The 72,089-nt window shown below is 36.5% G+C and overlaps 1 protein-coding gene and 2 non-coding genes across 3 annotated transcripts; all 3 read left to right on the top strand.

Moving 5' to 3' along the window:
* The first annotated feature begins 2,738 nt into the window (after nt 1-2,738).
* LOC112726083 (small nucleolar RNA R71) lies at nt 2,739-2,846 on the top strand. Its single transcript, XR_003165151.1, has one exon. It is a non-coding gene; the product is annotated as a small nucleolar RNA R71 (small nucleolar RNA).
* Nucleotides 2,847-18,010: 15,164 nt separating this feature from the next.
* LOC112724639 (small nucleolar RNA R71) lies at nt 18,011-18,118 on the top strand. Its single transcript, XR_003163794.1, has one exon. It is a non-coding gene; the product is annotated as a small nucleolar RNA R71 (small nucleolar RNA).
* Nucleotides 18,119-25,710: 7,592 nt separating this feature from the next.
* On the top strand, nt 25,711-29,059 carry LOC112722339 (uncharacterized). The gene is made up of 4 exons (XM_025773330.3): nt 25,711-26,212; nt 28,077-28,514; nt 28,649-28,696; nt 28,803-29,059. Exons 1-4 carry the CDS (start codon nt 25,834-25,836, stop codon nt 28,853-28,855), a joined length of 918 nt encoding a protein of 305 aa, XP_025629115.1. The 5' UTR covers nt 25,711-25,833; the 3' UTR covers nt 28,856-29,059.
* The last annotated feature ends 43,030 nt before the right edge of the window (nt 29,060-72,089 follow it).

Raw genomic sequence — 72,089 nt, 5'->3', positions numbered from 1 at the left:
GCCCTGCAAGCTGAATGCTTGGTAGAGGCCTGACTCGCATACCTGCGGTATATTGAGATTTGAGCAAATACCAGCCCTGCAAGTCGAGAGTACTTGGTAGAGGGTATGTGGTACTTAATCTGGGATTAAGTTCTGGGAAGGCCTTATCTGACCTGGAGGGTCGGATTGCGTCGGGTGCGGGTCGAAACCGACAAATGAGCTCATTACCTGCAGTAGGGACAGACATGCTGCATACTTGTTTGTGCATTATTTATTGCTAATCTTCTTGTGTTCTTGTTCTATTCCTTGTTTGTTTGAGCATAACTGTGTGATTGCATAATAATGTGTGAATGTGCATTTATTTCCTATTTTCTCTCTTTTTCATGTGTTAGTTTATGTTGCTGTTATGTACATATTACTCTACATTTATTTATACTTCTATGACCACGGACATTATAAATGAACTTAACTGTAAACCCCGACCTTACTAAGAACTCCCCAGTTCTTACCCCTTACACCTCTACAGATGGACACGGGAGTCCTATTCTATGAGATTGATCCACCGTACATCCACGAGGACCCGGTGCGTGGCGAGTATTACATCTACTGTGCGGTACCTCGTATCCGTAATTATGTAGTTCGTGGTAAACCTTTCCAGTACCCTATTAGGACAGCATACTTTAATCCTGATGCACCCTATGACTTTCCTTTATCTTGGTTACACCCCGGCGGACCTGGGATACCTCATCCTGAGGAGCAGATACCACCTCCACCTGACCATCCTCCTCCACCTGAACCTCCTCTACCTGATGAGCCTATACCTGCCCAGCTTATCCATGAGGCACCTCCTGCACCTTTTGTCCTTGTGAGTGGGGTATTCCTGTGTTGCCACCCGAACTTGATCCTTTACCTGAGCCGATCGAGCCTCCTGTCTTTGATGAGCAGCAGGGACATGAGTATGATCAGATCATGGAGGCGCCACCTCCTTCTCCAGACTGTATTTTGTTTGGTAGCTATCCTTTTATGGTTCCTGTGGCCAGCAGTGGTTCATCTGCTATCACTCTGGCAGAAGAAGAGGACGAGGAAGATCCTAACTTCATAGTTATCTCCTCTGACAGCGATGACGATGAGCCAGGCGAGGCGCCAGCAGGCGAGCATCACCATTCGCCCGGTGATTTTTCGTGAGGTACTCTGGACCAGGATTGAGAAGACTTTTTGAGACGCCTAGTCTAACTTCAGTACATTAGAGTGTCTCCCTCACTTTTGTTAGCATGATTAGAGGGAATAGGCATATCATAGAGTTAGGCTAGCCTGGGTGCCAACTTAGGGGCTTTTGGTCAGGCCAGGCCCTGGGGCGTCTTATGTACATATATGTATATACTATATGAGTCATTGACTTAGGGGTGCTGTACTATAACTCTATGCTTATATAACTGAGCCACTTCTGTAACATGATGTATATTATAGTAGGTTGTTCCATATTCTGTTATCTTTTGTCTTATGTATGTGAACGTTTAATTATCCCTTGATATATGGAAGGTATACGACTTTAAATTATTCTTGTTAAAAAAAATCTACTTGTAAAATTCGCGGGGTTTTAACAACGTACAGGCTTATATTATTAATTAATAATACAAAAAGGAAAAACAAGTTGGTAACATTCGATTTCTAGTATGATCTAGACATGCTAGAAGTTGGGTCGTTACAAGGTTCATCTTCCCAAATCTCAATACCAAATAATTTGGCATTCAGCTTCATGATTGCACCAAGGTACTTGGTACTTGCTCCTTAGTAACATCCTCATTCTCTTCAGAAGAGGAATACTCATCAGAGCTCATGAATGGCATAAGGAGGTTTAATGGAATCTCTATGGTCTCTAGTTGAGCCCCAGATTCCTTTGGTTCCTCAAAGGGAAACTCCTTGTTGATCACTGGACGTCCCAGGAGGTCTTCCTCCTTGGGATTCACGTCCTCCCCTTCCTCTTTGGATTCGGCCATGATGGTTATATCAATGGCCTTGCACTCTCCTTTTGGATTTTTTTCTGTATTGCTTGGGAGAGTACTAGGAGGGATTTCAGTGACTCTTTTACTCAGCTGGCCCACTTGTGCCTCCAAATTTCTAATGGAGGACCTTCTTTCATTCATGAAACTCACAGTGGCCTTAGATAGATCAGAGACTAAGTTTGCTAAATTAGAAGTATTTTGTTCAGAGTTCTCTGTCTGTTGCTGAGTGGATGATGGAAAAGGCTTGCTATTGCTAAACCTGTTTCTTCCACCATTATTAAAGCCTTGTTGAGGCTTTTGTTGATCCTTCCATGAGAGATTTGGGTGATTTCTCCATGAGGGGTTATAGGTGTTTCCATAGGGTTCACTCATGTAATTTACCTCTGCTATTGCAGGGTTCTCAGGATCATAGGCTTCTTCTCCAGAAGATGCCTCTTGAGTACTGTTGGATGCAGCTTGCATTCCATTCAGACTCTGAGAAATCATATTGACTTGCTGAGTCAATATTTTATTCTGAGCCAATATAGCATTCAGAGTATCAATTTCAAGAACTCCCTTCTTCATAGGCGTCCCATTATTCACAGAGTTCCTCTCAGAAGTATACATGAACTGGTTATTAGCAACCATGTCAATGAGTTCTTGAGCTTCTGCAGGCGTTTTCTTTAGGTGAATGGATCCACCTGCAGAAGTATCCAATGACATCTTAGCTAATTCAGACAGACCATCATAGAATATATCCAAGATGGTCCATTCTGAAAGCATGTCAGAAGGACACTTTTTGGTTAGTTCCTTGTATCTCTCCCAAGCTTCATAGAGGGATTCACCTTCTTTCTATCTGAAGGTTTGAACATCCACTCTAAGCTTGCTCAGCTTTTGAGGAGGAAAGAACTTGGCTAAGAAAGCCTTGACCAGCTTATCCCAAGAGTTTAGGCTATCCTTAGGTTGAGAGTCCAACCATATTCTAGCTCTGTCTCTTACAGCAAAGGGAAAAGCATGAGCCTGTAGACTTCAGGATCTACTCCATTAGTCTTAACAGTATCACAGATCTACAAAAATTCAGTTAAGAACTGAAAAGGATCTTCAGATGGAAGTCCATGGAACTTGCAGTTTTGCTGCATCAGAGAAACTAATTGAGGTTTTAGCTCAAAATTGTTTGCTCCAATGGTGGGGATGGAGATGCTTCTTCCATGTAAATTGGAATTAGGTGCAGTAAAGTCACCAAGCATCCTCCTTGCATTATTATTATTTTCGGCTGCCATCTCCTCTTCCTATTCAAAAATTTCTGTAAGGTTATCTCTGGATTGTTGTATTTTAGCTTCTCTTAGTTTCCTCTTCAGAGTCCTTTCAGGTCCAGGGTCTACTTTAACAAGAATGTTCTTGTCCTTGCTCCTGCTCATATGACAAAGAAGGGAATAACAAAGAAAATATGGAATCCTCTATGTCACAGTATAGAGATTCCTTTGTGTGAGTAGAAGAGGCAAAGAATGTAATGTAAGGAAAGAGAAGTGAGGAGAATCCAAACACAAGGGTGAGGAGAGTAGAGATATGAGATGAAGAGAAGTGTTAGTAAGTAATTAAATAAATAGAACAGGGTGAGGGAGAAGAGAATTTCGAAAATAATTTTGAAAAAGAGTTAATGATTTTCGAAAATAGTTTTTGAAAAAAAGGTTAGTAATTTTCGAAAATTAGGAATGAAATAAAATTAAAATAAAAAATTAGAATAATTAGTTAATTTAAAAAGAAATTTTGAAAAAGAGGGAAGGGATTTTCAAAAATTAAAGGTAAAAAGTTAGTTGGGCAGTTTTACTATAGATAAGAATCAAATAAAAAGTTAAGTGGTTAGTTGAAACAAATTTTGAAAATCAATTTTGAAAAGATAAGAAGATAAGAAGTTAGAAAAGATATTTTTAAAATCAAATTTTTGAAAAAGATAAGATAAAAAGATATTTTTGAAAAGATATGATTGAAATTAGTTTTGAAAAAGATTTGATTTTTAAAATCACAATTAATGACTTGATTCATAAGAAATCACAAGATATGATTCTAGAACTTAAAGTTTGAATCTTTCTTAACAAGTAAGTAACAAACTTGAAATTTTTGAATCAAAACATTAATTGATGATGTTATTTTCGAAAATTAGGAGATAAAGATAGAAAAAGATTTTTGAAAAATATTTTTATAATTTTCGAAAATAAATAAGAAAAATGAAAAAGATTTGATTTTTGAAAAAGATAAGATTTTTAAATTGAAAATTTGATTTGACTCATAAGAAACAACTAAATTTTTAAAAAGTTTTGAAAAAGTCAACTCAAATTTTCGAATTTATGAGAAGAAAAAGGGAAAGATATTTTTTTGATTTTTGAATTTTTATGATGAGAGAGAAAAACATGAAAATGATGCAATGCATGAAAATTTTGGATCAAAACAATGAATGCATGCAAGAATGCTATGAATGTCAAGATGAACACCAAGAACACTATGAAGATCATGATGAACATCAAGAACATATTTTTAAAAAATTTTTAATGCAAAGAAAACATGCAAGACACCAAACTTGCTTAGGCACTAAGAATTAAAAAATGCACATGAAAAACAAGAAAAGACACAAAACAAGAAAACATCAAGATCAAACAAGAAGACTTACCAAGAACAACTTGAAGATCATGATGAATGCAATGCATGAATGCAATTTTCGAAAAATGCAAGATGAGTATGCAATTGACACCAAACTTAAAATCTGACTCAAGACTCAAACAAGAAACACAAAATATTTTTGATTTTTTTTTAATTTTTTTTGGTATTTTTTGAAAATTAATTTGAAAAAGAAAAATAAGGATTCCAAAATTTTTAATATGAATTCCAGGAATCTTACATTCTTAGTCTAAAGCTCCAATCTGAGGGTTAGACATGGCTTAATAGCCAGTCAAGCTTTAGCATGTAAATTAAGTGGATCAGGAACAGCAGCAGGTGGATCAGCAACAACTAGCTTGCTCTTGATAATGTTGGGTTGGAAGCCCCAGTCTAAATGAATTTAGACGTGGCTTTACAGCCAGTCAGGTTTCAACATGCTTTATGAAACACTAGAATTCATTCTTAAAAAATTTTAGAATAATTTTCGAAAACAGATGAGAAATTTTTGAAAGAAAATTTTTTTTTGAAAAATTTTTGAAAATAAAACAAAAAGAAAATTACCTAATCTGAGCAACAAAATAGACCGTCAGTTGTCCAAACTCGAACAATCCCCGGCAACAGTGCCAAAACTTGGTGCACGAAATTGTGATCTCAGGCAACGGCGTCAAAAACTCTGTACGCACGTCTTAATAAATTGTTTTTCATTCACAACTTCGATACAACTAACCAGCAAGTGCACTGGGTCGTCCAAGTAATAAACCTTACGTGAGTAAGGGTCGATCCCACGAAGATTGTTGGTATGAAGCAAGCTATGGTCACCTTGTAAATCTCAGTCAGGCAGATATAAAATAGTTATGGAGTTTTCGAAAATAACTAATAAATAAATAGAAAATAAAGATAGAAACACTTATGTATATCATTGGTGAGAATTTCAGATAAACGTATAGAGATGCTTTCATCCCTCTGAACTTCTGCTTTCCTGCTGTCTTCATCCAATCAGTCCTACTCCTTTCTATGGCTGGCTTTATGTAAGGACATCACCATTGTCAATGGCTACTTTTCATCCTCTCTGAAAAATGGTCCGATGCGCTGTCACTGCATGGCTAATCGTCTGGAGGCATCACCGTGGTCAATGGCTGCATCCTATCCTCTTGTGAAAATGGTCCAAATGCTCTGTCACAGCACGGCTAATCATCTGAGGTTCTCAATCATACTGGAATAGGATTCACCCTCCTTTTGCGTCTGTCACTACGCCCAGCACTCGCAAGTTTGAAGTTTGTCACAGTCATTCAATCCCAAAATCCTACTCGGAATACCACAGACAAGGTTTAGACTTTCCGGATTCTCATGAATGCCGCCATCAATCTAGCTTATACCACGAAGATTCTGATTAAGAGATCCAAGAGATAATCATTCAATCGAAGGTAGAACGGAAGTGGTTGTCAGGCACGCGTTCATAGGGAATGATGATGATTGTCACGTTCATCACATTCATGTTGAAGTGCGAATGAATATCTTAGAAGCGGAATAAGTTGAATTAAATAGAAAAATAGTAGTACTTTGCATTAATTCATGAGGAACAGCAGAGCTCCACACCTTAATCTATAGAGTGTAGAAACTCTACCATTTGAAAATACATAAGTGAAAGGTCCAGGCATGGCCGAATGGCCAGCCCCCAAAACGAGATCACTATGATCCTCAGATGAACTAAAAATCATAAGATGTCTAATACAATAGTAAAAAGTCCTATTTATAATAAACTAGTTACTAGGGTTTACAGAAGTAAGTAATTGATGCATAAATCCACTTCCGGGGCCCACTTGGTGTGTGCTTGGGCTGAGCTTGAATGTTACATGTGCAGAGGCTCTTTCTGGAGTTGAACGCCAGGTTGTAATGTATTTCTGGCGTTCAACTCTGGTTCGTGACGTGTTTCTGACGTTTAACTCCAGACAGCAGCGTAGAACTGGCGTTCAACGCCCTTTTACATTGTCTAAACTCGGCCAAAGTATGGACTATTATATATTGATGGAAATCCCTGGATGTCTACTTTCCAACGCAATTAGAAGCGCACCATTTTGAGTTCTGTAGCTCCAGAAAATCCACTTTGAGTGCAGGGAGGTCAGAATCCTACAGCATCAACAGTCCTTCTTCAACCTCTGAATCTGATTTTTGCTCAAGTCCCTCAATTTCAGACAGAAAATACCTGAAATCACAGTAAAATACACATATTCATAGTAAAGTCCAGAAATGTGAATTTAACATAAAAACTAATAAAAACATCCCTAAAAATAACTAGATTATACTAAAAACATACTAAAAGCAGTGCCAAAAAGCGTATAAATTATCCGCTCATCACTTGCTTCATTATTCAAAAAATTCCTTGCTCTTCACAACCAAAATTGTGCGCTCTTATTGTCACTAGTTCCTAGGAAAGACGACCCGAGGTTTGATTACTCTCGATTATTTTAATTTGAAATTAAACTTTGATCTTGGAGATTGCTTGTCGGTCTTGGCTATGCTTACAACGAGTTTCCATATTGTAAAATTCTAGATCGGCATAATTGCCACTATCATGAAGCTCGAGACATTTTTGATAAAAAAGAGAATGGCTGTTTGTTTACGGCATGTGAATAAAGAATGATCTATTTTGGAACGATTTCTTGCATTGTCCATGTTTCTAATACAAATGCTATGTCATTAAAAATAACTTTGGATTCTTTAATAGCAAGGCATAATTTAAGCTTAGAAAGAATATGTAGACATGGATACAATAGAGCTAGTAATATGCAGGTAGACTTTAGTGGCTTAAAAAGTTTGATCTTAAAAGAAAATGCTTATACTTTTTATGTCTGTTGCTTTGCTTAGCAACTTCAATTAATTAGCACTTGTGGTTGTCGCAAAGAAATAAGTTAACATTGTACTGCTTTTTAATTTGCTTGCTAGTTTATGCAATATTATTGCAGCTCCTTGTATATGTATTGTAAAGATATATTTTACAAAAGTCAAATACAAAAGACAATTGTTGCATTATAAAATGGAGATACTTCTATTAGGCATGACTTAAATTAAAAAATAATTTTAAAAAGAAAAGACGATACTAAATGGGGTTCACATTATGATACAATAGTTAACTTAATTTCTATTTTTTTTTATTGGTAGAAGAAAGATAGAAATAATATAAAATAGAGAGTTCAAGCAAGCCAATTATTAAATTATATTCAATCTTTTGAATTTGTGTTCAATTTACATTTGATATAAAAATATATTAGAGGTTACTAATAAGTTGTTTCAAGCTTTACAAAAAAATAATCAACACATTGTAAATGCTGTGAAATTAGTTAAAGTATTAATGCAACTATTGCAAAGTATAAGAGATGATGGTTATCATCTTTTACTCAATGAAGTTTCACTGTTTTTTTATAGTCACAATATTTATGTTTTAAATATGAATGATCTATTTAACAAAAAGAAGATTAAGAAGTAAAATTCAAAAGGTCACAATGAATAGTAGAAGAGAAAGTGATCAGGAAAATGTATAGTTGCATAAAAGAAGTAGTAAAGGAAGAAGCTATAATGATGAGGGTGTAGAATGTAATGGTATCTATTCGTAATATATAAAAGTAGATACATAAGTTTACCCATATTACTTTTAAAATATCTTTCTTCTCTTACTAATGCCATGTCATCAACATCGCTTACTTGGCAAAACTTTAGAATCAACCACTCAATTTTTGCCAAATCATCTATTATTTCCAAAACAGTAAAAAAAAAACAAAATATACAAAAAACAATACAATAATTACCAACGATAATAATTAGAAATTAATAGCGTCAAACTAAATTTGTAACTTATAAAGACATTAAATTCATATTCTTATATTTATTATATCTTATCCGTTGTAAACAATATAATAAATTTATAATTCTAATAATTAATTTATTAATTTCTATAAATAACTCATTCAATGTAATAAACATCTATATTACAAATATCATAATAATATTATTAATCATAATAAATTTTACGTTACAAATATTCAAATTTCATACTATTTAAACTACTTATATAAGTCTCTTATTACTATTCCTTCAAATAACATCAAATTTAGCACAAAAAATTTATTTTCGAACTACACACCATCTCAAACTTACTCAATGGAGATAATTATGTTGAATGTGAAAAGTGTAAGAAGAAAGCATATGAAAAAGGAGATAACTACATTTGTGCAATATGTAATCAAACACCACACTATCCAACAATAAGGTAACTCTATATATTTTTCATAATCCCATTTATAAAATTATTAGTTACTAACTCAATACTTATTTTAGGTTCAAAATTCAATTAAAGGTTTCAGATTAAAGTGGTACAACAACTTTTGTACTATTTGATGGCGAAGCAAAAAAATTATTGGGTACAACTGTTTCAAATATAATGGCACTCCAGAAAAGTAATGACATTGAAGCACCACCCTAATTGAAAAATTTGTGCAACCCCACTTATATTTGAAGTCAATGTAAATGATTTTAATCTTAAAGAAAGTTCTAAACAATACACTCTTACCAAGACATTTGTTCCAACCAAAAACACTGAACTTCAACACTCATTACAACAAATAAAATAGGTAATATTAAAAAAATAACTTATTTTAGTTATTTTAGACATCATTTTTATTTTTAATTTAAATTATTCATTGATTATAGGAATTAACTTCGCCAACACTAATATCATTAGACGGAGATCACATACCCATCAAGAGATTAAGGAGAAAGAAAACTATACAAATTCAAGACACATCTTCGGAAGAAGAACATACTTGTAAAGATGGAACAAACAACACAATAGAAAGTGCATATAACTCAACAATTCATAAAGAACATACTTTCACAAGAGCGTACACAGAAAGAAGAAAGTAACAACTCTAACAACAACCAATAAAAAAAAGGAGGACGAGCGCCACATAAGAAGACTAAGTTCATCAACTAAAACAAATGTAAAAGTCAAACCATCAAATAAAAATGTCATTTTGTACATACAACTCTAATATCTATATCTTTTGTACTACAAATTATTTTAAATAAAATACCTTTTAAATTTAACTTTTGTTTACACATTTAATTTAATTCTATAAAATATTACAATTTTTAATATTTATTATATACTATCATTAATTTACCGTCCCGCACATCGCGCAGATCTCATTCTAGTTAATGGTAATAGTTGATCCTATTGTTCGAAAGAACTTTGTAGGAATTTAAACTCCCTAAAAATTATAAATGAATAATCTTTAAAACTAATTTTCATTAATATTTAACAAATTTTTTAATAGAAATTTATATTGTCTTATAATAATAATGTGGGTCGAAATATCCTTTTTTTTCTAAAGAGTCACGTTATTCTTCGTAAAAATAAATAAATGTCAAATTGGGTCTTTATTTCATAAATATAATAATTTATTTATTAAATTCAAATAAAATATCAAAAAAATAAAATCTAATAACAAAATTAAAATTTTGTATTTTAATTCAAATTTTAAAATATCTGTATTTTTACAATTTATGAATTTAAAACCAAATAATAGTTAATCATTATTTAAAATTAATTAAAAAATTATTCTTAATTTATCAGTATCTAAATAATCATTATCAAAATTTTCGATGTTAAAAAGTTAATACAAAAAGAGTAAACTATTATTTGTACTCACGAAAGTTGAAAACGTTGACACATCTACCTATAAAAAAAAGAAATTATCATTTGTACCCATAAAACATGAATTCCATATAACAAAATTACCCAAACACTAAAAAATCACATAAAAATCCAAAATTACCCTTATCATCATCTGCATCATCTTTTTTCCTCCACCATCACCACCACCACTAACCCCATCCTCTCTCTCTCCTTCTATTTTCTGAGCTCGTCACCGCCGCCAGAGTCCGTCAATTCTATCAACTCCTTCCTCTCTCTCTTTCCTTCTCTTCCCTTCTGTCATTTGCTTCTCTCTCTCTTCTACTTTTTCGAATGGTTGCGTGATGTAAGTTTGGTGATCTCTGGATTTGCAGATTGGGGAAGAGCGGGTGGAACCGCAGACTGGACATGGACTGGATCGGAGTTTAGTGTCAGCGAGAGATGGAGGGCTAGGTGGAACGGGTTGGGGCAGCGGTAGCAATCAGGTAGCAGCGGCGGCTCTAGGGTTGCGAAAGGCGGCGAAAACAGAAGGCAACTGTGGTCCTAGGCTCGCGGAGGTAAGGCGAGGGGAAGAAGAAGAAAGAGAGAGGGAAAGGGTGGAGTAGGTAAGAAAGGACGCGGTGGCAGTGAGTGGAGGTTGGGTGGGACTTGACGGCGCTAGCGTCTGTTGAGTGCCGTGGTGGTGGTTACGCAGAGGAGAAGAGAAGGGAACAGGGGTGAGAAGGGGCGAGAGAGAGGAAGGAGAGGAAATCGGGTGAGGGACGACAACTTGGTGGTCGCCGATGGTGGTGCAGTGGTTTAAGACAATTTGCTTTTTCTATTGTTATTGTTGTTGCTTTTTGTGAAGAAGATGATAATGGAGGTATAGTAGTGGTGGTGGTGATAGTAGTGATGAAGGAAATGAGGTGGTGGTACCTTTGAACTCAAAGTTTGGCTCAGGCGAGAAAGAGACAGGGAAGGAGAGAAGGAGGGGTGGATATTGCGGATAATGATAAGGATAATTTGGGGTTTTAAGTGATTTTTTAGTATTTGGATAATTTTGTTATATGGAATTCATGTTTTATGGGTATAAATGTGGTGCACGAAATTGTGATGTCCAGGCTCAAACAATCCCTGGTAATGGCTCCAAAGCTTGGTGCTCTGATCTCAATACATAATTGTCACAACTTCGATACAACTAACCAGCAAGTGCACTGGGTCGTCCAAGTAATACCTTACGTGAGTAAGGGTCGAATCCCACGGAGATTGTTGGTATGAAGCAAGCTATGGTCACCTTGTAAATCTCAGTCAGGCAGATATAAAGTGATAATGGTGTTTTCGAATATTATATAGTAAAATAGGGATAGAGATACTTATGTAATTCATTGGTAGGAATTTCAGATAAGCGAATGGAGATGTTTTTCGTTCCTCTGAACCTCTGCTTTCCTGCTATCTTCATCCAATCAGTCTTACTCCTTTCCATGGCTGGCTTTATGTGATACATCACCACTGTCAATGGCTACTTTCGGTCATCTCACGGGAAAATGATCCAATGCCCTGTCACGGCACGGCTAATCGTCTGGAGGCATCACCATTGTCAATGGCTTCATCTTATCCTCTCAGTGAATAATATGCTCACGCACCCTGTCACGGCACGGCTATTCATCTGTCGGTTCTCGATCATGCTGGAATAGGATTTACTATTCTTTTGCGTCTGTCACTAACGCCCTGCAATTGCGAGTTAGGAGCTCGTCACAGTCATTCAATCATTGAATCCTACTTGGAATACCACAGACAAGGTTTAGACCTTCCGGATTCTCTTGAATGCCGCCATCATTCTAGCTTACGCCACGAAGATTCTGGTTAGGAGATCTAAGAGATATTCATTCTAGCTTAATTCATGTAGAACAGAAGTGTTTGTCAGGCACGCGTTCATAAGGGAGAAGGATGATGAGCGTCACACATAATCATCACCTTCATCACGTTCTTGGGTGCGAATGGATATCTTAGATGAGAAATAAGAAGAATTGAATAGAAAACAGTAGTACTTTGCATTAATCTTTGAGGAACAGCAGAGCTCCACACCTTAATCTATGGAGTGTAGAAACTCTACCGTTAAAAATACATAAGTAAAGGTCCAGGCATGGCTGAGATGGCCAGCCCCTCTGATCTAAGAACCAGACGTCCAAAGATGATCCTAAGATCCTAAGATGATCAAAGATGCCTAATACAATAGTAAAAGGTCCTATTTATAATAAACTAGTCACTAGGGTTTACATGAGTAAGTAATTGATGAATAAATCCACTTCCGGGGCCCACTTGGTGTGTGTTTGGGCTGAGCCTGAGTGTTGCACATGCAGAGGCCATTTGTGGAGTTGAACGCCAGTTTCTGTGCTAGTTTGGGCGTTCAACTCTGGTTTTGGATCCTTTTCTGGCGCTGGACGCCAGATTTGGGCAGAAGGCTGGCGTTGAACGCCAGTTTACGTCATCTATTCTTGGCCAAAGTATGGACTATTATATTTTGCTGGAAAGCCCTGGATGTCTACTTTCCAACGTATTTGGAAGCGCGCCATTTCGAGTTCTGTAGCTCCAGAAAATCCACTTTGAGTGCAGGGAGGTCAGAATCCAACAGCATCAGCAGTCCTTTTTCAACCTCTGAATCTGATTTCTGCTCAAGTCCCTCAATTTCAGTCAGAAAATATCTGAAATCACAGAAAAACACACAAACTCATAGTAAAGTCCAGAAATGTGAATTTAACATAAAAACTAATGAAAACATCCCTAAAAGTGACTAGATCCTACTAAAAATATACTAAAAACAATGTCAAAAAGCGTATAAATTATCCGCTCATCACAACACCAAACTTAAATTGTTGCTTGTCCCCAAGCAACTGAAAATCAAATAGGATAAAAAGAAGAGAATATACTATAAATTCCAAACTATCAATGAAACATAGCTCCAATCAAATGAGCGGGACTTATAGCTTTTTGCCTCTTGAATAGTTTTGGCATCTCACTTTATCCATTGAGGTTCAGAATGATTGGCATCTATAGGAACTTCAGATTTTGAATAGTGTTATTGACTCTCCTAGTTCAGTATGATGATTCTTGAACACAGCTTCTTTATGAGTCTTGGCCGTGGCCCTAAGCACTTTGTTTTCCAGTATTACCACCGGATACATAAATGCCACAGACACATAATTGGGTGAACCTTTTCAGATTGTGACTCAGCTTTGCTAAAGTCCCCAATTAGAGGTGTCCAGGGTTCTTAAGCACACTCTTTGTTTGCTTTGGACCTTGACTTTAACCGCTCAGTCTCAAGTTTTCACTTGACACCTACACGCCACAAGCACATGGTTAGGGACAGCTTGGTTTAGCCGCTTAGACCAGGATTTTATTCCTTTAGGCCCTCCTATCCACTGATGCTCAAAGCCTTGGGATCCTTTTTATTTGCCCTTGCCTTTTGGTTTTAAGGGTTATTGGCTTTTTTCTGCTTGCTTTTTCTTTTTCTTTCTTTTTTTTTTCGCCCTTTTTTTTTCTGCAAGCTTTGTTCTTTGCTGCTTTTTCTTGCTTCAAGAATCATTTTTTTATGATTTTTCAGATTATCAAATAACATGTCTCCTAGTCATCATTCTTTCAAGAGCCAACATATTTAACATTCTTAAATAACAACTTCAAAAGACATATGCACTGTTCAAGCATTCATTCAGAAAACAAGAAGCATTGTCACCACATCAATATAATTAAGCTAAGTTCAAGGATAAATTCAAAACTCATGTACTTCTTGTTCTTTTGATTTAAAACAGTTTTTATTTAAGAGAGGTGATGGATTCATAGGACATTTATAACTTTAAGACATAATTACTACTACTAATGATCATGTAATGAAGACACAAACATAGATAGGCACACAACATAGAAAACGAAAAACAGAAGAAATAAGAACAAGGAATGAATCCACCTTAGTGATGGTGGCGTTTCCTTCTTGAGGAACCAATGATGTCCTTGAGCTCTTCTATGTCTCTTCCTTGTCTTTGTTGCTCCTCCCTCATTGCTTTTTGATCTTCTCTTATTTCATGAAGCATGATGGAGTGCTCTTGATGTTCCACCCTTAGTTTTCCCATATTGGAACTCAATTCTCCTAGGGAGGTGTTGATCTGCTCCCAATAATTTTGTGGAGGAAAGTGCATTTGAGGCATCTCAGGGATCTCATAGAAATGAGCTTCTTGCGCCTTCTGAGCTCCATGACTGGGCTCTCTTGCTTGCTCCATCTTTTTCTTAGTGATGGGCTTGTCCTCTTTGATGAGGATATCTCCCTCTATGTCAATCCCAGCTGAATTGCATAGGTGGCAAATGAGGTGAAGAAAGGCTAACCTTGCCATAGTGGATGACTTGTCAGCCACCTTGTAGAGTTCTTGAGGTATAATCTCATGAACTTCCACCTCTTCTCCAATCATGATGCTATGGATCATGATGGTCCGGTCTATAGTAACTTCAGACCGGTTGCTAGTGGGAATGATTGAGCATTGAATGAACTCCAACCATCCTCTAGCTACAGGCTTGAGGTCCAATCTTCTTAGTTGAACCGGCTTGCCTTTGGAGTCAATCTTCCATTGAGCTCCTTCTACACATATGTCCATAAGGACTTGGTCCAACCTTTGATCAAAGTTGACTCTCCTTGTGTAGGGGCGTGCGTTCTCTTCCATGTATGTCAAGTTGAACGCCAACCTCACGATTTCCGGACTAAAATCTAAGTATTTCCCCCGAACCATTGTAACATAGTTCTTTGGATCCGGGTTCTTACTTTGATCATGGTTCTTGTTGATCCATGCATTGGCATAGAACTCTTGAACCATTAGGATGCCGACTTGTTGGATGGGATTTGTTAGAACTTCCCAACCTCTTCTTTGAATTTCATGTCGGATCTCCGGATACTCATTTCTTTTGAGTTTGAAAGGGACCTCAGGGATCACCTTCTTCTTGGCCACAACATCATAGAAGTGGTCTTGATGGGCTTTGGAGATGAACCTTTCCATCTCCCATGACTCGGATGTGGAAGCTTTTGTCTTCCCTTTCCCTCTTCTAGAGGATTCTCCGGTCTTAGATGCCATCAATGGTAATGGAAAAACAAAAAAGCTATGCTTTTACCACACCAAACTTAGAATATTGCTCGCCCTCGAGCAATAAACAAAAGAATAGAAGGAGAAGAAGAAGAAATATGGAAAGGGAGAGGGAGATGTGGTTTCGGCCAAGGAGAGTGTAGAGGGGTGTGTTGTGTGAATTTGATGAAGAATGGAGGTCTTTATATAGGGAAGGGTGGGGGGGTTTAGTTTCGGCCATATGGGTGGGTTTGGGTGGGAAATTGGTTTTGAATTTTGAAGGTAGGTGGAGTTTATGAGGTAGGTTTATGGGGAAGAGGAGATGGATGTGAGTGGTGAAGGTTTAGTGGGGAAGAGAGATTGAGGTGATTGGTGAAGGGTTTTTGGGGAAGAGTGTTTATGGGGTTGTGTGAAAGAGAGTGGTGAGAAGAGGTGAGTGGAGGTAGGTGGGGATCCTATGGGGTCCACAGATCCTGAGATGATCCTGTGGGGTCCACAGATCCTAAGGTGTCAAGGCATTTACATCCCTGCACCCATTAGGCATGTAAAAATGCCTTTGTACCCCAACTCTGGGCGTTTAGCGCCAGGTTGGTGGCCATTTTGGGCGTTCAACGCCCATCTGTGCACCATTTCTGGCGTTGAACGCCAGAACCATGCCTGTTCTGGCGTTCAGCGCCCAGAAGCTGCCCATTTTGGGCGTTCAGCGCCAGAACCATGCTCTGTTCTGGCGCTGAACGCCAGACAGATGCTCCTCCAGGGTGTGATTTTTCTTCTGCTGTTTTTGATTCTGTTTTCAATTTTTATATTTATTTTGTGACTCCACATGATCATGAACCTAAGAAAACATGAAAAATAATAAAAATAAGAATTAGATAAACATTGGGTTGCCTCCCAACAAGCACTTCTTTAATGTCAATAGCTTGACAGTGGGCTCTCATGGAGCCTCACAGATGTGCAGAGCTTTGTTGAGACTCTCAATCACCAAACTTAGAGTTTGGATATGGGAGTTCAACACCAAACTTAGAGTTTGGTTGTGGCCTCCCAACACCAAACTTAGAGTTTGACTGTGGGGGCTCTGGTTGACTCTGCTTAGAGAGAAGCTTTTTCTGCTTCCTCTCCACGGTTGCAGAGGGAGAACCTTGAGTTTTAAATACAAGGGAGTCCTCATTCCATTGAAGGAATATTTCACCTCTGTCAACATCAATTACAGCTCTTGCTGTGGCTAGGAAAGGTCTTCCTAGGATGATGGATTCATCCTCTTCCTTTCCAGTATCCAGGACTATGAAATCAGCAGGTATGTAAAGGCCCTCAACCTTTACTAATACATCTTCTACTTGTCCATAAGCCTGTTTTCTTGAGCTGTCTGCCATCTCTAGTGAGATTTTAGCAGCTTGCACCCCATAGATTCCCAGTTTCTCTATTACAGAGAGGGGCATGAGGTTTATTCCTGAACCAAGGTCACACAGAGCCTTAAAGATCATGGTGCCTATGGTACAAGGTATTATGAACTTTCCAGGATCCTGTCTCTTCTGAGGCAATGTCAGTTGATCCAGATCACTTAGTTCATTGATGAACAAGGGAGGTTCAACTTCCCAAGTATCAATGCCAAATAATTTGGCATTCAGCTTCATGATTGCACCAAGAAACTTGGCAGTTTGCTCTTCAGTAACATCCTCATTCTCTTCAGAAGAGGAATACTCAGCAGAGCTCATAAAGGGCATAAGGAGGTTCAATGGAATCTCTATGGTCTCTAGATGAGCCTCAGAGTCCTTTGGTTCCTCAGAGGGAAGCTCCTTATTGACCACTGGACGTCCCAGGAGGTCTTCCTCCTTGGGATTCACGTCCTCTCCTCTCCTCTCAGGTTCGGCCATGGCGCTTATGTCAATGGCCTTGCACTCTCCTTTTGGGTTCTCTTCTGTATTGCTTGGGAGAGTACTAGGAGGAATTTCAGTGATCTTTTTACTCAGCTGGCCCACTTGTGCTTCCAGATTTCTAATGGAAGACCTTGTTTCATTCATGAAACTTACAGTGGCCTTAGATAGATCAGAGACTAGATTTGCTAAATTAGAAGCATTTTGTTCAGAGTTCTCTGTCTGTTGCTGAGTTGATGATGGAAAAGGCTTGCTATTGCTAAACCTGTTTCTTCCACCATTATTAAAGCCTTGTTGGGGCTTTTGATCCTTCCATGAGAAATTTGGATGATTTCTCCATGTTGAGTTATAGGTGTTTCCATAAGGTTCACCTAAATAATTTACCTCTGCTATTGCAGGGTTCTCAGGATCATAAGCTTCTTCTTCAGAAGATGCCTCTTGAGTACTGTTGGATGCAGCTTGCATTCCATGCAGACTCTGAGAGATCATATTGACTTGCTGAGTCAATATTTTATTCTGAGCCAATATGGCATTCAGAGTATCAACTTCAAGAACTCCCTTCTTCATAGGCGTCCCATTACTCACAGGATTCCTTTCAGAAGTGTACATGAACTGGTTATTAGCAACCATGTCAATGAGTTCTTGAGCTTCTGCAGGCGTTTTCTTTAGGTGAATGGATCCACCTGCAGAAGTGTCCAGTGACATCTTTGATAGCTCAGATAAACCATCATAGAATATATCCAGGATGGTCCATTCTGAAAGCATGTCAGAAGGACACTTTTTGGTCAACTGTTTGTATCTTTCCCAAGCTTCATAGAGGGATTCACCTTCTTTCTGTCTGAAGGTTTGAACATCAGCTCTAAGCTTGCTCAGCTTTTGAGGAGGAAAGTACTTGGCTAAGAAAGTCGTGACCAGCTTATCCCAAGAGTTCAGGCTGTCTTTGGGTTGAGAATCCAACCATAATCTAGCTCTGTCTCTTACAGCAAAAGGGAAAAGCATGAGCCTGTAGACTTCAGGATCTACTCCATTAGTCTTAACAGTATCACATATCTGCAAGAATTCAGTTAAGAACTGAAAAGGATCTTCAGATGGAAGTCCATGAAACTTGCAGTTCTGCTGCATCAGAGAAACTAATTGAGGTTTCAGCTCAAAGTTGTTTGCTCCAATGGCAGGAATGGAGATGCTTCTTCCATGTAAATTGGAATTAGGTGCAGTAAAGTCACCAAGCATTCTCCTTGCATTGTTGTTGGGTTCGGCTGCCATTTCCTTTACTTGTTCGAAATTTTCAATCAAGTTGTCTCTGGATTGTTGTAATTTAGCTTCTCTTAATTTTCTCTTCAGAGTTCTTTCGGGTTCTGAATCAGCTTCAACAAGAATGCCTTTTTCTCTGTCCCTGCTCATAAGAAAGAGAAGAGAACAAGAAAAGAAGAGGAATCCTCTATGTCACAGTAAAGAGGTTCCTTACTGTTAGTAGAAGAAAAGAAGAAGAAATTCGAACACAGATAGAAGAGGGGGTTCGAATTTGGTGATGATGTGAGGAAGAGATGTTAGTTAAAATAGAATAAGATGAGAGAGAAGGAGGGAATTTTCGAAAATTATTTTTGAAAAGGAGTTAGTGATTTTTGAAAATAGTTTTTGAAAAATGTTTAGTATTTTTTTTTTCGAAAATTTTTGAAATCAAAAATAAAAATAAAAATAATTAGTTAATTAAAAAGAAATTTTTGAAAAAGGGGGAGATATTTTCGAAAATTAGAAAGAGAGAATTAGTTAGGTGGTTTTGAAAAAGTTAAGAAACAAACAAAAAGTTAGTTAGTTAGTTGAAACAAATTTTGAAAACCAATTTTGAAAAGGTAAGAAGTTAGGAAGTTAGAAAAGATATTTTGAAAAGATATTTTTGAAAAAGATAAGATAAGAAGATATTTTTGAAAAGATATGATAGGAATTAGTTTTTGAAAAAGATTTGATTTTTAAAATCACAATTAATGACTTGATTCATAAGAAATCACAAGATATGATTCTAGAACTTAAAGTTTGAATCTTTCTTAACAAGCAAGTAACAAACTTCAAATTTTTGAATCAAAACATTAATTGATTATGTTATTTTCGAAAATTTGGTATAAAAATAAGAAAAAGATTTTTGAAAATATTTTTGGAATTTTCGAAAATAACTAAGAATTTTGAAAAAGATTTGATTTTTGAAAAAGATTTTGAAAAAGATAAGATTTTCAAATTGAAAATTTGATTTGACTCATAAGAAACAATTTGATTTTAAAATTTTTTTGAAAAAGTCAATCCAAATTTTCGAATTTGATGAGAGAAAAAAGGAAAGATATTTTTTTGATTTTTGAAATTTTTATGAAAAACATGAAAATTATGCAATGCATGAAATTTTTAGATCAAAACAATGAATGCATGCAAGAATGCTATGAATGTCAAGATGAACACCAAGAACACTATGAATGTCAAGATGAACATCATAGACACAATTTTGAAAAATTTTTAATGCAAAGAAAACATGCAAGACACCAAACTTAGAATTCTTTAATGCTTACGCACTAAGAATTCAAGAATGTATATGATAAACATGAAAAGACACAAAACAAAAAATCATCAAGATCAAACAAGAAGACTTACCAAGAACAACTTGAAGATCATGAAGAACACTATGAATGCATGATATTTTCGAAAAAAAATGCAAGATGCATATGCAAGTGACACCAAACTTATGATATGACTCAAGACTCAAACAAGAAACAGAAAAATATTTTTGATTTTTATGATTTTCTAATTTTTTTGGATTTTTTTCGAAAATTAATTGAAAAAAAAAAAATAAGGATTCCAAAATTTTTTAACATGAATTCCAGGAATCTTGCCATGTTAGTCTAAAGCTTCAGTCCAGGAATTAGACATGGCTCACTAGCCAGCCAAGCTTTCAAGGAAAGCTCCAGTCCAAAACACTAGACATGGCCAATGGCCAGCCAAGCTTCAGCAGATATGGATACTTTTCAAGTATAGAACAACTAAGTGTGTGAGAATCTCTTCTTTTGTGATGGTAAGTTGAAACCCCAGTCCAAAAGATTAGATATGGCTTACAGCCAGCCAGGATTCAACAAATCATCATGAAACACTAGAATTCATTCTTAAAAATTTTGAATAAAGTTTTTTTGGAAACATTTTTTTTTTTCGAAAACAATTGAGAAAATTTTAGAAATATTTTTGAAAATAAAATAAAAAGAAAATTACCTAATCTGAGCAACAAGATGAACCGTCAGTTGTCCAAACACGAACAATCCCCGGCAACGGCGCCAAAAACTTGGTGCACGAAATTGTGATGTCCAGGCTCAAACAATCCCTGGTAATGGCTCCAAAGCTTGGTGCTCTGATCTCAATACATAATTGTCACAACTTCGATACAACTAACCAGCAAGTGCACTGGGTCGTCCAAGTAATACCTTACGTGAGTAAGGGTCGAATCCCACGGAGATTGTTGGTATGAAGTAAGCTATGGTCACCTTGTAAATCTCAGTCAGGCAGATATAAAGTGATAATGGTGTTTTCGAATATTATATAGTAAAATAGGGATAGAGATACTTATGTAATTCATTGGTAGGAATTTCAGATAAGCGAATGGAGATGCTTTTCGTTCCTCTGAACCTCTGCTTTCCTGCTATCTTCATCCAATCAGTCTTACTCCTTTCCATGGCTGGCTTTATGTGATACATCACCATTGTCAATGGCTACTTTCGGTCATCTCACGGGAAAATGATCCAATGCCCTGTCACGGCACGGCTAATCGTCTGGAGGCATCACCATTGTCAATGGCTTCATCTTATCCTCTCAGTGAATAATATGCTCACGCACCCTGTCACGGCACGACTATTCATCTGTCGGTTCTCGATCATGCTGGAATAGGATTTACTATCCTTTTGCGTCTGTCACTAACGCCCTACAATCGCGAGTTAGGAGCTCGTCACAGTCATTCAATCATTGAATCCTACTCGGAATACCACAGACAAGGTTTAGACCTTCCGGATTCTCTTGAATGCCGCCATCATTCTAGCTTACGCCACGAAGATTCTGGTTAGGAGATCTAAGAGATATTCATTCTAGCTTAATTCATGTAGAACAGAAGTGTTTGTCAGGCACGCGTTCATAAGGGAGAAGGATGATGAGCGTCACACATAATCATCACCTTCATCACGTTCTTGGGTGCGAATGGATATCTTAGAAGAGAAATAAGAAGAATTGAATAGAAAACAGTAGTACTTTGCATTAATCTTTGAGGAACAGCAGAGCTCCACACCTTAATCTATGGAGTGTAGAAACTCTACCGTTAAAAATACATAAGTAAAGGTCCAGGCATGGCCGAGATGGCCAGCCCCTTTGATCTAAGAACCAGACGTCCAAAGATGATCCTAAGATCCTAAGATGATCAAAGATGCCTAATACAATAGTAAAAGGTCCTATTTATAATAAACTAGTCACTAGGGTTTACATGAGTAAGTAATTGATGAATAAATCCACTTCCGGGGCCCACTTGGTGTGTGTTTGGGCTGAGCCTGAGTGTTGCACGTGCAGAGGCCATTTGTGGAGTTGAACGCCAGTTTCTGTGCCAGTTTGGGCGTTCAACTCTGGTTTTGGATCCTTTTCTGGCGCTGGACGCCAGATTTGGGCAGAAGGCTGGCGTTGAACGCCAGTTTACGTCGTCTATTCTTGGCCAAAGTATGGACTATTATATATTGCTGGAAAGCCCTGGATGTCTACTTTCCAACGCATTTGGAAGCGCGCCATTTCGAGTTCTGTAGCTCCAGAAAATCCACTTTGAGTGCAGGGAGGTCAGAATCCAACAGCATCAGCAGTCCTTTTTCAACCTCTGAATCTGATTTCTGCTCAAGTCCCTCAATTTCAGTCAGAAAATACCTGAAATCACAGAAAAACACACAAACTCATAGTAAAGTCCAGAAATGTGAATTTAACATAAAAACTAATGAAAACATCCCTAAAAGTGACTAGATCCTACTAAAAATATACTAAAAACAATGTCAAAAAGCGTATAAATTATCTGCTCATCAAAATGGTAATTTTCTTTTTTTTTTTTATGGATAGATGTGTCAACGTTTTCAACTTTCATGAGTAGAAATAGTAGTTTACTCATACAAAATATAATCTTTTATAATAGTATAGGAATTCAAATTTACATTTTTCAAAGTTTTAAAATCAGTTATAACTAGAAATAACTGAAAATAAAAAAAATCAATATTACCCGAGCTTTAAAATTAAATTGGAACTAAACATTCAGTAATGACGAAGCAGGGTTTATTATATTCTACAGCAAGAACACCCGGGAAACCAAAAAGAGGCAACCACAACTTCAAATTAAAAGCTACCATCAAAAGCAAAAGCATTATATATACTAATCCACTATGAAGCATTGACACCGAAGTTATCGTATTAGTATGTCGAATATATTTTAAATATGATGGTGGTCGATATTCGTTTAACACATATTTATTGTATCCAATGGTTTTAACAAAAAATAAAAAATACATATCCTAATATATTTAGATACATCTAAATATTATTATGTATTAATGTATTTAATTTTATTCTTAATATATATTTTTAAAATAAATTTAAAATAATATATATTATATTTATTAAAATAAAAAATATTTTAAATATTTAATATAACGAATAAAAAATTATATATATATATATATATATATATATATATATATATATATATATATATATAAGTGAATTCTACTCAACTCCTTCTAAAATAACATATAAGTTATCCTTCATGATGTATCGTAATTTAATTGGTCATTATCTTAATCATAGCTGAGTTATTTTGTAATTTATTATTTGAGATGAATAATAATATAATTTCTTAAAATATAAAAACCCCACTCCTATTAATTGAAGCACCTTTCTATTCCTTCATTCTTTTATCATCATGTAGCTTGGGTCCTTCCAATAACATCAGTCGCGACTCGCCATCGTGACAAGAAGCGTTGACGTGGTGAGAAATAAAAAAAATTTTTTGTTTGTATTAAAAAACACGACAAAATTACGGACGACGGAAATTTAACGACATCGTTAAGGGATGATGCACTCAAGAAAGAGAGATTGTGTGGGAGGACGATGACGACGACGTCGGCGCTTCTTGTCACAACGACAACGGTGATATTTGGAAGGACCCAAGCTATATAATGAAGAAAGAATTGAGGAGTGGAAATGTGCTTCAATTAATGGGAGTGGGGTTTTGATATTTTAAGAAAGGATTATTCTCCACATACAAGCGTTTTCCCATACAAGTCATACAAGTCATTTATATTCACGTGTTTTTCACGTTTTTCTCTGTGCCTCTTTTTCTTCTTCTTCTTCTTTTTCCGTGCCTCCTCTTTTTCTTCTCCTTTTTCTTCTTTCTCCGTGCCTCCTCTTCTTCTTTCTCCGTGTCTCTTCTTCTTCTTTTTTGTAATTTTTCTTTCTCGTTATCGTCGTCATCAACACTATCTCTTCCTCCTCCTTCTCTTCCTCCTTCTTTTTTCATTAAAATTTTTTCTCCTCTTTTCATTTTCTCTTTCTCCTTCATCATTAGTTATCTCGTTTGTTGAAAATAATAAATAATTCAAGTTCAGATTGTCAATTGAACTAGAACGAAATTGATTATTGTTTTGAATTCAAGGCTAAGGTGTGGTTCAATTTAGAAAAAAAAATATAGCATTAGAGGAAAGATTTTTCTGCAGCAAATTTGGGTGTAGTACAAAAATATTTGGGTGTAACACAAAGATATTTAGATGTATTTAAAGAAATTTTTGGTGTATTTTTATTCTGATAAGTTCTGCATAGTTCAAAACTCTTCCTTTTCTTTTTTTTATCATCATCACCATCTTCTTCTTTTTTTTCTTATTCATATTTTTTTTATATTACCTTCTCAAGTTTCTTCTTGTTTTACTCTCTTAACAAGAATAAAAACAAAAAAATCAAATAAAGAAGAAGAAGAAACACATAATGCCGCAAAATTACTTGAAAGAGGATGAATTTACATTCATTTAACTAAAAGAAAGAAAGAAATAACGAAAAAAAGAAGAAAAAAATGCAGCATTAGAGAAAATATTTTTCTATATTTGCAGCAAATTTGGGTGTAGTACGAAGATATTTGGGTGTATTTTAAGAAGTTTTGGGTGTATTTTTATTCTGATAAGTTCTACATAATTCAAAACTCTTCCTCTTCCTCCTTCTCATCTTCTACTGTTTCTTCTTTTTTATCATCATCGCAATCTTTTTCTTCTTTTTTTTCTTATTCATCTTTTCTTTTTTATTTTACCTTCTCAAGTTTCTTCTTGTTTTACTCTCTTAACAAGAATAAAAACAAAAAAATCAAAAAAAGAATAAGAAGAAGAAATACATAATGCTTCAAAATTACTTGAAAGAGGATGAACTTACATCCATTTAACTAAAAGAAAGAAAGAAATAAAAAAAAGAAGAAAAAAATGTAGCATTAGAGAAAATATTTTTCTGTATTTGCAGCAAATTTGGGTGTAACACGAAGATATTTGGGTGTAATACGAAGATATTTGGGTGTATTTTTATTTTGATAAGTTCTGCATAATTCAAAACTCTTCCTCTTCCTCCTCTTCATCTTCTACTGCCTCTTCATCTTTTACTGCTTCTTCTTCCTCATCTTCTTATTTCGTTTTCTTATAATTTTTTTTGGGAGAAAAAATCAAACAAAGAAGAAAAAAACACATAATATTGTAAAATCAATAGAAAGAGGAGGAAAAAAATGCAGCAACAACAACGGTAATAAAAAAACAACGATGAAGATGAAACATGCGAAAAAAAAGGAAGAGAAACGCAAAGAAAAAGGAGTAGAAGAAGAAGGAGGAGGAGAAGGAGGAACGTGAAGAAGAAGTGTCCTCCATAATGGTGAGTGAGAGTGCGCTTTGGAAATGGTTGAGTGACGCGTGTGTTATCACGCTCTAGTGGGTGAATGTAGTTTTTGTTAGATTTGACCCAACTTATAAGACTTGTAAGCCAAACAGACTTGTATGTGTAGCATAACTCTTTAAGAAATTATATCATTACCATCTCAAATAATAAATTACAAAATAATTCAACTATAGTTAAGATAATAACCAATTAAATTGTGATATATAATGAAAAATAACTTACATATTATTTTAAAAGGGATTGGGTAGAATTTTCTATGCTTTATAAAAATTTAAAATTTCTATTTGTTATGCCATATTCCATGACTTTGTGGCTGTGTCAATAATTCAATATGCATGTATCATATCTAATCAATAAAAGAGAAGAAAGAGGAAAAATAAAAAAGTAATAATTCCGGCGCCAACAAAAAGCGAAAGAAAAACCCATACACAATTCAACTAGATTCCTCAGCATGTGATTATGTGAATAAAGCAACCCCCTTAATCATGAATAAACTCCTATATCCCAATAACAAAGAGGCAATATAACCAAGCAAAGTATCATTGTCCCACTACAGCAACTTCAGTCGTCTATCACTCCCTAAAACAAGTGCTTGCTAGCTTAGCCTTGTCTAGCCAAAAACCATGTCCAAATTGTTCCATACCGTCTATCTACTTATTATCTTCTCAGCGTGTTTGACCCCTCTGAATAACGCAAACTCGTGCCGTTCATACTGCGGAAACATAAGCATAGACTACCCGTTCGCTCTCCAACACGGTTGCGGCCACCCGGGTTTCCGGGACCTTCTCTTCTGCATCAACGACGTTCTCATGCTCCATATATCATCCGGCTCCTACAAGGTCCTCAACATCGACTACGCTTACCAGGCTCTCACTCTTCACGAGCCACACATCTCAACCTGTGACACCATTGTCCTTGGCAACAAGGGAAATGGCTTCGCCCTCGAACCATGGCGCGCACCTTACATGAACCCTGCACCAGACAACGTCTTCATGCTCATTGGTACCGGTTATTACTTATTAGTTATTACATAAGACGTACAAATATTTATTTTTTATTAAAAATTTTTATTTTAGTTGATATTTTTGTATTTAGTATAATTAAAAAAATTTATTTTAAAAAATATATTTGTATTAAAAAAGTATTTTAATTTAGATTTTAATGTATTATTATTCAACTTGTTTGTTTTTAACAAAAAAAAATATATAACAAAAAAAACGTTGAGTATTGATTTATATATTAATTTTTTTAAGATTAATAAAATGTATATTTTTAAAATTTTTAGGGATTAATTTGAGTAATTATTTTGTTAGAAAATAGACTAAAAACTAATTTGTTAAAATTAAAATATTTATTTTTAAAAGTCTTAGAGATTGATTTAGATAGTTACTCGTTATTTTTTATCATAGCTAGTAAACCTTTGCTCCATCATTTTTACTTCAGTATAGTTTTTACTTTTTACCTTATAAGCGCTGATTTAATCCTTTACTTTCTTAGTAAACATATTTATATTAAAAATAAACAAATAAACTTGCATATTTTTCATTTTTAAATAAGATTTAAGTTCTATTTATTTTTTTTATAAATTATGCACGTTTATTTTTGTTTACAATAAATACTATAATTTTCAGTTCAAAATATATTTATCATAGAGTTAATATATAAGATAAGAAAAAGTATAGGGTACCAACATATTATCTGCCAATTTATTGTTAACAATAATTAATTATTATATTTTAAATACATATATAAAGAGATACATCTAGAAAATATATCTATAAAGACACTTCTATTAAACACAACCATAAAAAAGATATTTTTATTAGACACATCCACGAAGACACTTTCATAAAATACAATTATAAATAAGAGTTGGCAGAAGTTGACAGATATGCTGTTGGTAACGTAGCGGAACCGATAAGATAATAATCAAAATACCACATCAAAATATTTCTCTCGTTATCCTATACTGCCATATGCATATCTGCATTAATTACTATTATTTCATACCCCTTAAACGAAAATGTTTGGGCTAAAGTCTTGGGTCAAATTAAAGATACTAATAATTTGCTTTTTTATTTTTTTATTTATATTTATTAATTATCACTAAAATAAACAAATACATAATATTAAATGTAACAATTATTTTTATTATAAATGTTACATACATAAAATTTGTTCGGTAGCTCGGGGGTCCGACGGGTTGGGGCAGATCCCTAGAAATTGGTGAGAATGAGTCTGAATATGGACCGGATGGGAGTAATGTGCGAGCGAACGGTCTCTTGAGCTCTTCGTGTAGATTGGGGAGAGCCACCTGCAATGACACTTCGACGCCAAAGTCAGGAAGTATGCACGTAGCAAAGAGTAGGGTATAGTGACCTACCTTGGGGGAGGGGTAGGACCCTCCCCATATATACCGTATCAGAGGTGGGCTCCTCAAGGACAAACTCACCTTCTGCGAAATTTTCCCTTTGCCAGCTGTTGCCAAGTGAACTGGCTCCTTAGAGAAAAGGTATCCAGGTCAAGGTCCGGTTACGCGGTGCCCCGCAAACCGGCCGCCCGGATCCGACGAAGCAGTGTGTTAGCCGGGTTGGCCATGAGGCCAGCTGGACTGGATCGCAACAAAATTATAAATGATAAATTAAATAAGATAAATTATTATCTCTCTATTATTACTTTTTTATACTAACTTTCTTTCCATAAAATTGATATATTTATTTGAGAAAAGATATTTATATTATTTTTATAATATAAAAATATTTTTTTTATTTTTTCAAAGCTGTACACACATATAACATTCCTTTATTTATTTACTTATAGTTATAGTAATGTAAATATGTAATGTATTTATTTTGTGCAAAACAAGGTTGTTCTCCCCGATCACCATTGTTCCAAGGTTTCCCGGGAAAGCACTTGCCATGCCGAAACGTTTCAGGGATGAGCTGCGAAGAGTATTACGGGTGCCCGGCGTGGGATGGTTTGGGCCACAATAAGTGGGCCCGAGAGGAGTTCTTTGGGTCAGGTCCACCGGAGTGCTGTGCGGTGCCGTACGAGACAATCAAGGGGATCAATTTGACAAAGCTGGAGTGTGAAGGGTACAGCAGTGCTTATAGTGTGGCACCATTGAGGGTTGATGGGCCTAGCGAGTGGTCCTATGGGATCAGAGTGAGGTATTCGCTGCAAGGGAATGATGAGTTCTGTGGGGCCTGTGAGGCTACGGGTGGGACCTGTGGCTACGGTGAGGATGCGATTAGGCAGGTTTGTATGTGTGGGAAAGTTAATTCATCCTCCAATTGCGATTCAGGTTTGTGATTTAATTAATCGTGCTTTGAGTTTGCTTAATCGGTTCATTTTGTTTGTATATCGATCTTGTGTTTATGTACTTGATTATCAACATTAGCGAATGTTGTTTCTTACTATAATTTTTTTTTCATATAGTTGGCTTGTCATCGGGAACAAGGCCTATGGCGATGAAAGTGTCAGCAGGTAATTATAATTGGATATTCTTTTTCTTCTCCATTTTAATTACCAATCCATTTGACGATGATCGGAGGTGTAATTTTGTTGTGCGTAACTTTAATTTCTTTGGCAGTGGCAGGATTGTTGACGTACATGCTACTATGGATAACAATAAACCAGATTTAATTTGAAAAGCATGGTAATTAAGCACGCGAGACTATCATTATATGATAATGACTGATATATTCCATTCCTTATTGTAAATGCCAACTTTTGTTCAAGAACATGTATGTCCATACAATGATTCAAATACAATGTAATGAGAGAGACTGAGAAAGAGTGTTTTGCTTTATATTAGTAATATTTAACATCTCATGTTTACCAGAGTAATGAATTATTCGAGCAGATTAGTTGCATACTTGCACTCCTCATCATAATCCATGATTTCCAAATTGCGTTCTAAGCAGAAAGCCAGAAAGGGACTATATTTCCCTCCACAAGACGAGAGTTTTGATCCTCCACACAGAGCACTAATTCTCGTCTTTATTGATTTAACAAAACTTTTCTTCTTTGGTACGGTTCATGCAAAATTACACGACGAGCCATGTGAAAGAGTTTAATTACTGAAAGTTGGCTATGTTATTAGTTATCTAAATAGCACAATTATAAGATTAAATTCCTATAATTTACTTTTTTTTTAATCTGTTGTAGAATAAACTACAATTTTGGCTTTTAAAAGGTCTAATTTCATCAGAAATATATTTCTAAACAATAAAATGACATTTTAACCCTTCAAATATGTTTTTAATTTTGTAAATTTGCTTAGGAATTTGAGATCTTTAATTTGTCATCCAAAATTGGTATTTTAATGTTAAAGTAAAAAGTAAAGTATTATTTTGATTTTAATGTTTGGACAAAATTTTAAATTGATTCTTAAAATTTCAAACGTTTTATTTTTATCTCAAACAAATTTAAACAGATTTAATATTCTTATGCTGATAAATTTGACATGAATAAAATGAGAGACGTAGATATAAACAACGTTATTAATTAAGTCATCTTTTTATTTCCATGTTAGAAAAAATAACTAAAACATTCTTTAAACACAGACGCGCAACTCGCGCTAACACTGCCTGTTATTTTCCGACTGTACGATTATCTCGATCACTTTTTCACATTAAGTCTCGAGGCAACGAATTCAGATTGTGCCTTTGGTCAAGGAGGTCCAGAGGATGATCCTACGAATGAGTTTGAAATTGGACAACAATTATGAAAATAAAGAGGAAGTTATTATGGCATTTAAGGTATATAACATTTAGGTCAAGGCCGTATATGTTGTACAGTGCATTCAGTTTTGGTCAGGATGTTAATAGAGCATACGTATTTCTTATCACCGAAAGTGGAAAAAATGGAAAGTGAGGAGATACAATGGTCCTTGTACTTGCATGCAACCATCAATAAGCCAAGACCATGGAAGGTTGGATTCGAAGGTTATTACTCAACATATATTCATAATGGTCAAAGCAGACCCAATGATCAGCATAAGAGTTCTGCAAGAATTTGTTGAGAATCACTTTGGTTACAAAGCATCCTACAGAAAGGTTTGGCTTGCAAGTCGCAAAATAGAGAGTCATTGCTAAGATATATGGACATTGGGAGAAATCATTCAATGATCTTCCTAGGTGGTTATTCGCAATGTAGATGTACTTACCCAATAAGATTCATTACATCGCCTTTAGTTACGTATGCTAAATTAAATATTGATATGTGGTGCGGTAATTTACAACCACACTTATTAACCGACAAGTGCACCGGGTCGTACCAAGTAATACCTTACGTGAGTAAGGGTCGATCCCACGAGGATTGATGGATTAAGTAACAATGGTATTTGATAGGCTTAGTTAGACAAACAGAAAATAGTGTTGAGATGCAGTATAAAAGACATTAAACAATATAAAAAATATTAAAGATAGGCAGATAAATAAGTTGGGAATAAAATATGGAGAAGATAGTTAAGGTTTCAGAGTTATCTATTTTTCCGGATTAATTTTTCTCACTAACTATTTTAATCATGTAGGATTTAATTTATGGCAAACTATATGTGACTAGACCCTAATTCCTTAGACCTTCCTAGTCTCCTCTAAAATTCATCAACAGCCAATTCCTTGGTCAATTAATTCCAATTAGAGGGTGATAATCAAATTCCAGTTTATATGCCACAAAAACTCTAATTACCCAAAAATATAAGGATTATATGTCACGTATCCCGTTAAATCCAAATAATTAAAATTTAGGAGAATATGTTTTCAAGCTGTTGTTCAAGTAAAGAGCTTTTCCAAGTTTTACAAGAACTCAAATAGAAAGAGGGTCATACTTCCGTTCCACCCAAATTCATAAAATAAAGAGCGAAAACAATTCTTAAATATAAATCCATACATAAATTAAAATAGAAAAAGTAATAAAATCAATCCATACAAATAGACAGAGCTCCTAACCTTAACAATGGATGTTTAGTTGCTCATGGAAAAGAGAAAATAAGAATTCAGGTAAAATGTATTGAGTTACAATCTAATAGCACCAGATCCCTTTTTATAACTAATCCTAATAAATTTAAAATCTGATATTGAAAATTAAATTTAAAATAATATATTTTCCTAATTTAAGATTTGATTTTAAATTTGAATTAATTAACAGATCTTCAGTTGATGGGTGGGGACCACTTGTTCTGTCCATTCTGCAGCTTCTAATCTGTGTTTTCTGGGCTGAAAATTGAGTTAAGACAGCCCAAAAATCGCCCCCAGCGTTTTTCTGTATTTTCTGCACATGGCGCATGTGACACGTCCGCGTCATCCACGCGTTCGCGTCATTTGTGCAGATTTCAGTCCACGCGATCGCGTCAGGCACGCGATCGCGTTATTGCGATTTCCTCCATTCCGCGCGGTCGCGTGAGCCATGCGTCCGCGTCGGTATTCGCTGGTAATCTCCTTGGCTTCTTCTCTTTCTCTGCAGAAACTCCATCAAATTCCGCCAAATATTACCTAAAATAAACAGTATTGTACAAAACTCAAAATAGCATCCATAGTGGCTAAAATATAATTAATTCTTAATTAAATTCAACAATTTAGATGCAAATTCACTAGGAAAAGATAGACAAGATGCTCACGTATCACAACACCAAACTTAAACTGTTGCTTCTCCTCAAGCAACCAAAACTAATATAAGCTTAGGATGTGAATTTGCATGAGAATGAGAGTTCGATTAAGCTCATGTCTCTTCTTATAGTGGGGTTTATAACTGCAATCCTGAATAGTTTTGGCATCTCACTTTATCCTTTGAAGTTCAGAATGATTGGCATCCATAGGAACTCAGAATTCAGATAGTGTTATTGACTCTCCTCGTTTAGTATGTTGATTCTTGAACACAGCTATTTTATGAGTCTTAGCTGTGACCCTAAGCATTTTGTTTTCCAGTATTACCACCGGATACATAAATGCCACAGACACATAACTGGGTGAACCTTTTCAGATTGTGACTCAGCTTTGCTGGAGTCCCCAGTTAGAGGTGCCCAGAGTTCTTAAGCACACTCTTTTTGCTTTGGACCACGACTTTAACCGCTGAGTCTCAAGCTTTTCACTTGACACCTTCACGCCACAAGCACATAGTTAGGGACAACTTGATTTAGCCGCTTAGGCCAGGATTTTATTTCTTAGGGCCCTCCTATCCATTAATGCTCAAAGTCTTGGATCCTTTTTTACCCTTTGTCTTTTAGTTTAAAGGGTTATTGGTTTTTTCTTCTTGCTTTTTCTTTTTCTTGTTTTTTTTTCTTTATTTTAAATTTTTTTGTTCGCAAGCTTTGTGTTTTTCACTGCTTTTTCTTGCTTCAAGAATCAATTTTATGATTTTTCAGATTATCAATAACATTTTTCTTTTTCATCATTCTTTCAAGAGCCAACAATTTTAACATTCATAAACTTCACTATAAAAAATATGCACTATTCATGTCATGCATTCAGAATCACAGAAAATACCACCACATTTAAGTAAATCCGACTATTTTTAAAATTAACTCAATTTCTCATGCAATACATCACTTCTTTTTCTTTTATTTTTAGATTCAAGTTCAGTGAGTGGTACATGAAACATCTTTTAGAATTAAAGTACTTAACAGAAAAATTAAACTATAACCTATGAATCTACTAATAAAGGATCATGCAATAAACAAAACAAAGTAGCAGGAAACCGGAACATAACATAGAAAAAGAGGGGAGGAATAAAAAATGAAAGGAACTCAACCACCTTAATTATCCTAGCAGTCGCTTTATTCTTCAGATTGTGCTCCTTCGCGAAGATGATTCGCCTCCCTTTTGTACTAGAAAGCCTATAAGCGCAGCGTCAACACCAAACTTAAAGGTTTGCTTGTCCTCAAGCAAAGAAGAACTGAAAATAGAAGAGACAAATATGAAAATGAAAGAAAAGAATTAAAAGGATAAGAGAATAAGAGAGAATTAGGATTGGGAGAGAGAGAGAGAAAGAAAACTGGGCGGCGCAAGCGACGCGTTCGTGTCAATGACGCGATCGCGTACGTCGCAGAACTTCCTTAATAACGCGTCAGCGTCAGGCACGCGATCGCGTGCCCTGAGTTTTGCGCGATTTGCGCGAAGCCAGCCGCGCGCCCGCGTGACTTTCTGTTCGCATGGCTTGGGAGCCACATTTTCCTATGACGCGTTCGCGTCATGCACGCGTTCGCGTGGATGATCATTTATGCAATTGACGCGGACGCATCGGGCACGCGTCCGTGTGACCAAATTTGTGCTTTTAGCAAACTTTTTGCCTCAAGCCAGCTTAACTCTCTGTCCAGACACCTTCTACGTCGATTTTTCGGGTCACGCGTCCGCGTGGGTGACGCGGTCGCGTGAAGTGGCAAAAATCATAAATGACACGGTCGCGTGAGCCATGCATCCGCGTGGGCTTGTTTGTGCTAGAGGCATCATTCTTGCGCCACTCCCGCTCAACTCTCTGTTCAAATTTATTTTTCACGCACACATGATTGACGCGTTCGCGTTAATGACGCGATCGCGTCGTGTGCCTCTCTTTTTTTTTTTTAAATATAGCTTGAGGTGTTCGGTTCCTGGAAGAACATAGCTGCATGATCAGAAAATTAGTAAGAACTCAATAAAAATAAAATAACTAAGAAAAACTACTACGAAAAATAGCGAAGGATACGAAATTATCGGGTTGCCTCCCGACAAGCGCTTCTTTAACGTCACTAGCTTGACAATCAACTCTGTTTGTTCAGTAGATGAGTGGACCTCTGGCGATCAATTTCGCCTCCAAGATAGTGTTTCAACCTCTGGCCATTCACTGTAAATTTACTGTCAGAATTCTCTTCTTGGATTTCCACATAACCATATGATGAAGCTCTGGTAACCACAAACGGTCCTGACCACCAAAATTTCAGCTTCCCGGGAAAGAATTTGAGCCTTGAATTATATAGAAGCACTCTTTGTCCTGGCTCAAAGACTCTAATGGCAATCTTCTTGTCATGCAGTAGCTTGGTTCTCTCCTTATAGAGCTTGGCATTCTCATAGGCTGAATATCTGAATCAAGATTTAGATACCTAATTGCCCAATAAGCCTTGTGCTCCAGCTCAACTGGCAAGTGACAGGCTTTGCCATAGACCAACTGATATGGGGACATGCCAATGGGAGTCTTGTATGCTGTCCGGTATGCCCAGAGAGCATCATCAAGCTTCCTAGACCAGTCCTTTCTTGAAACACTGACGGTCTTCTCTAGAATCCTTTTGAGTTCCCTGTTGGAAACTTCAACCTATCCACTTGTCTGAGGGTGATAGGGGGTTGCCACTTTATGACGGACTCCATATCTATGCAGAAGAGAGTCCAGCTGTCTGTTACAGAAGTGGCTTCCACCATCACTAATGAGTGTCCTTGGGACACCAAACTGACTAAAGATATATCTTTGAAGAAAGCTCATTACCACCTTGGCATCATTGGTGGGTAGAGCTACAGCTTCCACCCACTTGGACACATAATTAACTGCCACTAGAATATAGTTATTTGAATGTGAGGGTGGAAAAGGTCCAATGAAATCAATACCCCACACATCAAACAACTCAACCTCAAGAATCCCCTGCTGTGGCATTTCATGGTTGGCAGGGAGGTTCGTTGCTTTTTCACATCTGTCACAGTGCTTTACAAATGCTCTTGAGTCTCTGAAGAGAGTCGGCTAGTAAAACCCACTTTGAAGGACCTTTGTAGCTGTCCTTTCACCACCAAAGTGGCCTCCATACTCAGAACCATGACAGTGCCAAAGAATCTGCTATTTTTCTTCATCTGGGACACACCTCCGGATAATTCCATCTGAACACCTTTTAAAAAGGTATGGTTCCTCCCAAATGTAGTACTTTGCATCAGTCAATAGCTTCTTCACTTGTTGCCTACTGTACTTCCTTGGAATAAAATTCATGGCCTTATAATTTGCAATGTCTGCAAACCATGAAGCCTACTGAATGAGGAATAATTGCTCATCCGAAAATGTCTCAGTTACAGCTGTGGGTGATTGCACTCCTGCTTTAGGCTCAATTCTGGAGAGATGGTCAGCTACTTGATTTTCTGACCCTTTTCTGTCTTTTATTTCAATATCAAACTCCTAAAGGAGCAACACCTATCTGATTAATCTTGGTTTAGAATCCTGTTTGGTTAGAAGGTACTTCAAAGCAGCATGGTCAGTATAAACAATAACCTTAGAACCAAGTAAATAGGAGCTAAACTTATCAACAGCATACACAACAGCTAATAATTCCTTTTCTATAGTTGTGTAATTCTTTTGAGCATCATTTAACACACGACTTGCATAATAAATGACATGTACAAGCTTACCATGCCTCTGTCCTAAAACAGCTCCTATAGCAAAATCACTAGCATCACACATTAATTTAAATGGTAAATCCCAGTCAGGGGGAGCTATAATGGGAGCAGAAGTAAGGTTTGCTTTCAGAGTTTCAAAAGCATGCAGACAATCAGAATTAAAGACAAAAGGAACATCAACAACCAACAGGTTGCTCAATGGTTTAGCAATTTTAGAAAAATCCTTTATAAATCTTCTATAAAATCCTGCATGACCCAAGAAACTCCTAATTGCCTTAACATTAGTTGGTGGTGGTAATTTTTCAATTACCTCCACCTTTGCTCTATCAACCTCAATTCCCTTACTTGAAATCCGGTGTCCAAGAACAATGCCTTCTGTAACCATAAAATGGCATTTTTCCCAATTTAAAACAAGGTTTGATTCTTGACACCGTTTCAAGACAAGAGATAAATGTTTAAGGCATGATGCAAAAGAATTACCAAAAACAAAAAATTCATCCATAAATATTTCAATAAACTTTTCAACCATATCAGAAAAAATTGAAAGCATACACCTCTGAAAAGTTGCTGGAGCATTGCAAAGACCAAATGGCATTCTTCTGTAAGCAAATACTCCAAAGGGGCATGTGAATGCTGTCTTCTCTTGATCTTGAGGGTCCACTGCAATTTGATTATATCCAGAATATCCATCTAGAAAACAATAAAAAGCATGACCAGCTAACCTTTCAAGCATCTAATCAATGAAAGGGAGGGGAAAATGATCCTTCCTTGTAGCAGTGTTGAGCCTCCTGTAATCTATGCACATTCTCCATCCCGTGACTGTTCTTGTAGGAATAAGCTCATTCTTTTCATTCTGGATCACTGTCATCCCTCCTTTCTTGGGAACTACCTGCACAGGACTTACCCAAGGACTGTCAGAAATAGGGTAAATAATACCTGCTTCCCATAATTTCATTACCTCTTTTTGGACCACTTCTTTCATAGTTGGATTGAGTCTCCTTTGTGGTTGCACAACTGGTTTAGCATCATCTTCAAGAAGGATCTTGTGCATACACCTGGTTGGACTAATCCCCTTTAAGTCACTAATGGTCCACCCAAGAGCTGTTTTATGGCTTCTGAGCACTGAAATAAGCGCCTCTTCCTCTTCAGGCTTCAGGGAAGAGCTAATAATTACTGGATATGAATCATTTTCACCCAAGAACACATATTTCAGAGAAGGGGGTAAGGGTTTGAGCTCAAGCTTGGGGACTTTTTCCTCTTTTATTGGCGTGTTCATCAGCTCCTTTTGGGGTGGTAAATCATCAACTTCAACTAATTCGTAGTCAGAATTAGGGTCTAGAACATCATCAAGTACCTCAGCTTTCAGTACTTCTTGAACAAGTGGTTCAATAACATCTATTTTCATACACCCCTCAGAATCATTGGGGTGCTTGAGGGCTTCAAAAATATTGAGGACCACCTGTTCTTCATTGACCCTCAGGGTTAATTCACCCTTTTGTACATCAATCAGAGCTCTACCTGTAGCTAAAAAGGGTCTACCAAGTATAATAGAGGGTTTTACCTCCTCTTCCATGTCTAATATAACAAAATCAACAGGAAAAATAAATAGTCCTACTTTAACAAGTAAATCTTCAACCACAGCTACAGGTAATTTAATAGAAAGATCAGCAAGTTGAAGAGAAATACGAGTAGGTTTTACCTCTTCAATTTGAAGCTTTTTCATCACTGAAAGTGGCATGAGGTTGATGCTAGCTCCAAGATCACATAAAGCTCTCTGAATACCGACTTCTCCAATGGTGCAAGGAATGACAAAACTCCCTGGGTCTGGCATTTTCTCAGGAAGGGTGTGTTGAATAATAGCACTGCATTCCTTGGTTAACACCACGGTTTCTTGCTCCTTCCAATTCCTCTTGTGGGTCAACAATTCTTTCATAAATTTAGCATAGAGAGGCATTTGCTCCAGAGCCTCTGCAAAAGGGATGTTGATCTGCAGCTTCTTAAAGACATCTAAAAATTTAGAGAATTGCTTTTCTTTGGATGCCTTCTGAAGCCTCTGAGGATATGGTATTTTCGGCTTGTATTCAGGGGCCTTTGGTAAGGTGGGATAAGTGTCAAGAGAGTCAGAAAACGGGTTGTCTGCACGCTTAGGTGGGGCGTGCTCTACCTCTTCCTTCTTCTCCTCTGGAGCTTCCTTTTCAACTGGATCTTCATTGACCTTATTCTCAGAACCAGCTACCTTACCACTTCTCAATTGAATAGCCTTGCAATCTTCTCTTGGGTTCACCACTGTATCACCAGGGAATGTATTTGAAGACCTTTCAGGTAATTGCTTGCTCATTTGACCCATTTGTACCTCTAAGTTTCTAATGGAGGCTCTGATTTCTTGCACGAAACTCATCATCACTCCCACTTAGAATCTTCTTGGGATTTAGAATTTGCCTGCTGAGGTTGTTGTTGCTGAGACTGAGATTGGAGGTTATTATAGTTGTTCTGTTAAAAACCGCCCTGAGAACTATTGTTGAAGTTCTGAGGTCTCTGAGGTTGATCTCTCCACCCAAAATTTGGGTGATTCCTCCACCCCTGATTGTATGTCTTAGAATACGGATCATTGTTGGGATTTCTAGGACCACTCCCCATGTAATTCACCTATTCAGAAGAGGGTTGAGCATAATCATAATTATCATTTTGTATAAAGTTACCTGTCATGTCATAGGAGGTCTCTTGGGGTGGATTTTGAGTGTTGATAGCTGAGACTTGCATGCCACCCATCTGTTGAGTAAGTAGATTTATCTGCTGAGACATAAGCTTGTTCTGAGCAAGAAGAGCATTAACAGCTTCTACTTCCAACACGCCTCTCTTCTAAGAGGTCTCAGAGTTCATAGGATTCCTGTTAGATGAGTACAGATATTGGTTGCTTGCAACCAATTCAATCAGCTCAATAGTCTCCTCTGGTATCTTCTTCTTGTGCAATGAATCGCCTGCAGAAGTGTCTAGGCTCATCTTTGACATCTCTCCTAAGCCTTCATAAAAGATATCCAGTTGAGTCCACTTGGAGAACATGTCCGGAGGGCATTGCCTAGTCAGCAGCTTGTACCTTTCCCAAGCTTCATAAAGAGTTTCACCCTCCTTTTGCTTGAAAGTCTGAACCTCCAACCTAAGCTTAGTCAGCTTCTTTGGTGGGAAAAATTTAGTGAGAAATTCCGTGACAACCTTTTCCCACGTATTCAGACTCTCCTTTGGTTGGGAATCTAGCCATAGCTTTGCTTTATCCCTCAGAGCAAACGGGAAAAGCATTAGTTTGTACACCTCTGGGTTCACTCCATTTGTCTTCACAGTATCACATATCTGCAGAAAATCAGATATAAATTGATTTGGATCTTCATGAGGAAGACTATGATACTGGTAATTTTGTTGCACCAGGGTGACCAATTGTGGCTTCAACTCAAAGTTGTTTGCAGTTATAGGAGGCACCACAATACTTTTTCCATAAAGATCCGCAGTAGGGGCAGAATAAGAGCCAAGCACTCTCCTCTGTTGATCATCCCCATTCGGATTTACCACATTGGCATTAGCATTATTTGCCATAGTGGATTCTGCAGCCTTGCAAAGTCTTGCTTGTTGTAAACGTTGCCTGAAAGTTCTTTCAGGTTCAGGATCAAAGTCTAAGAGCTGTTCTTTGTCTCTATTCCTGCGCATACACAAGCAGAAAACAAGAAAAAAAAAACGGGACTCTCTACGTCAGAGTGCAGAGAAGTCCCTGTGAGGTAATCTGTGTAAAATAAAAATACTAAATAAATAACTAAAAAATTCGAAAATTTAAAAGAAAAAAATTAAACAGAAAAATTAAAATAACATTAACTAAGTAACACCAAACTTAAATTCAGAAATTAAGAAAAGAAAAATATTAATACTAAAATATTTATTTATTTATTTATTTTTATTTATTTATTTATTTATTTATTTATTTATTTTTATTTATTTATTTTTTTTAAAGCAAAAAAAAAAAGAAGAAACGAAAAAGAAGGAACAGGGGAGGGGGGCAGGAACAAAAAAAAATGTTACTGAAAAGAAAAAAATAAAGCGTAAAGGAAAAGAAATTTTTTTTTTCAAAAATACTAATAATAATAAAAAAATTTAATTAAAAAATTATCTAATCTAAGCAATCAAACAACGAGTAGTTGTCAATCACAATCGATCCCCGGCAACGGCGCCAAAAACTTGGTGCGGTAATTTACAACCACACTTACTAACCGGCAAGTGCACCGGGTCGTATCAAGTAATACCTTACGTGAGTAAGGGTCGATCCCACGAGAATTGATGGATTAAGCAACAATGGTATTTGATAGGCTTAGTTAGACAAACAGAAAATAGTGTTGAGATGCAGTATAAAAGACATTAAACAATATAAAAAATATTAAAGATAGACAGATAAATAAGTTGGGAATAAAATATGGAGAAGATAGTTAAGGTTTCAGAGTTATCTATTTTTCCAGATTAATTTTTCTCACTAACTATTTTAATCATGTAGGATTTAATTTATGGCAAACTATATGTGACTAGACCCCAATTTCTTGGTCAATTAATTCCAATTAGAGGGTGATAATCAAATTCCAGTTTATATGCCACAAAAACTCTAATTATCCAAAAATAAAAGGATTATATGTCACGTATCCCGTTAAATCCAAATAATTAAAATTTAGGAGAATATGTTTTCAAGCTGTTGTTCAAGTAAAGAGCTTTTCCAAGTTTTACAAGAACTCAAATAGAAAGAGGGTCATACTTCCGTTCCACCCAAATTCATAAAATAAAGAACGAAAACAATTTTTAAATATAAATTCATACATAAATTAAAATAGAAAAAGTAATAAAATCAATCCATACAAATAGACAGAGCTCCTAACCTTAACAATGGATGTTTAGTTGCTCATGGAAAAGAGAAAATAAGGATTCAGGTAAAATGTACCGAGTTATAATCTGATAGCACCAGATCCCTTTTTATAACTAATCCTAATAAATTTAAAATCTGATATTAAAAATTAAACTTAAAATAATATCTTTTCCTAATTTAAGATTTGAATTTAAATTTGAATTAATTAACATTCAGTTGATGGGTGGGGACCACTTGTTCTGTCCATTCTGCAGCTTCTAATATGTGTTTTCTGGGCTGAAAATTGAGTTAAGACAGCCCAGAAATCGCCCCCAGCGTTTTCCTGCATTTTCTGCACGTAGCGCATGTGACGCGTCCGCGTCGTCCACTCGTTCGCATCATTTGTGCAGATTTCAGTCCACGCGATCGCGTCAGGCACGCGATCGCGTTATTGCGATTTCCTCCATTCCGCGCGGTCGCGTGAGCCATGCGTCCGCGTCGGTATTCGCTGGTAATCTCCTTGGCTTCTTCTCTTTCTCTGCAGAAACTCCATCAAATTCCGCCAAATGCTACCTAAAATAAACAGTATTGTACAAAACTCAAAATAGCATCCATAGTGGCTAAAATATAATTAATTCTTAATTAAATTCAACAATTTAGATGCAAATTCACTAGGAAAAGATAGACAAGATGCTCACGCATCAATATGTTCTAACAACCACAATCATTTAGGTACTTGGATGCAACTTGAAATACAACCTTAGCATGGTGACGTCGATAGCGATATGTTTCATCGGGTGTTTTGGACATTTTCTCCTTGTGTAGAGGCTTTCAAGCATTGCAAACTACTTATTTCCATTGATGACTATGGAGGCACTCTGCTTATGGTTATTGCCCAAGATGAAAATTCAAGCATATTGTCTATCACATTTGCCGTGGTCGAGGGATAGACAAAAAGGCTTGATCAATTTTTCTATCTTATCTGAGGTAGCATGTCACAACTCAGTTAGGCCGGTTGGTAATTTCGGACAGGCACAAGTTGATTGATTTTGCATTGAACAATAATGGGAGTGATTAGAAACTGCCATATGCCATCCAAGCCTTTTGCGCAAGATATATTGTGGCCAATTTCCATGGTTCTGAAAATCGGATCGGACTGACCAGTTCGATCGGGTTAACCGAGAACCGGTCATCTGGCCAGTCCGGTTGACACCTAAAATTGTTTTGCTAAAAACCATTTAAAAAACCGGATAAACTGACGGTTAACTGGCAAACCGACCGAACCGGTCAGGTTTTCTTAAGGCCCGGTTCGCTATTCACTTAAGAAAATGGCGTCGTTTGTTAAAAACCAAAAGGCACCAGCCCCCTCCCCCTTCTTTCTCTCACAAACCCACCCCTAAACCCTATCAGAGCAGAGCAACATCCCCCTTCTCAATCGCCAAGCTACTCTCCGTCAGCTAGAGGCTACCGTCGCCGCCGGACTAGCCTCAACCGAGCCTCCCACTTCTCCCATCGGCGTTACTCATGTGCACAGAACCCACGGGTACATTTGTTTCTTTGCCGGCGCTCTTCGTTTCCCGTCGCGATCCTTTTCTTGTCGTCGACTGGTCGCTGAGTTCTTCAGTTACTATTCCTTTTCTTGTCGTCACTGTCCTTCTCTATTCTCTCTGCCGCAGTGAGTTCTTCAGTTTTTCAATTAATTTATTTTTATTCTCTTAACTTTTGCTCATGTAATTATTATAGCGTTTGCTTGCTTCAACAATTGTGTAATCAAATCTCAATTAAGAACCAATTCTAATCTGAAGGTATGTGACTATTGAAATTTCAAATTTAAATTGGGGATTATGGTCAAATTTAAAATTCTTTTCGTTCCTGTTTCTGTAATCATGCATGTCATAGCCCTTCTTTATCAACACTGTAAGAATCTAATAACTGTGTAAGCAATTTCGATTATGTTTGAGAACGTTGCTTGAGATTTAAGTGTGTGTCAATCCTTACATCAGTGCCTCTGTATATGTTATTACCTTGTCGCCGAATCTCATTAGGCATCATTGTGCACATATGGTGATTTGATTGAGGTAAAATATAGGTGAAGATTTTGATAGAAGAGCATTTTATGATTTTATATAGTTGCCTCTAAAGAACTTCAAGATGTGCCAAACCAAGATTTAAGCAAAGCAAACAATAAATTTTGAGAATTATTGGGTTTTCCCTTTAAACCTTTTGGTACTAATATTGATTGACAATACCTTATTTTTGCTAGAATAGAAGTATAGAACTCTAAAATATAGTTCTCTGACTACGTTGAAACCGAAAGATGAGATTAAAGAAATAATAGGAAGCTGACTACATTTGATTGAAAACGATCCACAAAATAGGTTCTACCGTTGAGGTAGACATGGCCGAATCAAGCATGATCTGTTTTGTGGACAGTATCTTATTTTCTGAAATAATATTGTTGTTTTCTGATTTTGTGAGTTAATTTTAGTTGAAAATTTGTTTGTTAATGTTATTTCTTTTGGTGGTAGAACATTATGTATTTGTCATTTACATGTATTTTGATCTGTTTTAGTTATAAACTTTGATGTTTGAAGTTGTTTATGAATTTCTATTGATAAATTATGGATAATTTATCATGTGAAATTGTGAAATTTTAAATTTTATTAGGTTAGAAATTATTGAATTTAAATATTTATAATTATATATTAAATTTTAATATATTTATTTAATGTTTAATTAAATCGTTGAACCCCAATTGAACTCCGATTGAACTAATAAATCAGTGAACCAGTTACCTTACCGGTTCATTGATCGGTCTGGTTCTCACAACCTTGCCAATTTCACGACGCACTTCAAGAATAAGGACTTAAAGAAGGTACTTATTAACGCAACATATTTCAAGTCACGTAGGGAGCTCGCTCATTACTTTGGTGGGTTGGGGAAGGGGAGAATGTGGCAATCACGAACTAGCTAGAAGAAATGCCACGTTCACCATGGACGCAATATGCAGATGAGGGTCACAAATTTGGGCACAGGATGGCAAACATCTCTGAGTGCATCGATGCTGTCATGAAGGCTACTTGCAATCTGCTGATGTAAGCCCAAAGTGGGTTCGGAATTTTTCTCAAATTAGAATTGGCATTGCAAGTATAGTCCAAACCCAATAATTGACCAACATCAAAGCTTAATTTCAAAATCCAATTATTAACCGGGAGTTTTCAATATTCGGGTCGTCTTCCCTAGAAGTTGTAATTAATGTGATCAATTATTGGCTATAAGGGGAAAATGGGGGTTGATTGCAAGAGAAGCGAAGTAATGTAAATAGCAAGGAATTAAATGAACATGCAAGAAATTAAAGTCAAGGCAGTGAAATGCGAGGCAATTAATCAAAAGGAAAGGGAAATTAAAATGCAAGAAACCTCTTGGCATGGATTGAGAGCTAAGGTTACCTATCCTAGCTATTGACCACAAACACATGATGATTATGAAGAGTTAATTCTACTCAGTCTACCCTACATCGAGGATAAGTCAAATAGGCATAGTTGATTCCAATTCATAAGTCCTAGCCAACTCTATTAATGGGAGGCTTAGAGTCAATGGAAAACAAATCAACTAACTACTCTAATGTATCAAACAAGAATGGACATCAATGACTCAAGGGTCACCAAAATCTCAATTCCAAGCCAAGAGTGAAGAAAAACTAGGTAAAAACTAAGCCAAGCATTTTTATCAAACACTTGGTATGCATGAGAATAAAATAATATTAAATTGTAATAATGATAAAATCTAAAACTATCAAATGCAAGGAAGTAATAATAACAACTAAAGAAAGCAAGAATAACATGGAAACATAAATTTGCATTAAATGGAATTAAATTCAACAAAAGTGTTCATAAATTAAAAGTGAAAAAATAAAAGAAATAACAAGAGAAATGAAGAAGATAAAGACAAAAGAGCATGAAAACATAAAGAAAACTACATTAGAACAAGAATTAAAAGCTGAAATTAAAGAGAATTAAACTAAGAAAACCTAAATTTTAGAGAGAAGGGGGAGTTTCTGTCTCTAGAAAACTAAAGCAACAACATAATAAAACCTAAAACTAAATGCTCCCCCCTGCCTCCACTTGAATTAGGGTTGAAATAGCTTCAGAAATGAGTTGGATTGGGTTTTGGGGGCCCAAAATTCACAGCCAGCGAATTGCATTAATGAGGTCACGCGTATGCGTCACTTGGCAAAATTCACTTCCACACGTACGCGTCACCTGGCTGACTCTCACTTGTGCGTACGCACACCTACTTGTGTGTGCGCACACTACTGAAAAGCTCCAAACTCCATTTTTTCATGGTTTCTCCACTTTTGCATGCTCTTTTTCTCACTTCTTCAACCCATACTTGCCTTGGAAACCTGAAATCACGTAGCAAACACATCAAGGCATCAAATGGGATTAAAGTGAATAAAATTTGGTAATTAAAAGGGCCTAAAAAGCATGTTTTCACTTTTAAGCATATTTCATAGAGACTTTACAAAACCAGGCTATTCCATCGAATAAATGCAAGGAAAGTTGATGAAATCCACCCAATTAGAGCAAATAAATACCATGAAATGTGGATTCATCACATCCCCACACTTAAACAATAGCATGTCCTCATGTACTCAAGAAAGAAGCAAGGGGTATTAAATTTATTCAATGCAAGTAAACTACCTACATGCAATCTATCTAAATGAATGCAACTACTTAGTCAAAATAACTCAATTTCCTAGAAGGCATATATGAACATAAGGGCTAAAGTAATCATAACCAAGTTAAATCCATAATTGATTAGAGTTATTGAAAAGAATTAACAACTTGCAAGAAAGGCAATAATACTAAGTGGAAACATAGAATTTGAATAATCGAACCCCTCACCGGATGTGTATACACTCTAATCACTCAAGTGTTTAGGGTTGATTCACTCAATTCACTTATACTCAAGCATTCTAAGATTTGTTTTTCATCTAACAATCAACAATTATTCAATGTATGCATGCAAGCATCATGAGGACTTTTCATGGTTGTAATGGGGCTAGGGTAAAGGTAAGGTTATATATGGTTAAGTGAGCTTGAAATTTGAATCTTTGACTAACTTAAGCTCTCATCTAACCTACATAACAACCTATATAATTCAAAGCAAGCCTAACTACCCATTCTTCACTTTTTCACACACTCATGCATTCTTTCAATTCATGTCACATATGTATTATTCTTTTATTTCTCAAACTTTGGGGTATTTTGTCCCCTTTTTATTACTTTTTTTTAATACAAAATATATTCAAGAGTGTCAATACATATGTTTAAGTATTTAATGCATGAGCATGTACCTAATTTCCAAGATTTTCAACAAAAGTGCAAACATCCTCTTTTACCTCAACCAAAGTTCCCAAACTTTCCCATACTTAGATGATTCACACACTCACTAACCTAAGCTAATCAAAGATCTAAATGAAGAACATTTATTGTTTTCCGCTTTAAGGCTAGTAATGTGCTAAGTTTAAGAACAAAAGGGGATTGAAATAGGCTCAAAGTTGGTTAACAAAGGAAGATAAAAGGGTAGGCTATTTGGGTAAGTGAGTTTAATGAAAAGATGGTCTCAATCATATAAAGGCATATATATATCAAACAATGGACATAAAGAGTTAAACAAATCAAAGGTTGCAATCATAAAAAGTGAATAACACACACAAGAATGAAAAGAGTGGTTATATGAAGTAACCACACAATGAGGCTCAAAACTCACATGCTTATATGTTCTTAGCTCAAAAACATGTTCCACAATATTTTTCAAGCAAGTTTCAATCAAAAGATATACCAACTCAAATCAATTAGGATATCAATGCCCTGCCAAGAATGTTTTTCTTGGAAAATTTCATTGAATTAACTAAGTTTATTATATGTATGCAAAAGCATGCAATAAACCTAGAAACATGCAATTAAAGCCAAGTTTAAGATGGAGGGACCATATAATGTTTAAGATGCCCATCCCTCACTCTCTCTCGGATAAAGGAGGTACTACTACCATACAACACATAGTGTTTCAACCTTCTCTCTCAGTGGAAACCCATACAGAACCCCCTGACATCAAACCTAAGTTTGGTATTGGGCATTCACCACCAACCATTGAAGAAGGAGGCACCAAGAAGAAAGTACCTAAAGGTTGGAGGAACAAGAAGATTCTCACTAAAGACTTCTCACCTGGCATGAGAGTTATTTTCACAAGAAGTCCAGTCATACCATACACTATGAACCGGATCCTGTCTCTGGAACACGTTAAACTAATTCATGAAAGTACAGGAAAGAAGTTCACTATGAGGGGTGAAGATCTGATCCCATATGAACCTCCGTAAAAGGAGCTATCCATCAAGCTAATGACGGTAAATAAGTGCTTGTTGGGAGGCAACCAAACTATATGTATCCTATAGTTAACTTTTGCTTTCTTTTATGTTATTTTAGTTTATTTGAATTTGATTTCATATCATTTTATTTTCTATTGAATTTTATAGTTTTCCTCTTTTTTCTAACATTTGTGATCATGTGTAGCACTTAGAATAGAAACAGGAACACGTAGTAGGAAAACAGAACACCCTGGAGGTTTCCCCTTGCTGGCGTTGAAGGCCAGACGAGGGATGGAAGCTTGGGCATTTAACATCCATAAAAAAGAAGTCTAGGACCAAATTTTGGTCCCCCTAGGGCGTTCAGTGCCCATCCTTGGCATTGAATGCCCCCCCCTCCAAAAAAGGGATCCCCTCTGGCGTTCAACGCCTAGGGGGAGGTAGCATTCTGAAATTCAAAGTCTTTGGCCAAAGGATACTTCCCAACCACCAACCACTTTACCATTTACTCACTCTTATCCTCTCTCTCCCACTTTACCCACTTTTCCATCCACATTCATCCATCACATCACCCATTTATTCCCTTGATTCCCTCACCCCACCTTTTCCTCTACCTAATAACCTCTTATCAATCCCATCAATTTCTCTTCCCATCTACCCCATTCAAATTCAAACTCTGTTCACCCCCCTCCATTTTTTCCTCCCCAATGACTGAACCCACACCCTCCCCACTCCTATAAATACCCCTCACTTCATCTACCGTCAACACACCTTTACTACTCTTCCCCTCTTACACATTCTTGACCTTACACATTCATTTTCTTCATTTTTCTTTTCTTCTCTCCCAAAGACCGAAGCCTATACCCTATCCCCTCTCTCTACCTCTTTTATTTTCTTTATTTTTCCTTTTCTTGTATGCCCCTGAGCAAAACTTTTAAGTTTGGTGTTGGAAGCTTCACTTTTTGCTTCTTATATCTTACCACTATGACACCAAAAATCGGAGAGTCCTCAAGAAAAAGAAAAGGAAAAGCCCCCGCTTTTGCATCCGAGCCATGGGAGACCACAAGATTCCTCACCAAGGCCCATCAAGACCATTTTTATGACGTGGTGAGGAAGAAGAGAGTGATTCCCAAGGTCCCCTTCAAGCTGGAGGACAATGAGTATTCAGAAATTTTGTACCAAGTTCTGAGACAGGATTGGGAAATTCTGGCCAACCCTGTTACCGAAGTTGGAGTGCTGATAGTGCAAGAATTCTATGCCAACGCCTGGGTCACAAAGAAGCATGATACAAGTGTGAACCCAGAGCCAAAGAACTGGCACACCATGGTCAGAGGACACATCATAGACTTCAGCCCTGAGAGTGTGAGGGTGGTGTTACAGTTGCCAGAGCCACGAAGCAACCCTTAGTCATACACTCAAAGGGTCAACACTGACCAAAGGCTAAAGCAAGTTCTTGATGATATCTTCATGCCTGGAGCTCAGTGGAGGAGGGACGCTCAAGGTTAGCCTTACCAACTAGGCAGGCTTGACCTTAAGCCAGTGGCTAGGAGATGGTTGGAGTTCATCCAATATTTGATCATCTCTACGAGTAACCGCTCTGAGGTTACGGTCGAGAGTGCAGTGATGATTCACTACATTATACTTGACAATGAGGTGGAGGTACATGAGATAATCCCTCAAGAGATTTACAGAGTAGCTGACAAGCCCTCCACTCAAGCAAGGATGGCATTCCCTCATCTCATTCACCGCTTGTGTGCAGTAGCTGGAGCTCACATAGAGGGAGATACCCTAAATGACAAGGAGAGACCCATCACAAGGAAGGGTATGGAGCACGCTAGGGAGCCTGCACAAAGACCGCAGCAAGAGCCAGTTCCATCACCTCCACAGGAAGTTCTGGAGATGCCTGAAGGGATGTACTTCCCTCCTCGTGACTATTGGGATCAGTTGACCACATATTTAGGGGAACTGACAATATTAGTTGATCAGCTGAGCCTGGAGCATCAGGACCAGTCTGCTATCCTCCATCAGATGATGGAAGATCAAAGGAGATTGATAGAGGAGCAGAGGAGGCAGGGGTGTGACATTGAGGATCTTAAACGCTCCAGAGGATTCATTGGAGGGAACAGTAGCCACCATCACTGAGGTGGTCTAATTCTATTCTCCCTATTTCAATTTTATTTTTGTTTTCCTAGTATTTCAATTTTTACCTATTTTTTATTCTAGTTGCATGATCACTCTTAGGATTTTTTTTTGTTTTCTAGGAGTAGTTCTTTTTCGTTTCATTGAAAGATGTCTTAGGTGTTTTTCACCAAGCTTAAAAAGAAAAATCTATTGAAAAAGAAGTAGTAAGATGCATAAGGTCTTGAGTTATATTATGAGTTGTTCTATTCATTTTGATGTGGTAGCCTTATCTCTATTTTCTGAATGTATGAATTAACTGTGCATATTTGATATTGAAGTTGAGTATATTGGTTCTTGAGGAATAGGAATTTAGAAAAGTACTATTGATTCTGTGAAATAATAAACAAATTGATTCTTGAAGCAAAAGAAACAGCAAAAAAAAAAAAAAAAACAAAAAAAAGGTCCAAGGCTTTGAGCATCAAAGGTTAGGAGGGTCAAAATTGATCTAAAAGCTCAAAAGAGTGGTTTTTTCTAACTATATGCTTGTGGTGTGAAAGTGTCAAGTAACCCTTGAGACTGAACACTTAAAGTCGTGACCCAATGTTGTAAAGAGTACGCTTAAAGCTTTGAGCACCACTGTCTGGGAATAAAAGCAAAGTAAAAGTCGAATCCAAAGGGTTCCCCCAGTTAAGTTCTTGTGGTATTTATGTATCAAGTTAAAGCTTGAAAACAAAACACTTAGAGTCACGGCTAGGCTCAAAGGTGAAAAGCACCGAAAGGAAATAAAAGCTGTGTTCAAGAATCACCAGGAACCTAAAAAAGAGAATCAATAATATCACCCGGATTCTAGTTCTAAAGGATGCCAATATTTTTTATCTTCAAAAGAAAGCGAGATGCCAAAGCTATTCAGATAGAGTGTCATTATCTCCAATCGGTAATTAGACTTGAGCTTGATTGACAACTCTAATCTTGTGTGTTTTCTCTTCATTGTTCTTATTTTGTTTTTGGATGCTTAGGACAAGCAACAGTTTATGTTTGGTGTTGTGATGCGTGAGCATCTTATACCCTTTTTCCAGTTGTTTTTATATTGTTTTTAGTTAGATTTTTTTAAGTTTTATTATGTTTTAGTGCAAAATTCACCTTTGGATGCTACTTTGAGTTTTTCTTGTGTTTTTATGGGTGTAGGTGAAATTCATAGCAGTTTGGTGAAATTCGTAGGTGTCAGCTCCCCCCATGGGCGCTGAACACCCAACCTGGTGTTCAACGCCAGCAGGGGGGGTATGAAGTCAGAAGCGCAACTCCCTTCTGGGCATTCAACGCTCAAGCTTAGCGTTGAACGCCAACTTGCTATCCGTTTCACATAAATTGGGCCTCCAAGTGGATTTTAGCACTTCTTAGGCTTATCTTATTTTATCTTTGTAATTTTTAATTTAAAATAATATCTTTTAGGTTTAGAATTTATTATTAGGTTAGTATTTAAGGAGGAGATCACTTAGGTTTAGGAACACCAGATCTTCCTCCTTCACAATTCTAAGAACTCTATTTTCTCTGTAAGTCATGAGCAACCAAACCTCGTGGTTAAGGTTAGGAGCTCTATTTATTTCTATGGATTAATATTATTATTTTTCTATTTAATATATGTTTGATTCCATTCTAAGGTGTGACTCGTTCTTAATCTAATGAAACTGGGTGGAACGGAAGTATGACCCTTTTTCTACATGAGTTCTTGTGATACTTGGTCAAGGTCACTTGAACTACAGCTTGAGAACACACCTCCTAGACCGCTAATCCACAACTCGTTGGGGACATGGAAACATCTGTTCAGCCGGGATCTGGAGTGATTAGGGGCTTTGTGGTATAAACTAGAATACTGAACTTCATTCTCTGATTCGACTTAACTAACCTTGTCTGTGGCATTTTAGTAGGATCAGAGGAGATTAATCACTAAGGGATTAGGGTTAATCACTTACAGTTTGCCATGGAATGAATCATTCATTGTTAAAATAGTTAGTAAGAAGTATTAATCCAGAAAGATAAACATCTCCGAGACCTTAACTATTTTCTTATATTGATTTTACACAAACCTTTAATTGCTTTTGTTTATTATTGTGTTTTATGCGCTTTCAACAACTGCTCTCTTTACTTTTTTCCTTAGTAAGTCTAACAAGATAACTATTGCTTGCTCAGTCCAATAATCCTCGTGGGATCGATCCTCACTCACCTGAGGTATTACTTGGATAACCCGGTGCACTTGCCGGTTCAGTTGTGCGAGTTTAATTTTCGCGCACCTGTTTGGTTTTTGAATTTGGAAACTAGAGAACTTTCATGATTTGTATAAAACTTGATTTTTGATGAACTTTAGCGAGACATAACTTGGCCTCAGAACCCTCATTTTTTATGAAACTAGATTTTTATGAATGTTGGGTTTGAGATATTTAAGACGTTCGAAGAACAAACAGAAAATGTTTCAAAATGAGAAAGTTATTGGCGTTTGAAGTTCGGTGTAAAAATTCGAAATTCTGCAGCTTTAAAATTTTTCTAAGTTTGGTAAGGCTTGCGTACACGACACCGTGCACGCAACGCGCACATTCACCACTGCCTGGGTGTCTCGCGTAAGCGGGCACTGCATGCGTATGTGGAAGTTCAAAATTTTACCCATGCGTACGCGAATTTTTCACACGCGATGTGAACATTCCATTCAGTTTTGGATACTCGCACACACAAGCAGGGTGCTGTGGATGCTCAAATTTCAAGGCATGTGTTCCTGGGACAGGGTTCGTGTACGCGAGACCCCTGTTTTGCTAAAAAAATTTTCTTCAATTTTCAAGGGTTTTCTAGCCTTCCAAACTTCTTTATCTATTGTATAAGATTGCTAACTAGTAATTAGGCCATAAGACTGATAGAGATGGGTTAGTGAATTAAATGGTAAATTTCTATATGAGTTTAGAAGATGGAGACTTAGGTTTCTGAAGTTGTGGGTAAACGGGTGAAGTGTTATATGGGTGATGACTTTGGAAACTTGAGAACTAATGATTAACTTGTGGAATTAAGGACTAATGATGATTATGGCGAGCCTGGAACTCGGGAAGGAATGAGTATGGTTAATGAAACTGATAACTTGAGTTTGGTTTTGATTGAAATGCGATCTATAATTCGCAAGAGTGGTCGGGCACTATATCCCTGGAAAAGTGGTCGGGAACTATATCCCTGGGTAATGTGAGGTCTGTGGCTCAGTATCCCACTCACATTCTTTCGAGCCATAAGAGTGGTCGAGCACTATATCTCTGGAAATGTGGTTGGGCACTATATCCCTAGGGAGGATACCAATTTATATTTGTGACCAAAAGCAATATTCCTATGGGAATGTGTAAAACTGGCAGTTGAATCGACAATGTGATATCACAGCCAATAGGATAGGTATTCATCATGTGCATTTTCTATATGTTTACTTGCTTTGCCTACTTGTATTGTTTTGCCTAATTGTATAACATGTTTATATGCTTCCTGAATTTCTTGCTGTATATGTCATATTACTTGTGTATTACTTGTTTGTATCTATTTGTGCTTGTCACTAGGGTTGAGGAGGTTTAGTAGGCGACGGTGATAGGATTGCGTGGAGGTTAGGCTGGTGAAGGCTATGGGACAGCAGCGTTGGTTTAGTTAGAAATTTCCTAAGTTAGATTACCCCTGTTTCATTATGGTTTTAGGTTATGGTTTTAAATTTAGCATTGCTTTAAGTTTGAATCTTAAGTTTGATGTGAAGTTCTAGGATTGCCTTTGGCATCCCGGAACCTTATATCTTACATGTTTGGCACTGTTACCATACTGAGAATCTCCAGTTCCCATGCCATATATTATTATTGTTTTTTAGATGCAGTTCGCAACCTACCTTTGTGAGTTGTAGATTGGTGACAGAGCGGAGGATGGCTTCACTTTATTTTGTATCTGTTTTACTTTTATTATAGTTATTCTCTCATCTTTTGTATAAGTATAACTTTGTTGTCTTAGAGGCCAAACTTGAGAGATAGAATGTATATACTGTTTTAAATCAAATACTCTGTATTGTCTGTATTAACTAGTCAGCTTAAACTTTGCGGGTTTCGGCTAGTGTCCTTGTGACTATCATATATATACCTTGATTACTATTGTATTATGTCATGAACTAGTATCTCTATGCTTTAGTTATCGTGTGTGATGATTCGCGCTTTTGTACCTCTGTTTTCCACATCTTTGAGTTTTATTTTATTCATCGGGCTTCTCATATTACTATTTCTTCTATATATATTACCGTATGAGCTTTAGAACTGTCGTGGTACTTTATTATCCTTTGCTTTACGGCTAGAGGTAAGGTTTAGGGTGATAGGGTGTTACAAAGTGTAGAGGCTCAAGCACAGCTTCAAGTGGGTTATGAATTCTCATAGACAATGATGAAGGCTATTGAATTCAACTCGAAACACGTGAACACAATGAATATTTACCAGTTTGATCGTTTGAGATAAACCTTCATTGTTGAGGAATTAGCAACAGTACTATGGTCCAAGCAACAGAATTACCAAGTATTGCTTGATGAAGGTAAGTGTGACTGTGGTACATCTAAACTCTTCACATTTCCTATTATCATGTTCTAGCAGCCTGCTCAAATGTAAGACTTGATTGGAGGACTTATGTGCACCTTGTGTATTGCATGGACACTATTTTCAGAGTTTACAAAACAAAATTCAGACCGATTGGTAACGAGGATGACTAGCTAGCATATGATGGGGCCCATATTCGGCTCAATCCTTGACTAATGCGAGTCAAGAGAGGTCAATATATTTGCACTAGGATTCATAACAACATGGATGACATAGAAGAGACTATCAAAAATATTAAAGTGTGGATTGTGTCGTTAAATTGGCCACATACGGTGGACATGTATTGCCCTTGATGTGGTGCTTCCACATCGGGGGCGTTAGATAGAGTTATTACTTGTATTACTAGTAAGAACTACGTACTACAACTTGTATTACTTGTGCTACTAAGAACCATGTTTGAATTCTACTAGTTGTGTTTCAACTTAGTGTGCTAAAAAACATTCATGTTATATTCGTCTTTTCAAAATAGATGATATTATATAGGTTTAATTACTCTGCAGGTTTCTATAGTTTCACCGAATTTTTAATTAGATTCCTATACTTTTTTTCATTTCAATTGGGTCCTTATACATGATTTTTTTTTTCAATTTAGTCCCTATTAACGTTAAAAATCATAAAAATATTAGTGAATTGTGAAATTACTTGTATACCCCCTGAAAAGAAAAAATAATAGATAGAGACCTAGTTGAAAAGAAAAAAGTATAGGGACCTAATTGAAAATTCGGTAAAACTATAAATATTCAATAAACCATATTCCTATAATCCCTATAATTCCTTTTGTTTTGTCACTATCATTCGTTTGCTTATTTATATACAAATTGTACCAAAAATACTTTCTCTTTTTTTTTTTTACTTTCAAAATACCTTATCTTAAGAACATAAAAAAAAAACAAGTAATAGATAAAATAAAACAGAAATAGTAGTAATAAGTATATATAAAATTCAATTTCTATCATTCAAGTATTCATTATGATCATATAACATTTTACACTGTGTGGATTCATGGTTTGTGTCTTTATCATATCATGGTACACTATAGAAAACCACAAGGCTATGTAATTTGTGTTATTGAAATTTAAAATCTAAAAACGAAAATCATAGAAAATGTAGTTTCAAAATCAGTTCTTGTGTTGCATCCTCCCACTCTCTGAACCAGCATAGGGATCAACAATAACATTGATAATGGCCGATTTTCGAGCCGAGAAAGATTCTAAAAGAGCAGACTTGAGTTCTCCGATCACCTCCATATACACCTCTAGTGTTGAAAATAATCACTACCACAGGTAACTAGTCTGGATTGAAAAAAGAAAAGAGGATTAATCATCACACAATTTCAAGAGCAATTTATTGCATATAAAAACAAATATATGCAACCATACATGATCATATCAACATAATGAAAGAACTTGCATATGTGGTGCAGGAATTGTAAATCACACTTTTCACAACTCGTACCACTAACTAGCAAGTGCACTGGGTCGTCCAAGTAATACCTTACGTGAGTAAGGGTCGATCCCACGGAGATTGTCGGCTTGAAGCAAGCTATGGTTATTTTGCAATTCTTAGTCAGGAAATTAATAATAAAAATGGTTGGATTTATGAAGAGTAATTAACATAAAATAAATAATACTTGTTGTGCAGTAATGGAGAACAGATTGAGGTTTTGGAGATGCTCTGTCTTTTGAATCTCTGCTTTCCTACTGTCTTCTTCTTCACGCACGCAGGTCTCCTTCCATGGCAAGCTATATGTTGGTGGATCACCGTTGTCAATGGCTACCATCCATCCTCTCAGTGAAAATGGTCCAAATGCACTGTCACCGCACGACTAATCATCTATCGGTTCTCACTCATGTTGGAATATAATCCATTGATTCTTTTGCGTCTGTCACTACGCCCAACACTCGTGAGTTTGAAGCTCGTCATAGTCATCCCTTCATAGATCCTACTCGGAATACCACAGACAAGGTTTAGACTTTCTGGATCTCAGGAATGGCCGCCAATAATTCTAGCCTATACCACGAAGACTCTGATCATGAACCAGGAGGCTAAGAGATACACACTCAAGCTAGTGCAGATAGAACGGAGGTGGTTGTCAGGCACGCGTTCATAGGTGAGAATGATGATGAGTGTCATGGATCATCACATTCATTAGGGTGAAGTGCGAGTGAATATCTTAGAATAGAAACAAGCGTGATTGAATGAAAACCAGTAGTAATTGCATTAATACATCGAAACACAGCAGAGCTCCTCACCCCCCAACCATGGGGTTTAGAGACTCATGCCGTCAGGAATACAATATTCAGATGTGAAATATCATGAGATCCATAGTAAGTCTCTAAAAGTTGTTTTTATACTAAACTAGTAGCTAGGGCTACAGAAAATAAGTAACTAAGTGCAGATAGTGCAGAAATCCACTTCCGGGGCCCACTTGGTGTGTGCTTGGGCTGAGCATTGAGCTTTACACGTGTAGAGGCTTCTCTTGGAGTTAAATGCTAGGTTGCAGCCTGTTTGTGGCGTTTAACTCTGGTTTGTAACCTGTTTCTGGCGTTTAACTTCAGAATAGGGTAAGAAGTTGGCGTTTGAACGCCAGTTTGCATCATCAAAATGCAAGAAAAGTATGGACTATTATATATTGTTGGAAAGCCCTAGATGTCTACTTTCCAACACAGTTGAGAGCGCACAAATTGGGTTTCTGTAGCTCCAGAAAATCCATTTTGAGTGCAGGGAGGTCAGAATCCAACAGCATCTGCAGTCCTTTTTCAGCCTCTGAATCAGATTTTTGCTCAGGTCCCTCAATTTCAGCCAGAAAATACCTGAAATCACAGAAAAATACACAAACTCATAGTAAAGTCCAGAAATGTGAATTTTGCATTAAAACTAATAAAAACATAGTAAAAACTAACTAAATCATACTAAAAACTACCTAAAAACAATGCCAAAAAGGGTATAAATTATCCGCTCATCAATATGGCATATAGTAACAAGAGCCATTGATATAGCAATAACTAAAATTATTTACAAAAACTGATTTCTATATAGTTCTTCAACCAAGAGAACCAATTTGACTGGCAAAAATCCAAAAGCAAGTATATTGAAGGCATGAATTTTTCCTATGTTCAGGCTAGAACAAGCAATACATATTTTTTCAAGTATCATTAAAAGACAAGACATATAAAACAACAATCCATAATTTTCTCTGCACATTCCTGGATTAACACTATGCCTTATGCTATTGACTTTTTCTGCTTGCTTTTTCTTTTTCTTTTTCTTTTTTTTTCACCATTTTTTTGTTTTGTTTTTCGCAAGCCTTGCTTTTCACTGCTTTTTCTTGCTTCAAGAATTATTTTATGATTTTTCAGATTATCAATAACATTTCTTCTTTTTTATTATTCTTTCAAGAGCTAACAATTTTAACATTCATAAACAACAATATAAAAAATATGCACTGTTCAAGCATTCATTCAGAAAACAAAAAGTATTGCCACCACATCAAAATAATTAGATTATTTTCAAGATAGAATTCAAAATTCAAGTACTTCTTGTTCTTTTGCAAATAAAAACATTTTTCATTTAAGAAAGGTGAAATATTCATAGGACATTTATAACTTTAAGACATAGACACTAGATACTAATGATCATGTAATAAAGACACAAACATAGACAAAACATAAAGCATATAATTCGAAAAACAGAAAAATAAGAACAAGGAAATTAAAGAACGGGTCCACCTTAGTGATGGCAGCTAGTTCTTCCTCTTGAAGATCTTATGGAGTGCTTGAGCTCCTCTATGTCTCTTCCTTGCCTTTGTTGCTCCTCCCTCATGGTTCTTTGGTCCTCTCTAATTTCATTGAGGATAATGGAGTGCTCTTGTTGAGGTCCACAAGTGGGCTCTCTTGTTTGCTCCATCCTCTTTCTAGTGATGGGCTTTTGAGATGAATCTCTCCATCTCCCATGACTCGGAGTTGGAAGCAACTGCCTTCCCTTTCTTCTTCCTAGAGGTTTTTCCGGTCTTAGGTGCCATTAATGGTTATGAAAAAATAGAAAGCAGAGCTTTTTCCACACCAAACTTAAAAGGTTTGCTCGTCCTCGAGCAAAATAAGATAGAAGGGAGTAGAAGAAGAATGATGCAATTAATTTTGAAAACTTATTGTTGTATACAAGAAAAATTAAAAAGAGTTGAAAAGGGTTTGAAAAGATATGTAAATTTTGAAAATGTTTTGGAAGGAATTGAAAAGAATTGAAAAAGAATTAAAAGAAATTAGAAAGATTATTAATTTTTGAAAATAGAAATTGAAAGATGAATGTTTAAAATATGTTTGATGCAAAATATTATGAATTAAAACATGAAAAATTGAAAAAAATTGAATTGGAAACAAAATTACCTCCCTTGTGTCATCCTGGCGTTAAACGCAAAGAATGCTATCCATTCTGGCGTTTAATGCCCACTCTGCTACCAACGCCAGTCTGCTGCCCCTTTCTGGCGTTTAACGCCAGCCAGACGCTAGACACCCCATTCTGGCATTAAACACCCAGAATGCTGCCCATTCTGGCATTTAACGCCCAGAGTACTGCCAAGCTGGGCATTAAATGCCCATTCTGCTACCCTTACTGGCGTTTAAACGCCAGTAAGCCTGTCCTCCAGGGTATGCTATTTTTCATGCCATTTTTCATTTTGCTTTAATTTTGCAGATGTTTTTATGACTTCACATGATCATCAACCTAAATAAAACATAAAATAACAATGGAAAATAAATATATATAGTTAAAGAACATTGGGTTGCCTCCCAATAAGTGCTTCTTTACTGTCTTTAGCTGGACTTTTACTGAGCTGTTAATTTAGTCTTAGTTTTGAGCACTCTTGCTCAACATTTCCTTTAAGATAATGTTTGTGCTTACTGTACTCTTTGGGTATGAATCTCACAACTTTATAGTTTGCAATGCCTGCAAACCAAGGTACTTCCTGAATGGCAAAGAGTTGCTCATCCGGGAAGGTTTCAGAGATCTCAGTAGCAAGAGGGGACGCTCCTGCTACTGGCTTTATTCGGGACAAGTGATCAGCTACTTGGTTCTCTATCCCCTTTCTGTCTCTTATTTCTATATCAAACTCTTGCAGAAGCAACATCAATCTTATGAGTCTAGGTTTTGAATCCTGCTTTGTGAAGAGATATTTTAGAGCAGTATGGTCAGTGTACACAATCACTTTTGATCCTACTAAATAAGATCTGAACTTGTCAATGGCATAAACCACTACAAGCAACTCCTTTTCTGTGGTTGTGTAATTCTTCTGTGCGTCATTTAAAACACGGCTTGCATAATAAATGACATGCAAGAGCTTGTTATGCCTTTGTCCCAATACTGCACCAATGGCATGGTCACTGGCATCACACATTAGTTCGAATGGTAATGTCCAGTCTGGTGCAGAAATGACTGGTGCTGTGATCAGCTTAGCTTTCAGAGTTTCAAACACCTGCAGACACTCTGTGTCAAAGAAAAATGGCGTGTCAGCAGCTAGTAGATTGCTCAAAGGTTTTGTGATTTTTGAAAAATCATTTATAAACCTCCTATAGAATCCTGCATGCCCCAAAAAGCTTCTAATTGCCTTAACATTAGCAGGTGGTGGTAGTTTTTCAATTACCTCTACCTTAGCTTGATCCACCTCCATTCTCTTGTTTGAATTTTTATGCCCAAGGACAATTCTTTCAGTCACCATGAAGTGACATTTCTCCCAGTTTAAAACCAGGTTAGTCTCTTGGCACCTTTTCAGAACAAGTGCTAGATGATTAAGACAGGAGCTGAATGAGTCTCCAAATACTGAGAAGTCATCCATGAAGACTTCCAGAAAATTTTCTACCATGTCAGAGAATATAGAGAGCATGCTCCTCTGAAAGGTTACAGGTGTATTGCACAGACCAAATGGCATCCTTCTGTAGGCAAATACTCCAGATAGACATGTGAATGCTGTTTTCTCTTGGTCTTGAGGGTCTACTGCAATTTGGTTGTAACCTGAATAGCCATCCAAAAAGCAGTAGTATTCATGACTTGCTAATCTCTCTAGCATCTAGTCTATGAATGGTAAAGGAAAATGATCCTTCCAGGTGGCTGTATTGAGCCTTCTGTAGTCAATACACATACGCCACCCTATAACTGTTCTTGTAGGAACCAGTTCATTCTTTTCATTACGAACGACTGTCATGCCTCCCTTCTTGGAGACAACTTGGACAGGGCTCACCCAGGGGCTGTAAGAAATAGGATAAATAATCCCAGCCTCCAGTAACTTAGTGACCTCTTTCTGCACCACCTCCTTCATGGCTGGATTTAGCCGCCTCTGTGGTTGAACCACTGGCTTAGCATCATCCTCCAATAGGATCTTGTGCATGTATCTTGCTGGGCTAATACCCTTAAGATCACTTATGGACCACCCAAGAGCTGTCTTGTGTGTCCTTAGCACCTGAATTAGTGATTTCTCTTCCTATGGATTTAAAGCAGAGCTTATGATCACCGGAAAAGTGTCACCTTCTCCCAAAAATGCATATTTCAGGGATGGTGGTAGTGGTTTGAGTTCGGGTTTAGGAGGCTTATCCTCTTCCTGAGGAGTTTTCAAAGGTTCTTCCGTTCTCTCTAATTCCTCTAGATCAGGCTGAACATCTTTAAAAATGTCCTCTAGCTCTGATTCGAGACTCTCAGTCATATTGACCTCTTCCACCAAGGAGTCAATAACATCTGCGCTCAGGCAGTCTTTTGGTGTGTATTGATGCTGCATAGCTTTGACAGAATTCAACTTAAACTCATCCTCATTGACTCTCAGGGTTATCTCCCCTTTTTGGACGTCAATGAGGGTTCGTCCAGTTGCTAGAAAAGGTCTTCCTAGAATGAGAGTTGCACTCTTGTGCTCCTCCATTTCCAGCACTACAAAGTCAGTAGGAAAGGCAAATGGCCCAACCTTGACAATCATGTCCTCAATTACGCCTGATGGGATTTTAATGGAGACATCAGCAAGTTGGAGGCATATTCGGGTTGGTTTAACTTCATCAGTCAAACCAAGCTTTTTGACAGTGGATGCAAGTATTAGGTTGATACTTGCCCCAAGATCATATAGAGCTGTCTTGGTACAATCATCCTCTAATGTGCATGGTATCATAAAGCTTCCGGGATCTTTAAGCTTCTCTGGTAAGCTTTTCAGAATGACTGCACTGCATTCTTCAGTGAGGAAAATTTTTTCAGTTTCTCTCCAATCCTTCTTATGACTTAAGATGTCTTTCATGAACTTAGCATAAGAGGGTATTTGCTCAAGTGTCTCTACAAACGGAATCTTTATTTCAAGAGTCCTGAGATAGTCTGCAAAGCGGGCAAATTGTTTATCCTGTTCTTCTTGGCGGAGTTTCTGAGGATAAGGCATCTTGGCTTTATATTCTTCAACCTTAGTTGCTTCAGGTTTACTTCCTACAGAAGTGGTTGGAGAGGCCTACCTAAGGGGGTTGTTATCAGCACTTGCAGGTGTCTGATCCTCCATTGGCGTTTGGACGCCAGAATTGGGTGCTGTATGGGCGTTTAACGCCAGATTGCCACCCTTTTTTGGCGTTTGGACGCCATACTTGGCTATCAACTGGGCGTTCAACGCCAATTTCTTACCCTTTTTTGGCGTTTGAACGCCAGAATCCTTCCTCTCTGGGCTCTTGCTGTCCTCAGAGGGATTTTGGGCAGTGATTTAGTCATCCTCTGTCAACTGTTCCTTTCTTGGCTTTCTGCTGCTTTGAGTTAAGATATTTAATATTTTTCCACTTCTTAATTGAACTGCTTGACACTCCTCTATTATCTGTTTTGATAACTGCTGTTTTGTCTGATTCAATTGTGATTCCATATCCTTGTTAGCAATTTTGGTTTCTTGTAGAATCTCCTTAAATTCTGCTAACTGCCTTGTTATAGAAGATAGTTGCTGATTGAGTTCAGCAACTTGTTCCTGAGGACTAAAGTTAGTTGATACTGCCTTAGCTTCTTCTTTCATGGAAGACTCATAACTTATGTACAGATGCTGATTTCTAGCAACTATATCAATAAGCTCTTGAGCCTCTTCAATAGTCTTTCTCATGTGTATAGATCCACCAGCTGAGTGGTCTAGAGATATCTAAGCTTTTTCTGTAAGCCCATAGTAGAAGATGTCTAATTGCACCCACTCTGAAAATATTTCAGAGGGGCATTTCCTTAGCATCCCTCTGTACCTCTCCCAGGCGTTATAAAAGGATTCATCATCCTCTTGTTTAAAGCCTTGGATGTCCAACCTTAGCTGTATCATCCTTTTTAGAGGGAAATATTGATTCAGGAATTTGTCTGATAACTGTTTCCATGTTCTTATGCTTGCTGTGGGTTGGTTATTTAACCACCTCTTAGCTTGATCTTTTACAGCAAATGGAAACAGTAACAACCTGTATACATCCTGATTTACCTCCTTGTCACGCACTGTGTCAGCAATTTGCAAGAACTGTGCCAGAAACTCAGTAGGTTCTTCCTGTGGAAGACCAGAATACTGGCAATTTTGCTGCACCATGACAATGAGCTGAGGATTTAACTCAAAACTGCTTGCTTTGATGGGAGGTATACAGATGCTACTCCCATATGCAGTAGTAATGGGGTTAGCATATGACCCCAGAGTCCTTCTGGACTGTTCATTTCTATTTAGGTCCATGATGGATAAAAGGGAATTGATATGAATTCCAAATAAAATATATTTTTGTTTTTATTTTATTTAAGTAGAAACAAACCGAATTATTAAAAATAAAATAAAAATAATAAGGTAAAATAAAATAATTAGAAATTAAAATATAAATTTCAAAAACTAAGAGAGAAATAAATTTGAAAACTAAAGTAATTACTTAAATAAGAAGATTTGAAAAACTTTGGATATGATTTTTGAAAAAGATTTTGAATTTTGAAATTTCAAAACTAAGATAAGATAGAATAAAAAGTTTTAAAATAAAAATCTGAATTTTTAAGAAAAAATTCGAAAATTAATTAGAATAAAGAGAAAAGATATTTTTGAATTTAATGAAGAAAGAGAAAAACAGTAAAAATGACACCAAACTTAAATTTTTAGATCAAAACAAAGAAAACAAACAGGAAAGCTTTGAATATCACAATGAACACTAAGAGCAACTTTTGAAAAATTTTTAAGAAACAGAAACACAAAAGGACACCAAACTTAAAATTTTTTATATTCTGAGCACTAATAATTCAAAAAAAAATTGAAAGAAAAATAAAATCATGCAATTGACACCAAACTTAAAATATGAAACTAAACTCAAACAGAAAAACTCAATTATTAGTTTATAAAAATTTTTTGAAAAAATCTGAAAAGGAAAATAAGGATTTAAAAAAAAAAGTTTCAACCAAAAACAATAATAGAAGACGCAATTTTAGTGACTCTAAACTAAAAAGATAAATTTTTCCTATTCTAAGCAACAAAATAAACCGTCAGTTGTCCAAACTCGAACAATCCCCGGCAACGGCACCAAAAACTTGGTGCACGAATTGTAAATCACACTTTTCACAACTCGTACCACTAACCAGCAAGTGCAATGGGTCGTCCAAGTAATACCTTACGTGAGTAAGGATCGATCCCATGGAGATTGTCGGCTTGAAGCAAGCTATGGTTATTTTGCAATTCTTAGTCAGGAAATTAATAATAAAAATGGTTGGGTTTATGAAGAGTAATTAACAAAAAATAAATAATACTTGTTGTGCAGTAATGGAGAACAGATTGAGGTTTTGGAGATGCTCTGTCTTCTGAATCTCTGCTTTCCTACCGTCTTCTTCTTCACGCACGCAGGTCTCCTTCCATGGCAAGCTATATGTTGGTGGATCACCGTTGTCAATGGCTACCATCCATCCTCTTAGTGAAAATGGTCCAAATGCGCTGTCACCGCACGACTAATCATCTGTCGGTTCTCACTCATGTTGGAATAGAATCCATTGATTCTTTTGCGTCTGTCACTACGCCCAACACTCGCGAGTTTGAAGCTTGTCACAGTCATCCCTTCCCAGATCCTATTCGGAATACCACAGACAAGGTTTAGACTTTTCGGATCTCAGGAATGGGCGCCAATAATTCTAGCCTATACCACGAAGACTCTGATCATGAACCAGGAGGCTAAGAGATACACAATCAAGCTAATGCAGATAGAACGGAGGTGGTTGTCAGGCACGCGTTCATAGGTGAGAATGATGATGAGTGTCATGGATCATCACATTCATCAGGGTGAAGTGCGAGTGAATATCTTAGAATAGAAACAAGCGTGATTGAATGAAAAACAGTAGTAATTGCATTAATTCATCGAAACACAGCAGAGCTCCTCACCCCCAACCATGGGGTTTAGAGACTCAAGCCATCAGGAATACAATATTCAGATGTGAAATGCCATGAGATCTATAGTAAGTCTCTAAAAGTTGTTTTTATACTAAACTAGTAGCTAGGGTTACAGAAAATAAGTAACTAAGTGCAGATAGTGCAGAAATCCACTTTTGGGGCCCACTTGGTGTGTGCTTGGGCTGAGCATTGAGCTTTACCCATGTAGAGGCTTCTCTTGGAGTTAAACACTAGGTTGCAGCCTGTTTGTGGCGTTTAACTCTGGTTTGTAACCTGTTTCTGGCGTTTAACTTCAGAATAGGGCAGGAAGTTGGCGTTTGAACGCTAGTTTGCGTCATCAAAACTCGGAAAAAGTATGGACTACTATATATATTTCTGGAAAGCCCTGGATGTCTACTTTCCAACGCAATTGAGGGCGAGCCAATTGAGTTTATGTAGCTCCAGAAAATCCATTTTGAGTGCAGGGAGGTCAGAATCCAACAGCATCTGCAGTCCTTTTTCAGCCTCTGAATCAGATTTTTGCTCAGGTCCCTCAATTTCAGCTAGAAAATATCTGAAATCACAGAAAAATATACAAATTCATAGTAAAGTCTAAAAATGTGAATTTTGCATTAAAACTAATAAAAACATAGTAAAAACTAACTAAATTATACTAAAAGTTACCTAAAAATAATGCCAAAAATGGTATAAATTATCCGCTCATCAATATAGTTCTTCAACCAAGAGAACCAATTTGACTGGCAAAAATCTAAAAGCAAGTATATTGAAGGCATGAATTTTTCCTATGTTCAGGCTAGAACAAGCAATACATATTTTCTCAAGTATCAATAAAAGATAAGACATGTAAAACAACAATCTAGAATTTTCTCTGCACATTCCTGGATTAACACTATGCCTCATGATATGTTATGTTGTTTTATAATAAACTTTTAATAAAAGAAAAATTTTCTTCATTTTCTCAGACATGCAATTCAAGGGTTGTAATTTCCTATAGTTTGGAGAGGAAATATTAGGAAATCAGAAGTTGTTGGATGTTTATGCTTCTATAGTATTATCTTTATTAGATAATAACAGTTCTTATTCACACTAGAAATTTCCTAATGGAATTCCATTTCAGCATTATATGAATGTAGTATGCAGAACCACTACTCTCACTACTTTTGATCCTGAAATCACCCTTGGCTAAATATTTCTTTACATATCTTATAGTTCTTTAAGTTTATAATTGATGAAAAAAATCTACAGAAATGTCTTGGAAGTACAGTGGTAAGCTGAAAAGTAAACTAACTTACATTCTGAGAGTTAGCATCACTTCCTTTACTGCTATCTTCACTTGCACTCTCACCACGGAAACACAAGATTTCGTATCAGTGTAATTAGTCAGTATATAAATCACATTGCCAATACTTCTACAACATTTTAATCTATCACTCTATAGGACAGTTTTGCTATAAGTTGATAGTCTGACCTCAATGAAGTTAATAATGGCATTCAGGTCAATCCATTAGCATCTTCAGAGCTGACAACGCTTCTAAAATCATTGCATTATACCCGGGGAGAAGATAAACAAAAGTAGCCAAGTCTTAAAACAATTGAAAAGTGACAAAATACCTTTTTTATTTTGTTGAGGCATACAACAATTTTAACCACAACTACAATCCTAATCCACATCATTTAATTACAATAATCCATATAGAATTAGTGACATCAATTCATATACCGCGGAGGATTCTTGGCATCTTTGTCATTTTGAGAGGAATCACCCACAGTAACAGAAGGATCAGGTTGATGAATCATACTGGTGACAGGAGTAGCATTTTCCTCAAAAACAACAATGGCATCACAACAGCAACTAGGGTAGCAGCAGCAGGGGCGGCAGCCTTGATTCTAGGAACCTTAGATTTTTCTTTGGATCCTTTATATCTATATCTCACTACAAGAAAAATACACATTCAGCCACACTTTTTTTAAGCTACATTTGAAAAGTGTAGCCTATTCTACACTTTTCTCCATATTGCTTTTTTATAAGAGAAAAGGATACACAATTGTGGCATCATTTAAAAAGTGTAGCCTTAGGTATTTTAGAAATCACTTATAAAGCATAGCCATAGGTTGATATCTATAGGTTCACTTTTCGTAAGAGGACGCTTTTAGAGGGTAGCCTATTTGTTAAGTTTTGGGTGCGTTTTAAAAGTGATGCCTAATGTATCTAGAGCAAAAAATTTGACAATTAGTGAATTTTTTTTCCCTCTTAACTTTTTCCCAGCGTAAGGACGCATACTCAGCCACACTTAGTGAAAATTTTCCCTCAAAGAGAAGAAAACCTTTTCACCTTTCACCTTTCAGAGAAGAAAACGCTCAGCTCACACTCAGAGAAGAAAACCCTCAGCTCACACTTAGCTCATACTCAGCTCGTCATCACCCTTGCACCTTTCAGAGAAGAAAACCCTCCAAGAGTCACCACTCACCGCGCGAAGAAAAACCTTTCAGAAAACCCTCCTGCATTGCGTGAATCAAAAATCCTCACCATCACGAAGATAGCACCCCAGTCACCACTCACCCCCACTCACCACTCATCGCCACACACCATTCACCGCTAACCACTGACCGTCGCTCCTCTTCGCCCTCCTACACTGATCGTCGCGCGCCGCCCATACCGTCGTCGATCTCTACGCTTCTCGTCGTCCTCTCTGTGCTCACATCATTGATTAGGTATGTATTAATTTTTATTTGATTCTGAAATTTGAGGGGTTTAGGGTTTCGATTTTAGAAACCGGTTTCTGCTCTATAATCACAAACACAACAACTATGCTCTTGTTTAATTCTTGTATTTCAATTAGAATGTTGAAATTTGAGAGTAACCAAGTTGATGTATGAGCCAGATACGCCATTTTTGAGCTGAAATCGTATTTGGTTTGGGTGACATTTTAAGATGTTTATTTATTTTTCAGGTGACATTTGTATTGAAATGTATTTAGTTAATTAGATTCGAGTAATTTGTTTGGTGTTTTGTTCACGGCATCTGAGGCCAAGACATTCTTTTTTACCATTTGATCATGAAAATTTTCTAAACACTTGAATAGTTTTGATTCCATCCAATACCCAATTCTGCATGCAAAATTATTGTCTTACTGTTAAAAGTTCCAATCTTTATGGATTAATTGAAATGAGTTTTGGTGCTGTTGCTATGTTAATTTTCATTTTTGCTTGATCCTAGCTCATTGTTAGATTGGGAAATTGGTTCTGGGTTTAGAAATTTGAGCTTTGTGCTATAAAAATACTAGAATTGAAGCCCTATAATCGCTTAAATTCCATGTAAGTTAGATTTTGTGTGTGATCCATTGGTCAATGGAGTAAAATTGATTATCTATTTAATCCTGAATTTGTGTTGTGAGGTTAGCTACTTGATTGTACATTGTGAGATATATTGAAGCTTTGCAAGTAACTGCTTGAATGTGCTTTGTTGTAAAGGGTTTTTGAATTGATGACATGGTATTCGTGATTGAAATCAAATAAGTTTTTAGTAGATTATCTTGTTACTAGAAATTATTGATTTTTTATGGCCCTCACCAGTAATAGATTTCATTGAGATGTTCCTGTGTTTATTGCTTAAAAATCATAGACCAGAACACCGCAAACGGTTTTAAATAGGAGAAAAATAAAATCTTCAGGGGTTGTAAATACAGTTGATTATAACTGAATAAACTGATAAGCGCCACATGACCGAGTTACTTTGAGTTTAGGTTATAATTCTGTGAAACTAAATTTTGTTATCTAGAATTTGTTCAGATGTGGCTAAAACTGATGCTTGAACTGTAATTTGATTATTATGGTTTGTCTCCTTCAAAGTAGAACCAAATAATGTAACCTTTGGTTAATTTACTTCATTTTTCAATCTTATGTATCTGCAGCATCTCATTTGAACCAATGGATGGTACAGCAAGTATCTAATTAACCAAATGCTCTTATTTATTGAAATGTATCTAGTCTACATTGGATGTACACTAGTAATCTGAGTTAAAATTTGGGGTGCAATCACCATCTATCAAGATATCATCACCCTTTTCTTGCACCTGCTTTCAATATTGAACAATTAATTAATTTAGTGATTCAATCATGCCACCTTTAATTAGATGCAGCAGAGCAGATGCCTCAGATGCTCAAATTGTACATCGATACATCTCTATTGTTTATTGAACAATAGTCCTGTATTTGTATGCTTTTTGTTTATTTATTCTAACTTCATATATTAATATAATTGATTTTCTTTAATTGTAATAGATGTGATCACTTTTACACGCTAAGGGTTTTAAATGGAATGATATTGCTTGGGATTTTTTCTTTCCTTCCAATGTACAGGCAACTTGTTAATATTAAAAAAAGAGAAGGTGGACATATTAGGAGTAAAAGGAAGAAGAAATGAATGACTATGTGAATTTAAAAGTTTAAAAATTTCAATTCATGAAAATTGATTTCTGTAAGTAAATTTGCTTTCTTTCGCATTAGAATGTGAAACCAGTTTCTGCAAATTGGTTTATAGATATACACATTGAAAAATAGTGGTTTTATAGAATCTTGTGTCTTTCAAGTTGGATTGATTGAAAATTTTTGGTACCCTTTCAAGCAGAATCTTACATCTCTAATTTATGTTGTTATTACTTGAGTTTTCTATTTTAATTATTGTAGTTAACTTGTTATTACTGTGATTCTATTCTGTTGGTTGATTCTATTAGTTGATTCATGTTCTTGTTATTTTTCTTTTTCCATTTTTTTGTTTTTACTATGATTTTCTATTTAGGTTGTTACTATGATTTCTATACTGTGATTTTTCTTTTGCCATCATCTTCTAACTGCTTCTCACTGCTCACCCAGCACCACCAGTGTCTGTTGTCTTTGCCACTACTCCTCTGTTTTGCAGCCTCTGAGCCACAAACTCCATCGCCGATTCCATCTTCACCTGGCCGTTGAACACCCTTAACTTACACCACGAGGACCACGACTCGCCTTTTGCCTTCTTTGATTCTGCCTACTGCTTTTCTGCCCTGTGCTATCCGGTTCTGCCCTAATTTCCACCTTCTTCTAGGTTGTCCTTTTTTTTCCTGCCTTATTTTGTTGTTTTTCCGTTATCTCTTGAATGATTTAATTGCTGCTGCTGCTGGGTCCCAAATCTATTTGATTATGTCAATTTAATTCTTGCTAAATGATGATTGTACTGAATTTGTGGTTAAATGGTTGCATATTATGCTTTTACTTAAATCTGATAATAAAATTTGTTGATATTGGTCATGGAGAAATAGGTATCTTTGTCTGAAGTAATGGAAAACAATTTAATATTTGCTTGAATTCTCTAAATAAAATATTTTATTTTTTATTTTTATTTTTTATCTACATGCAATGAGTCAAGTTCTGCATTTTTGTTTCTGAAAATATGTTTATCTATTACATATAGGGATCTGTAGGCAATAAGACTTAATGTGTGGCTATTTTTTTTAATATGACCATGGAGTAAGGTAGTAAAAGAGAAATTTAGTTACTTTATCATGGAGTAAGGCAACAAGACAGGGTACCCTGCTCAACTTAATTTAACAGATATCAAGAAAGAAATGGTAGTTAGAAATTTTGTCCCTTGCTTATCATTGCATATTCATTTTTCATTGCCTTTCTATGTGCCTCCTATTTAGTTTTCACTTCTGGTTTAAGATTATCTGCATAACTAGGTGGAAAGATTTAGACACTTCTGTTTCTAGTTAGTGTAACTGGAGTTTGGTAGTCTTCCTATGTCATTCCATGTTTAGTCTGTAGTTTCTCTAGTGGCATCATGGTATTTAACGAGAGAGGGGGTGTGAATTTATGTTGTAGTTAACTTGACTAACTTGTATAATTATATTTCAACTATAATTATATTTGGTAAATGTAAATAAGAAAATTTAATAAAATTTGTATTCTCAAAAAGAAAAATATATCATCATCAAGGTTAGTATATTTCCCTTGCCTTTCCTTTTGACAGTAATTTCTATTTATCAAATCTAAATTACAAATACAAGGTTACATTTACAGATATGCTGTTAACGATTAATTAGTTAATTTATGACTACCAATACATGCTGAAAACTAGGAAATAAATACTACCTTTGTTTGGACATAACTGTCTATTTTTTTTTTCAAATGAAATTATCCAATTGAAAAATTTGTGTTTTAATTTACAAAAATATTATTATAATTTGCGTTTGAGTTTCTTATGAATGGTTGCAAAAATATTATTAGAAAGTTGACTTTGATTTTTGTTTGCATTGAGCAAGATTGAAGGCGGAAGTTTTTGGTTAAGGTCTTCCAAGCAGATTTTGTCAAAACGTTGACCGTGTCATGGCAAAGTACAATGCATGCTTTAATTCTTTTGTTTTGTTAGTTCTGAAGTTGCAATTTAACTTATTATATTTGTACTATAAATTCTATGTTTCTCTTTATTTGTTTTACCTCAATGAGTTTCTAGAGAATTACTTCTAAGACTAGGAACTATTTCCCAACCTAATTACAAGACTTTGAAAGTCCTTTTCGTTGCCCATTCCCTTTATAGCGAATAACACCTTTCCTCCTCTATTTTTTTTATCTTCACTTTGAGACCCCTTATAAATTTTCCTCTTAAACAATTTAATAATTATCGATTAGGTTTTGTGATATGCCAAAGGATTGGATGGATCTACCGAGGTATAGCGAAGAGTATATCAATGGTGTTATTAGTTTTTTAGACTTTTCATACTCCGAGGGAGAACCGGACGGATGACAAATTCAATGTCCTTGTAAGAGGTTTTGTAACATTAATTGGTATAGAAGAGATGTGGTATTTGACCATTTAGTAGCCGACGGATTTGTTAAGGGATATAGAACATGGATTAATCATGGGGAATGGACAATCCCAATGGCGGTTGACGATGACACGGATAATGAAGAAGGTGCACGCGATGACATCGAAGGACTGCTTAATGATGCATTTGGAGATATACCTCATGCTGAGGGTATTACTGTAGGTCAAAATGAAGAGGCTAAAAAGTTTTACAATTTAATAGATGGGGCAAGTCAAGGGTTATACCGGGGTTGTAAGAAATTTTTTACATTATCTTTTACCATCTGTCTGTACTTGTTAAAGTGTTTGCACGGTTGGAGTAATGCCTCCTTCACTTCACTTCTTGAGCTATTGAAAGAGGCAATGCCTGACATTAACATACCTTCATCTTTCCATAAGACGAAGGCTATGATAAGAGATTTAGGTCTGGATTATAAAAAAATTGATGCTTGTCCTAATGATTGCCTCCTATATAGAAAAGAACTGAAGGATGAAAAATAATGTCGTGTGTGTGGAACTTCTCGATATACTAAAAATTCTAGTGATAATAGCGAGAACCAACCTAACAAGAAAGGTTATCCTATTCCTGCAAAGACTCTAAGATACTTTCCTATAATTCCAAGACTTCGGAGATTATTTATGTGCTCAAAGACGGTAGCTAGTCTGAGGTGGCATGATGAGGAGCGCGTAAAAGATGGGACGTTAAAGCATCCTGCTGATGGCTTGGCTTGGAAGAACCTTGATGAAATGGATGAAGAATTTGCAAAAGAATCACGCAATATTAGACTAGACTTGTCAAGTGATGGTTCAATCCATTTCGTAGCATGAACATTTCATGGAGCACGTGGCGCATAATGTTGATGGTATACAACTTGCCTCTATGGATGTGCATGAAACCCGAATATTGTATACTTTCTTTGCTTATTCCTGGGCCACAATCACCTGGTAAAGACATTGATGTGTATTTACAACCATTGATAGAAGACTTGAAGTTGTTGTGGGAAATAGGGGTTGAAACTTATGATGCGTCAAAGAATGAGACCTTTCAAATGCGGGTAGCTCTTTTGTGGACAATCAACGATTTTCCTGCTTATGCTATGTTGTTTGGGTGGAGTACAAAAGGAAAATTGACTTGCCCTTGTTGCAACAAAAATACCTGTAGCTTACAACTAAAACATAGTCGGAAGACAGTTTATATGGACTATCGTGTATTTTTACCCATGGATCATCCATGGAGAACCAATAGAAGGTCTTTTAATGGGAAGCAGAAATTAAGATCCCCTCCACCTGTTATAGAATGAACTGAAATTTTTGAGATGCTACAAAATGTTGAAAATGTCTTTGGGAAG

This window comes from Arachis hypogaea, chromosome 11 (genome assembly GCF_003086295.3).
Source record: "Arachis hypogaea cultivar Tifrunner chromosome 11, arahy.Tifrunner.gnm2.J5K5, whole genome shotgun sequence".
Taxonomy (NCBI): Eukaryota; Viridiplantae; Streptophyta; class Magnoliopsida; order Fabales; family Fabaceae; genus Arachis; species Arachis hypogaea.
Note: the sequence above shows the minus strand (reverse complement) of the source record. Positions and strands in the feature narration are given on the sequence as shown.

What these genes read in the sequence shown, in the direction of transcription:
- LOC112722339 (XM_025773330.3), top strand. Translation starts at nt 25,834, where the DNA reads ATGTCCAAATTGTTCCATACCGTCTATCTACTTATTATCTTCTCAGCG. An exon ending in CAACGTCTTCATGCTCATTG is followed by an intron (nt 26,213 to 28,076) that starts GTACCGGTTATT and finishes GTGCAAAACAAG; the next exon opens with GTTGTTCTCCCCGATCACCA. An exon ending in GGCGATGAAAGTGTCAGCAG is followed by an intron (nt 28,697 to 28,802) that starts GTAATTATAATT and finishes TTTCTTTGGCAG; the next exon opens with TGGCAGGATTGTTGACGTAC.